Source organism: Homalodisca vitripennis, chromosome 1 (assembly GCF_021130785.1).
Source record: "Homalodisca vitripennis isolate AUS2020 chromosome 1, UT_GWSS_2.1, whole genome shotgun sequence".
Lineage (NCBI taxonomy): Eukaryota > Metazoa > Arthropoda > Insecta > Hemiptera > Cicadellidae > Homalodisca > Homalodisca vitripennis.
Window position 1 is genome coordinate 189713079 of NC_060207.1, and position 52586 is coordinate 189765664.

At 32.8% G+C, this 52586-nt stretch overlaps 1 protein-coding gene and 1 long non-coding RNA gene across 4 annotated transcripts; one reads left to right on the forward strand and one right to left on the reverse strand.

Annotated features, from left to right (window-relative positions):
- The first annotated feature begins 986 nt into the window (after positions 1 to 986).
- On the forward strand, positions 987 to 35451 carry LOC124352942. Of its 2 annotated transcripts, XM_046802683.1 has the most exons (16): positions 989 to 1500; positions 2491 to 2634; positions 9619 to 9753; positions 12669 to 14206; positions 15354 to 15479; positions 16779 to 16948; positions 18118 to 18290; positions 19308 to 19492; positions 21070 to 21317; positions 22362 to 22628; positions 23658 to 23853; positions 25429 to 25570; positions 28901 to 28975; positions 29506 to 29569; positions 32349 to 32530; positions 34878 to 35451. In XM_046802683.1, the coding sequence occupies exons 1-16, from the start codon at positions 1222 to 1224 to the stop codon at positions 35022 to 35024; spliced, it is 4071 nt and encodes a 1356-aa protein (XP_046658639.1). In that variant the 5' UTR covers positions 989 to 1221; the 3' UTR covers positions 35025 to 35451. The 2 variants fall into 2 exon arrangements, with proteins under 2 accessions (XP_046658640.1, XP_046658639.1); XM_046802684.1 differs by lacking the exon at positions 32349 to 32530 and having other exon boundaries at positions 987 to 1500.
- Positions 16830 to 48695, reverse strand: LOC124352943. 2 transcript variants are annotated; one of them, XR_006921558.1, is made up of 4 exons: positions 48464 to 48695; positions 44770 to 44924; positions 27773 to 28034; positions 16830 to 16969 (listed from the first exon to the last, which is right to left on the reverse strand). It is a non-coding gene; the product is annotated as an uncharacterized LOC124352943 (long non-coding RNA). The 2 variants fall into 2 exon arrangements; XR_006921557.1 differs by lacking the exon at positions 16830 to 16969 and having other exon boundaries at positions 27256 to 28034.
- Between the last annotated feature and the right edge of the window lie 3891 nt (positions 48696 to 52586).

Sequence of the window (52586 nt, forward strand, 5' to 3'; positions counted from 1 at the left end):
GTCATCACCACTTATTTGTTTCAACCTTCTTAGTATGTATAGAGCTGAGCTCAGCTTCTCACATAGCTCGTTTACGTGAGGTGTCCATGATAATTTGTTGTCAATGGTTATACCTAGGTACTTAGCCTCTTCAGCCCTCAAGAGTTCTGGCAGTGGGACTACTTCATCTTTTCTTCGTCCAAAGATAATCTGTTGGCTTTTCTTCCTGTTGAGGACAAGGTCATTTTGTTGACAGTATTTTTCTGTTTTGTTAAATACATCAAAAGACTCAGCTTCCAGACGGTCAGGTTCACTGTTTCTGTTCAAGAGCACAGTGTCATCTGCATACATCAGTGTTTTATAGAGTTCGTCTAAGAAGGAAGGGAAGTCTACAAATAGAATATACAGGATAGGTCCTAAGACCGATCCTTGCGGGACTCCTTTGTACGCTTTGGTGGTTTGAAATTATTGTTTGGATTGTTCCATTACAGGTTGTTCTGATTGCTACAGCTTGGGTTCTGTGTTTTAGGTAGCTTGCAAACCACGTCAGTGATGTTCCCTTTATTCCCAGTTGTTGTAATTTTCTGATTAGCATTAAAAATAGAGTTAAAAATCAATCATACATTAGTTTGCTTATTTAAACACATATGTGACAGAAATGGTCAAATATAAAATAAATAGACCGTTAAAATTGAGGGCTCTGTGGTGTAGTATGTTTTAAATTAATTAATATGACTTTTATTTACTACCAATTTTGTTTCTTTTAGGAATTTTAGGTACTTGTTACACTAGCTATCACAGTTGTCTTGATCAATTTACCAACTGAATCTTTGCTATTGTTTAATTAAATTATTTAAAATACTGTTACTGAAAGCTTGTTTTCATTTGCCTATGTTTACAACTTATTTCCAAACAAGCAACATTTAAATTGTATTCTTTATATAAATTTCCAAGTGACATTTTATTAAAGTAGTGTAGTAATTTTGTTTTTACTCTGTGTATTTGTAGTGATTGAAGTGTTCTAATTATGTCAAAACATCCAGCTGAAGCTCTGGTGTTTTTGTTTTTATGGAGTTTTATTGGTATCCTTATTTTTATAAAACATGTTTCATTCTATTTACACAGTAGAATTTATTGTTTCTTAGGACAACTGCTTAAAAATTAATTAACAATTATTGATTATATCCTTGAAGATTTGTAAGTTTTTTATGTGCAATTTATAACAAAGCTGAAAAATTACCAATGTTATTACCAATGTATATTTTTATGGTTTTGCAATTTCCGTTACTAATATGTATATTAAGCATAAATTTAAAAACTGTGTTTTGTAACCAAAAAAATTGGAAATATAAAAGCATAAAAAAGTTGTCAAAATCTGAAGTTGAAGTCAAAACTTATGTATTTCCATGTTCAGTGGACGAAGAGAAATTCTTGAATACCACTTTTGGTTCAAGCCACAAGCACTTGCACAACTGCAAAAGGAAACTAGTTATAAAAATGACTGTGAACTCTGGAGGGGAGGTGAGATTAGTTTCTGTTATTGGATAATATTAATAATAAAAGTAATTAAAATACTATGTTTAATATGTAATATTACTTGCTATCATGTTTCATGTCATATTGAACCGATTAACCAACAAGTTAAAATATTTTATTCAACTTGGAATTACAACAATTTTGCAATTGTATTAAAAAAACAATGTTGTACTTTGGATATTCATTTTTGTTCTTCCTCTGTTCTTCTTCATTAGTTAATCTTCAGACTACATTTCCTCTTCATAGTGTGACTAGTGAATGTGTTCAATTTAAATCCACTTTATTGAATAAACTCAAAATTATTGTTTATACATTATTTTTTTCAAACTATGTTTTTATTTATGTTACTAAACTTTTTTGATCTTATAGCACAAGCCACATCTACTATCAGTTTGTTAGTATGAAAAAACAAAAGGCAAACTTATCAATACATAATCCTTGTATTCAAAGGATTCATTGCACAAAATTAATCAAGACTAAATTCAGCCATTTGCTCTTTGGCACTTTGATGGTTATGTCTGATGTGTGTAGTATAGTACAGTATCAGTATAGTATCAGTATAGTATCATTATAGTATCAGTCAATATGTACAGTAATACAGCTACATACGTCTTGATTGCCTTACTCACTGTTTAGGAAATGATTGGTTGTTTAGTTTTATTTCATAACCATTTATCCTCAAGAATATACCTTTACCTTTCTTATCTGTTTTGAGTGTTTCTATCCTTTGTATATCCTTAACTTAGCCCCAGCCAACTATTTTGGTGTCTATCATAGGATTTCCTTCTTTTTGGTTATAAATATAGATAAATACATTTAATATGCTGTATCTTTCTTAACTTATATTGTGTTTATTGTGAACATCAGGAGCTTTTAATAAATTATAAAAGTAAAGTAAAGAGTGTAATGAACTGTGAAAGTTTATTACAATATAATTTTGACAAGACGTTAATAAATTGTGTGTGTTTTTTAAAGTTTAGCTCCAAATCTGATGGATTTATCCCAATTGACCATGTCACGGACGGGATGACAGGAAGGAAGAAGAGATTGTTGAACCCATTAATGATTCGATTGAAGAGAGAAAAAATGTTCCAGCTCTATGACCTTCAGTTAGTTCAGGTATGACATTTTGCTGAATCGCATTCATTGAATTTTTTTTAAATGTGTTATTTATGAAATGACTATTACATTTTACATAGAAAACATCCAATTAGTGGTTGAACATAAGAACCATTACCGTAGGGAGTCATGGAGGAATGATTCATTAGCACAAGCAACACCCCGAAGTTTTCAGAAAAGATAGCTAGGGCAAACTTAGTTTTATAATAGTTGTTTGATCATCTGATTTCTAATCAGAACTTCACAGCAAAATTCACGAATACACTTGTATTGTTTGTGCAAGAAATTCAAAGTTACTTGTTACCAGGTATAGAATTGTCATGAAGCACTCTGAGATATTAACAAATCTTGCTTATTTTTAATATATCAACTTTATTTCAATATTAAAGCTATTAATCACTTGTTTTTCATTACACTTGTTTTGAATTTGAAGAGGCTGTAGCATACCTCAATATTTTATTTTATTTTACATGTTGTCACATAACACCATGTAATAGTAATTAAAATTTATGCACAAAACGTTAAATACAACAACGTTGCATAACGTTTATGCAAGCATATTAAATAGAAAAATCTGCAGCGAACAGTAAAACCCAAAACATTATTCAGTGGACATTACTGATTCAAAACTTCTTATTCAGTTAAAAATTAAATTACACACTAAAAATACTTTTCCAGCCCTCCACTTTTTCCCTTAAAAAGGTATAAAGAGTTCTCTTCTCTGACATCATTAGGTAAATCAGTATATAGACACATACCTGCGTATTCAGGCAAATTTTCAAATGCTTGTGTTTTGTATAAAGGATAAATAATTTGGTGCAATAATTATGTATAGTGGAAAATGAACATTTGTTATGTTTTCCCTGATCATTAATATAAATTTGATATTAGCCTGTGGTAAATATAAATTTGTGGAAGAGTGAGCAGTATTAAATCAACAGTATGATAAATATTCTTTAGCAATACAAGCTTAAATGGTGAAACATCTTAGAAACAATGGTAGTTCCAAAGTTTCTATTAACTCTCTTTCTTGTCTGCCTTTGTAGTACACGTATTTTACTCATTTTTAACTAATCTTGTGAAGAACTAGAGTCTTGAGATTTTAAATATAGCTCAGAACTGGATAGCAATGCAATAATATCTAATATACTGCTTTACACTGTAAAACGCATAATTATGTACTAATTCAAGTGTTTCAGTATTCTTAGAATTGTGCCCTTAAAATAGAGGAGATATCTTCTACCACCTAAAAAGCAGTTTAAGATAATGCAGTTTTTATTGATTTACATGATTTTCAGATTATTTGTAAACTAATTTTTTTTGGCTTTTGTATTTATAGAGTAAATGTAAAATTTAGTATAGCCCCATTCAGGGCCGGATCCAGGGAGGGGCAGGGGGGCATGTGACCCGGGCGCCGAGTTAGGGGGGGGCGCCGCGCCGGGCGCCAAATGATGGGATGAGGCCACCATAAAAAAAACATTTACCATTTCTACTGTCAAGTGTCAATAGCACAATATAGTCTACGTACATACAATTTCTTACTTCAGTAAACTATATTTGCGCAAACCAAAAGAACATAGGCCTAGTAAGAAATATCTTTAAAGCGGGCAGGGTATTTTCATAACTAAGGCTGTGGGTTGGCAACCATTGTCTACGGCTTGACTAGGACTAGAAAGCGCAAGCGCAAGTCTCCCGCTCCCGCCCCTGACTAGTGACTCGTGAGTGTTCCCGCTTGACGTGAGCGTGAACTTTTGATGAGTTTTAGGTTAGATTTCATGTCGCAGTTGTATGAATATTCTACCTGTGACTAACATAGATCAACATGTCGAAAAAAACCATCAGGGTGTTTCCACAGAAAGAAAGCTATAGTAGGGAATTTGTAGCATGACCGGTGACTTCGAGATGCGCCGTAGGCAAAGACGGAACTAAAGTGGTGGGGGGTGGAGCTGCTCAGTGTGTTGCCGTATTCAGCTTGTGAACTTCGGTCACCAGTCTTCTATACGTGCCGCCCTAAAAACATTCGCTTGTGTGCCAATTCCACGAGTTGTAATACAATTTGTGAATTAATTTCATTGTGCTCATTACGTTTGAAGTAAAGAGTTTATGATGGATCGTAATGTAAAAAGAAAAATTGGAGGTAGAAAGGTTATACACACCCAAACAAGAGAAGTGATTGCAAATGTTTACCATTTTATGAAACGGGAAGCAGAAACCAAACACACTTATAAATTTGAAGAAAGTTCAACAGCGTGTCGTAGAGGCAACTGGAATTTCAGAAAGCACACTGAGACGAAATTTGAAGGAGGAAAAAAAAATAAGTCCAATTGGCATTTCTTTTTAGAACGTCCAACAAAGTAAGAAAACGCAAACATATTAAAAGTGATCTGGACAATTTTGATTTGGGTGTAGTTCGACAAGAAACAATAAATAATTTTCATCGACAACAAGGCGAATGGCACTACATTGAAATCATTATTAAAAGTGTTAAGGGAAAAAATAGATTTTAAGGGAAATAAGTGGGCGCTTACAAAAAAATATTGAAGGAGTTGGGATTCCGCTGGAAAAAAAAGCTACTAACAACAGAAATATTTTGCTTGCTCATCGTAAAAGACCACCGTGGTAAGAACATAAGGGTCTAGAAATGTTGGCAAACACTACAACATTCGGCTCCCGCCACCAGTATGAGCCGGGAGCCGAAAACTCTCAGTAGGGGTAGTAGCACCGTATTCACTCCCCTACTCTAGATTGTGCCCCCACACGCTCACCTCCTGCACTCCTCACGCGCATCCCCACCGGTCATGCTATAAATTCCCTACAGTAAAGCAAGACAACAAGAGGCCGCGAAATCGTCAACTTTAATGTCATCATGGTTGCAAAAAATCAAGGACCAAGGTAACTAACTAATTTTTGTTGTATTTTAATTTGTTAAGATTCATTTTGAGTACAAAACAGTTATAGGCTATAGCGGTATAATAACAACAAACTTCAGTTTTAATGTTAAAAATAGTGGTTATAGATCATTAATTGTAAATATAGTTTTAGTTTATAGATATTTTATAGATTCGTTGCCTGAATGAAAATCCTCTCCCGTTCACATTCGTCGGCCGACGCCCACCACACCTTGCGTAGCATAAACACATTTAAATATTCAGAACTAAATACATTAAAAAACATATACATAAAATGCTTCTTTCACTTACTTTCTATGCTATTATTAACAATAGTTTTAATACGGTAACATACGTACTAAAATGTTAACAATACATTGATTGTAATAATATCCCCTTGGCCCTTACTACTACTAAACAATTAATATATCGAATAGGCTGTAGGCTAGTACTGTAATAGTATCCCAATTAAGATAGCATGTTTTTTTAGCATTATTGGCACTATTTAACAACATTATATTTTTGTAACGTTTTTAGTTAGGCCTACATGATTTATAAAAACGTGACACAATGTAATAATTTGTTTATGTTGTACATGTAACCTACTTAAAAAATTAAAATGTTTGGTCATGTGTGCAATTTATGTCTGTTGCTTACAGACGAAGCCGAACCTGAAGCAACGAGAAATAAACCGTCTGTTCAAAGAGGATGCGGTGGGAGAAGAAAAACGCTGGAGGAGAAGATCTCATGGACGTTTGTGCAGAGGAAGAAGACAACAATGAACTTTATTTGTGAAAACCCACATACTTCGCATGCTACTGATTTTTTGGGCCTCTTCTACGTCATTTCAAGAAGCCGTTTCAGTTTCAGACTCAAAAAGGGCCTAACCATGAAGAACAGGAGAGTGAATGTGAGTACAATTTTAATTTTAATGACCCTGGAACTTGGCCAACTCAGCTTAGTGACAAACAAAGATGTTACATCATACAAAGGAGATGTGAAAACGATGATCATAATCCTGATTTTGAGTAAAAGCGGTAGGGAGGGCCGAAACCTTACAAAAGATTGGTTTTACAAAATTTGGAAAAATGGTTCAAAGGTCAAAAGATCTTATTTGGCTTACAGCGAGACAATGAATGCTTTGTACTGTGTTCCATGCAGGCTTTTTCGTCATTTGAACACAGAACATGAATCAACAATTTCGTTTTTAGCAAGAAAGGAGGGGATTCACAAATTGGAAAAAAACTCAGTGACAAATTGCCAGAACATGAAAACTCCCAGTACCATAAGAAAACCTTTGTTTCATGGAAAGCATTAGAAACGTCACTTGGTAAAGGAGGGATCGACAAGGAGTTGCAGGATCAGATAAAAAAGGAGGAATCCCACTGGAGAGAAGTACTACGCCTGTATACTAGATGCTGTCTTATTTTTGGCAAAACAGGGTAGTGCATTCAGAGGGACAAACGAAACTTGTAACTTTGCAGATCCAAATAGTGGAAAATTTCTCAACACTATAGATTTAATTTCACACTATAATGAGACCTTGCGTGAGCATATTGGTCGCCATAAGAAAAGGGCAGCTCAAGCTATTTTCTCACACAGTACAAGATGAGTTTCTTGATCTCATTGCAAATGCAATTAGAGAAGACATAATTCAGGACATAAAAAAAGCTAAATATTGTTCATTGATTTTCGACTGTACCCCTGATGTAAGTAAAAATGAACAAAATGACTGAAGTCATTCGTTACATTAAATATACTGACGAAGGGCCAGAGGTATGTGAAAGCTTTTTAGATTTTTTTTACTGTGAGTGAAAAAACAGGCGAGGGGCTTTTTGAAAGCATTGCTAAAAAGCTCAAAGAAGATGGTCTAGACTTGATGTTTTGCAGGGGCCAGTCGTATGACAACGAGCAAACATGGCTGGGAAATACAAGGGTGTCCAGTCAAGGATTGTGAAGGAGCAAAGCAAACAAATGGGCACCCCTACTTGTCCCATGTTCAGCCCATTCCTTAATTTAGTTGGGGTTCATTCAGCAGAGGCCTGTGTTGAAGCACAATCGTATTTTGGTATTATAAACAGCCTCTACAACTTCTTTCATGGCTCTACATCAAGGTGGGAAGTTTTAAACAACATGTTCCCTTTCGTTTAAAATCAGCAAGTAAACAAGATGGTCAGCAAGGATTGATTCTGTGGAGGTTATTTATAAATATATGGACAAAGTGCTCTCTCTCTTGAAAGACTTAACTACCCATGAGTTCTCATCTCCTGAAACAAGAGCTGAAGCTAAATCGCTACTTAAAAAACATGAAAAGGTTTGAATATGTTATTATGACATGCTTTTGGTATTCAGTCCTCAAGAAAATTGATAGAGTAGCAAGTTTCTACAAAGAGAGGGACACAACAGTAGACAAATGCTGCAAGAAACATACAAGGTCTTCTAAATGTATTATCTTAAACTAGGGATTTAACTGTTTCAGAGGCAATTGATGGAGGCAACATTTTTAGCTAATAATATGGGCATAACAGCAGAGTACAAGGAAACAAGAAAGAGAAAGAAAAAGAAAATGACAGGGAGACACACATGAAGATGATGGGCAAAATTTTACTGAAGAAGAAGAAGAGCTTTTCAAAAGATCACTTTTTCAAATATGTGATAGAATTATTAGTGAGCTAACTAACAGATATGATGCGGTTAAAAATCGTTTGCTGATAAGTTTAATTTTTTGTGTGGGGATCAAATAAAAAAAAATGGATGTTAAAACTTTGAAAAGTAAAGCAAAAGAATTAGCTACAACATATGCCAGTGACTTAAATGAAGAAGATCTTGTGAATGAAATAGAGAGTTTTAAATTTCATGCCTTAAATATGGAAGATGGATTGGAAGACGCAACAGCAGCATCTTTGCTCAAAATATTGCATAAGAGCAAGTTTGAAAGAGGGTTATCCAAACATATATGTAGCTCTTAAAAATCTTTCTAACGCTTCCAGTCTCTGTAGCATCTGGAGAGAGAAGTTTCAGCAAATTGAAGCTTATAAAACCTAACCTATTTAAGAAATTCTATGAAACAGCAAAGACTAACTAATTTTAAGCATTGTATCAATAGAACATGAAAGGGCTTCTTTGATTTATTTTGATCAGATAATTTAAACACATTTGCAGCAAAGAAGGCTCGGAAGATAAAGATTCTATAATTGTTAGTATTGTTTTTTTCTAAAACAATTGTATTGTTTTGGATTCATGTAAAATTGTAAAATAGACATTTCTATTTCATTAAAATAACACTTTCTTATTCAACCTAAGTTTTATTTTATTTCAACCCCATATACAAAGCATATAGTAGTAAAACTTATGGTAAATAGTTTGGTATCGGGGGGGGGGGGGGCGCCAAAAGTCAAGCTTGCCCCCCCTAGAAGAAATGATAGATCCGGCCCTGGCCCCATTAAAGGGTATCATCATATATTAATTTGAAATTAGCCAGCATAAGGTTTAATTGGCTGAGAGTTTAATCAGTCTCTTCCATCTGTTGACAATGAAAGCAGACTTCAGTGTTTTTATAACTTTTTCAGACGTTTGTTTTTGTACATTTGTATAAACAATACCTTTTGAATGAATTAACTTGGAAGGTTTAAATTTGGTTTAAAAACTATTTTTATTACCTCTATATCGAAACAGAAAATGGTAAACATCAGTCCATTGTGTGTTGATCTTCAGGCCAGAATGTCTGCTTTCAGGCGAATGCAAAACCTCACACGCTGACTGAAAGTCTGGTGTGTGTTTAACCTTGTTTTGCTGACCATATAAAAAAGGTGCATATGGGAAAACTCTTCTTATACCACAAAACTATTGGGGTGACCTACATACACCGTAACTAAAGACAAGTACATCTTAATATTAGTTAATCTTTATGTCAGTAAATTCTTACAGTAGATTATTGTCTATTGTTTGCTTTATCTTAAACTGAAACTTGAAGATTGAAGTTTTTGTGGATAGACAGACTACTATAATATTCGTCATACAGCTCTTTCAACATTGAAAATGGTTTTAGATTTGGTACATTGCTACACCAATCTTAATTTCTGCTCTATTTTTATAGGCTGTCAATGCTGAAGCCAAGGAAGAGGTGATAAACTATGAGAATTCACCGAATTTTACTGGTTGTGACACCACTTCATCACACCCGACTTGCGGATTCAGTTTCTTCAATAACAAAATTATACAATTCAGTGAGGTACATTCAGTTCTTTTGTTGACTTTAGATGTAAAATTTAATTTACTTTTAAGAATTCCAGAGTGTTAAATTAAGCATTAATAACTAAGGAAATATCATACATTTCCTTTGAAAACCACTCAAAATCTGCATTTAGACTCTGTTATAGCAGAAGAACCTGTAAAGTTTTCAATGGAATAATCTCACTATAATCAAAAGTTAAAGGTAGTTTAATTTTACTTGGCTCATTTAAGCCAGAGAACATTTTGTCAACAGTTAACAGAGGGGTGTCATTTTAACTCTCCCTTGGATAAACAAACAGAAGCAGTCAGAATTATTGCCTCAACTGTTTTTTGTGATGTTTCATTATGGTGTGCTGCCACACTGCAGGCTCTATGGAGACTAACGAGATTTTTGAGTTTATTATTTACTCCCAAATTAGTTGCACCATCTGCTGATGTTAGTCAATTTGGATTGAGACTCTGCTGCTATTGTTTAATTTTGTACAAAGAAAGATCCAACTGTCACATGATGACAATGTCAGAACAGAAAGTTGTTGAAGTAATAAATTTCGGATTTAATACCTTCAAATAATTGTATAGAAAATGCAATTTACTGACTGAAATTTATTAAAACAGTTTAGGATCATTGATAGTCTTTGATACATGATACTCAATTAAAGGCTAAATTTTATCAAAATTTTCAAAATTATTATCTGACACGCAACAGATGTGCTGTCAGTGTGTGCCGATTAAAAATCTATAAAGTTGTATTATCAATCAATAAATTATCATTAAGAATCATGCAATAGATGTTGTCAAAATGTATAGTATAATACATCAATGTACATCATACAATTGTATGAATGTCATATTTTATTTGCAGTTTTATTTTCAAATTATAGAACATACTCAATAAAGCCATTTACATTACCTTTACCAACAATAATAATTTATAATGACCTAAACATTAATCAGATAAAATCAGCTAAGCAACAAGCATAGAACGTTTTATAGTAAACATTAAAAGAGCATACAAATCTGGCCAAATATAATTTTATAATAAATAATTACATAACAGGATAAAATAACATAAGAGGTTTAAACTAAGATAGATAGGTACATGAAAATTTAAATGATAATCAACAGGTTCATAAATGAATTTATAACTGAATTTATAATAGGCGATAACAATTACTAACAAAAATAATCTAGTATAATACACAACAACAAGAACGCTTAAACCTAACAAAGAAAAATGTCTAACACAGGAACATTTAAAAGTTCATGTATACTATAAAAAGGACTTAAGACCAACCATTTGTAAATTTTATTTTGAAAGGTATTAAAGTTGATTACTTTTATTCTCACAGGCAATCTATTGCAGAGATTTCATTGCGATGTGGCTGGATTTGACTTTTTTCAGTATAGCGAAAAGAATTTCCAGTAAATTAAAATTTCGAGTATTCTTTGAATGTATTACAATTGTAAATTGATAAGATTCTTTTCTTCTATAAATAAATGACAATAGAATAAATATATATTAATTAATACCGTTACAATTTCAGACACAATAAAGGTTTATAATGTGCATTGTATACAGCATCATTGATAATCCTCAGTGTTTTTTTGTATCAACAAAAGCTCAACTACTTTTCCTCCTGCTGTTTGACTTTCATCAGGTATTGATATCAACTTAGAGACTGTAACTTAGAGGACCATTCAGAAAGTAACCTCAGGTTTGTTATAAATGAAACTCAGAAATAAGTAAAGGTATTTTATTAGATACATCTTAAAACTAAATATTTCCACTATTTTTCAACATAATTTCTATTTAAATTTAAACACCTATCATATGTACTAAATTGTACACTAAATTAGAAATTCTTCTGCCACCTGTGCTTGAGCCAGCTGGAGATTGCATCTTTGAGTTTCTCATCATTCTCAAACCAGTGAGAGCCCAGCCATTTCTTTAAGAGCATGAATGGTCACTTGTCACAAAGATGGACAGACAATGACTCGATTCTAAGAAGACCTTGCCGGGTTCTTAATAATAACATCTCAGGCTCTATGGAAAATAACATGTGTAATGTGTAAATAGTCTCTCCGCCTCCCTCGGAAGAAGTGGGTAGATTTTGTGACAATAGAATTATAATAATTTATTCCTTATAGGATTTACACGAAGTCAATATATTGAAAACCATTCAAGATACAAAACCATTGTTTATTATAAAAGCGTAGGAAATGTCATTAGCATTCCAGGACAATTTTTCCTTTCTCTCTAGGTCCAAAATTAACAGAGTTATGATTTTAAATGGCCTTTAAAGTGGAACAAAATAGCGTTTCAAGCTGACCAATGAATTGAGCCAAGACATTTATATATAATATAAATTTTTGTATCACGTTTCAATTTGTTTGGGCTCTTTTGTACATACATATTCTCAGAACATTTTACCTTAAATAATGATTTTAACCAATTCTAGAATATTGGCAAATTATTGGTTTGTCTTAACTAAATTCTTAGCCTCGATGTGGAAGGCTATCTTTAGTCAAAAATTTTACACCAGAACTGATAGACCAAAGTTGAGTGCAGGGAAGTTTCTTCATGATTGGCTGAAGCTTAACCAACCACAGATTAATCTGATATTGATTGCTGATTGGCCAGGTTGGTGAGCTGGAAAATCTCATGATAGTCAATTGTTTGTGTTTACAGACTTTCTTATATTCACAAATATCATGTAAAATTTGTGAATTTGAAAAAATATATGATATTAAATGATAAGGTAATATTGTGGATATAGAAATACACTAATAATTACACTACTCTAAAAATACTCCATTACTTGTAAGGATTCATGGAATGTACATTGAAGTTCAGGTATGACTAAATATTTCATAATTTACCAAATGATCACTTTAATTTATACAATTTTGTAGGGCTTTTGTTGTTCTTGTGACCAAACAAAAAATGACCAGAGGCAGCCCTGTGACAGCCATTCTCTTGATATAAAGAGCCTTCCAGAACAATCTCGATATGCCCACCCTCACCGGAACAGATCCAGTAGAGGCCTGGAGGCTATAGAACCTGGACTGGAGTTATCTGCTAGCAACAGCAACTTTGAAGAGGAAGAAGATGAGAACGATGAGAATTCATTGTCATTGGCTTCTCAGTCTCAACCATTTCTGAAAGGAGTGGTGGCAGAAGAAGGAAATTTTGCATTTGAAAGCCATCTTGAATCTGGTGTTCTTGAAAACAGCAATGATGTTTTTATAAATGATCAGAGTTTACTGGATGAAAGAACTGACAATGATGGTCCTATATCAGGTGTCATCAGCAACCTAAGTGTTAAAAGGTTTCAGTTTGACTACTCAATTGCTCCTAAGGATTTGTGTAGCACTGAGATTTCAGAGCCGGGCTTGAGTTTTGGAAATGAGGATGAATTTCAGTTTACAACCTCAAGTGAAGGGGGAGGTAATAATTTCACGAATTTCTTAGCTGACATAAACAGTACGTTATCAAAGGAAAAGTTAAAATTGTTAATGATGAATAAGATCAAATTAGAGAAGTATGAAGAAAAGATGGAGAGCACTACTTTGTGCACGTTTCCAGAAAATAATGAGAAATATAATCAGATAAGATCTTTGACCTCCAAACAAGAGGGGGCGAAGAATATTACTAAAGTATTTCCAAAATCAAGTCCAAGAGAATTTTCTTTGAAACTGATAAACAGAGATAGTGAACTGAATATTGAATTAGTCACTAAGAGAGCAAATAACTTTAACATCTCAAGTAAAGAGAGCTTACTGTCCACAGCAAATTATGACACAAAAACCACAGAGAAAAGTACTAACAATTCTTTTGTCAAATTTGTAAAATTACTTAAATCACGACCTCCTCTATCTCAAAATATCAGTGGTATAAAACATTTAAAACAGGGGAATAAAGTTAATGCAGATAATGAAACTAATGGCATAAAATCAATTGAAAATATTGTTCATAAATTAATTCCAATTATAAGTCCTCCATTTATGAGTTCAGAGGTTGTTAATTACAGCACATTGCAGTTAGAATTGAAAAATGCAGAACAAATCACACAGAATGTTACTTATGAGGATCAGCAGAAACCTACCACTGATGGTTTCCAAACTGCAACCACTCAATACCTTAGAAACAGCAACAACAAATTTACTTCGAAGAAACGACTGCAACAATCATTAACAAAGCAGAACAGTAGTTTAGATGACAGTGTGCAGAAGCACTTATCTGAATTAAATGAACCAGGATTGGAAATAGACAGAACCCGCTTAAACTTGGAAGGTCACCAGAGCAAAATTATTGAGAAGAGGGATGTATGTGTGAATGACCGACAGATCCGTGGAGGCCAAAGTTGTTCTCCAGTCGCACAACTCCCTTGTAATGCAGATCCCGTCACGTATTACGAGAGTGCCCACTGTCTCCGCTTCAGTGACCTTTGGTAAGTGCTGCAGAAGCTTTTTATAATAGAATGGGGCAACTCTAGGTACTTAGATACTTCGTAATTATACATAAACAATATAGGAAGGGGTGTAACTCACTTTCTTGGCTCCAGCAAAGTGGGCTTGAATCTTAAACTAAGGTTCTAATACAGTCTCAATAACTCTGTATCAACATCACTAGAGTTCACTAGTGTTACCATAGGCAGGAAAACGTTATATGTCTGTTTGCCATGTTATGAAATATTAAATATATTTTATATTATAACAATAAAATATAATAATATATTACATATAATTCCTGGAAATCCTAGAAACATATGGATTTAAATGAAAATTAGTATGAACATTGTATTGAATCAATTTTGGCCCAAGATGGTTGTTCAGTAAGTACCCTCAACCCTAAAGGGGTAAAACTCTAAGATGAAATACAAATACGATTTCTGCACAACTTCCTGCGCTAATCATGAATGCATTGGTGTAAACCAAAATTAAAATATATTTTGTGTGGAAACCATATCAAATGGTCTTTGAATCAAAGAGGTGCAGACCCAGAAAGAAAAGTAAACATCATTCTTTAAAAATTCATGTGACAAGTATACAGTGCAGTTAAATTTTTAAATGTTCTTCCAATGTAATGTGATGATTTTGCATATCATAAAGTATTATGAAATGGAAAATCCATGTTTCTATTTCTTTTATTATTCCAATTTTGATTATCTTTGGGGTATGGAATATTTTGTGTTAAAAATGTGATATGGTAAGATAAAGTTAGAATTTTGTTGTTTCAGCGGTTTGCAACAAATCTTCTTTTAGAACTAGCCATCCTTGCATTTTGCTGTGAGATGAATTCCTGCAAAAAGTATTCCATACCTGTTATCAGAGTAAACATAAAAAAGTATGATATTAGTAAAGTGTCCACATCAATTTATTTATTTATCCATATTAAAAAAATTTTAAAGTGTAAATTTAAATAAATATTTTTGATATGGTAAATACAACCTATCATAAAAAATATTTGGGGAGGGTCCAAAATATATTTAAAACAATCATAATTTTACACTTAGCAAAAAATTCAACTAAAACTTGCACCAATATTTCTTTGAAGAATTATTTTTTGTTATTTAATTTATTTTGATCTTGACACAGGTATAATGTACATAGATTAGTGAATCCAAGAGTGGAAAACTCAATAACAGTAAAAATCTATGCTAAACATAAAACAACCGACAAAAGGATATGTTGGGAAAATCTGACAAAGCGTTTACCTGGAAGGTTAGTATTAAGAATGTACTTTTTATCTAAAATTCTAAGTTTTAGCTATTAGTTACCATGTATTTTAAGACTTCTTTTAAAGTAGGACTTAAATAATGTAGGTGTAGAGAAATCCAGTGGCAATAAACCAGGATATAGTTTATGACATTAATCAATCCAGATTTGAGTAGATTTTCTTTTTTTTCAAAGAGAGGCAGATCCTTTTTTAAGCATTAACCTGTCCACCCTAATGGGCCACTGGTCTGTGCGAGGATCTTATTTTTTAGGAGAGTCGATAACAGAACAAGTCCAATGGTATTCATAAAATGTGCTATGATAACAGACTGGATTTGTGCTATCTCTAACTCAGATCCAAAGTCTGATGTTTTAGATAGCTCGGCTATCGGCCCTCCAGAATTTTCATTCTATTCTATTACTTCTATCAATAAACGAACTTACTTCTTCTTCTTAGTCTAACTGGGTCATGTTGGCCTAATGCGGACTAACCACTTTAAAGTTAAATTGTTATTGTTATTTATTATTTCATTATTGTGTTTATTTTGATTGTTATTATAATTTAGTTTGAAAATTAAATTAGTATGTTTGCCTTCTTGCACTGTTTAATTTTCTTTTCTATGTATTATGGTTGTTTGTTAATGGTATTTGGTGTGGAAATAAATCAAATGAAAATAATGGGTCGAGTGGTTTTTCTTCTGTTTTGTATTTGAAATTTATTTATAATAAACATAATATATTTAATACTAATAACAATGCATTGATGTTCTTTCTTATAAAGTGAAAACTAAAATAATAGACATTAATTTGTTTTAAAATGTTACAATATAAATTTTGCTATAGGTACAAATACATGTTAATTATCCATGAGTTATTATTCTTGAAAATGAAAAACAGATATTCTGGTAGCAATTTTTGATTTACCAAACTATTTTATTATCTTGTTTTGTGGTCTTGTCAGTGCAAGATGTTTGCATTCACAACTTTGATTTGCTTGTTGACAAGATTTACATATCACTACTTTATGTTATTAGGAAGCTTTAATTTTCATAACATCTTTTACAAAATTGTTTGTCTTTTGAAAATTTATATTACAGTTATGAACACTACTAAATGTACTCATCACAGCAAATGTAATGTTACATCAAAATAACACAAATTTAATAATATTGTGTATACTTGTAACAGAACTTTTACTGAATGCAATGAACAAACAGTATTCTAAATGATTGAGGTTGAAAGAAATGTAACATAAAAATAAATGAATATTGCAATAAAATGCTTGACTGTGATGTGGATTGGCAGAGTGGGAACGGCAAATGAGATATTGACTGACGACGCCAGAACCATTGTGATCTGGTACTCAGCGGATGACAAGGTGGCGTACAGCTTGGACTGCTCCAGTGACTACCTGCTAGTGCCACAGCCTCTGCCCAAGAAGTGCAAGGATACAGAGCTCAAAACAGTTGGCTGCGGTAGAAATCAATTCCATTTTCCTAAAACAAGTATTGTGCTGTCTTTACTGTCTGTGTAATTTCCCAAATTGTGTGCGTTTCTTCAAATATCTGCTTGTGCATTCCATGATTGATTTTGAATTTTTAGTTAAAAACACATGAGATTTAAACTGGTAAAAAGTCCTTAGTTTAATTCTGAAGGATCAGCTGCTTTGAGAGGCAGGGGAATGCAAGCTTATTTTCTTTTACTCTCCTACTGACCATCAACTAGACTCTGGTTGGTGTCATGTTTGGTTTTACTAAATATTAAACTATTTATTCAAATAAAAAACTCCAATAAATGTTTTATTTGTATTCGTAATGCATTATACAATTTACAAGAGGTAATTATAATTTAAAAATTCTGTTGACAAATTTTAATAAAGCATAAAATTTAATATGCAGTTTGTACCGGCCACCATTTTAATTAATATATTATTAAAGTATTTTAACCCAATACAGATATAAATATGAAAGTATTAAAAAGTGTTTTAAATCTGTCACAAGCTTAAATTGTTAGCTATAATATACTTTTATATTTCTTGTCAGTATTTTTTTCTGAAAAATAATGAAATGTTTTATAAGAAAATATACCCAGTATAAAGTACAATAAAATATTGCTCATCCATTTAAAAATACAACTGAAATATTTTTATCGTGACAACTGCAAGGGTGCTATGTAAAGCTCTGTTGTTATTGGCCAGTGAAAAAGTCTTGCACTTTTTATTAAATTACTATTTCTTTTATAAGTATTAGTAAAGCATTTTGTATTTTATATTTCTGAAATTATTTTAAATCTTTAAAATGTCTTACTTATAGATCCATTTGCTAAAATTCTGGCTATCTTGAAAAGTTCTGTTAAAAATTACTCAACTCCTCAGAAACTGCAATTTTACAGTTTAATGTATTACGATAGCTATAAGTTGTTACTTTCTCTTTCTATGGCAAAATTTTCTTTTCTTTCATAACCTAACCAACAGATTTATTTCATGCTGTTCCATTGAAATTGTTCTTCATTTGTCATGTCATCATAATAATTTGTAGACAGATTAAAAAATAACGAGTTTCGAGTTGTTGTTGAAATATAAGAGAAATGTTTACATACACTGGTGAGACAACTATCACTGTGTGAACCCTATCTGTTGAGGCAGGAGGCCCAGGTGAGTATCTGGTCCTGAGGGAGAATGAGATTACGATGGATGGTGATGAGTGTGATCGCGCTGGAGTCAACTATGGAGCGTTCTCCCGCCAAACTCACCGCTGCCAGCACGAGGCCGGCTCTTGCCTTAAAAACCAACCCTTGCAGTTCTGGAGAGACGATAAAGTGAGTTGATTGTGACAGCTGAGGGAGTCATCAAGTTTAGATGTAAAAACATTTTTTCCATATAAATATAAGAATTTGATTAATACCATGACTTCACTAAAAATTAGAGCATATGACAAATTCAGAGCAACATTATTAAAAAACTCTTAGCCTTACTCGCTGTTGGACATTAGGTGAGAAATATCGATAGAACATATTATTATAGAGTATAAAATCGTCGTAATGGTTTATATTGATAATTAATTATGAATGATAGTTTGTGTACTCATTATAAACAATATCCATGGATTTCAAACTTTCAATGTTGAGAAATATGTTGTTTAGTAGTTCCTTGTCAATGCAAAAAAGTATTCTCTATGGTATAAAATACAATATCAATTCACTTGTTGAATATTTGATAGATGACACATTTTCACGTTTTATGAACTTTCTAAGAGGAATATTGTAGAATGTTGTACAGTTAGTTAACATTCAACTAATAACAATACTTTCAAAATTTGAATGAAAGATCCAAGTATTTTATCCTGAGTTTTCTTCAGTACTACTAATATGCATGCTCTAGTAACATTTTTAATCTGATAAATTTACTTTAAGTTTTCAGACTATTAAGTATTGCTGAATAATTAGCATATGTCTCTATTTTGTATTTTGTTATGATGCTTTTGTTATTATAGAATTTTATGTATGTTTATGATTTCTGAATTCTCAGGAACTTACCCTTATCTACATAAAGATCTTAGACGGTCAAAACCCAAACATTAACATTGGTTTGTCTAATGTTTGAATTATTATTTAGAAATAATCTAAATTACTTTCTATTTTACACCATTTGTATCATTAAGACAGAAATATTGTATGGTAAAAGAATATAAAAGTATTTATTTACAAGAGATGAGATTATTTACACAGTAATTGTAAAAGGTTTCTTTGGAATTTTCATTACTGTAATCAGTTATATCACCAATGTAGGCTAATTATTGATGCTCTAGAGATTGAATAGAATGCGTGTGTTTACAGAAAGCAGCTGAGGAAGGGAGGTCTGGCCAGTATTTCCTCAACAATTTCATCTCGGTGAGCGATCAGACGATTCTCCAGAATGTTACGAGTGGCCAGGTAGTGTTAAGAGCCCCATACTACGAGCACTACCAGAGTCATATCATCATAGAGCTGAAGGCAGACCAAATTGACATAATTGCAGACAGGTGAGTTTTTGTAATTGGTTTTAACAGGCATTATTGGTGTTTTCTCAAAAGTAATCTTTTACTAACTTAGAAGCTAAAAGTGTCACAAGCTTAACTCTGGCATCATAATTATCCATCTGATAGATGACACACGGGAACTTACTGTTAGTTTATGTAGTGCTGTGAAGGGAAAAGTGACAACATGTTTCCAAATATGTTTTAGTTGGTATTGTAGCAAGCAAATAGATCATTGCGTACAGTGACCGTCTATATTTTAATCAATTAATTATTATAAAATAATAATGTGTAGTTCTTGACACCATTCTCTACATGATATGTGCAAAACAACAATAAAGATATTATGAAATGATATGATAACAATGCAAGAAGGATATCACTGGACACCTGTTGATGGTACAGGTCACAGAGCAATGATGTGGTGATACGGTACTAAAACAGAACTTGACAACTATTTATAAGTTATCTACTAATCTGTATTGGTGATATCTATGTTTCGATAGTTATGATGGATATATCTACAATAATAAACATTGTTAACAATAAATACATATTTTAAGTTTCTATATAAAAACAAATTTATACAGAACTACCCACCAGCTTTCAAAACATCATATCAAAGACGAAACTATATAGAATTAGCGGAAAGGTATTGCCTGATTGCTCTCCTGAGTGTGAGTTATGAGCTATTAGAAAGGATAATGTACAATAGAATCTCCTCTATTATTAATACCAGGATTCCTGTATAGTAAACTGGCCTCAGGAGTTATTGAAGCTGCTGTAACTAGATTATTGTTCTCACTCCATTTATTGAGAAAATTTGATAAAAATTGTTAACCTACAAAGTGTTTTTTGAAGGACTTAAATACACATAGTGATTATATTTCAGACTTAGTTTAACTGTCACTTATTTACAGGGTGTCCCACAAATAACCTGACAAACTTATTAAGTGGTTTCCTTGCATCCAAATAAAGAAAAAAGTTCATATAAACATATGTCCGGAAACCGTTTGTTGGCGAATGGAAATAGTTCATTTATAAAATATGATTATATTTAGTTAAAATTATAAAACTAAAATTTTGTATAGAAATACACTTATCTCATTTTTTATGATAATAAACTCAGAAACAAATACAGAGCACACACAAAAATAGGATGGAAGTAAAATACAATGTACTATTATGTTCTTTCTATATTTTGTAGAAAATTAAGAACCGTATACATTATAATTCATACAATATTAATTGTGTAAAACAAAATTAATTGTTCTTTGTATTTACTTGTAATATCTGTTTGATTTCTAAGTGAATGACATTTAAATTCAGGAAAGATCATATTTTACCAGGCAAAGTTAGGGCTTAGGATCGCTCTCTAACATTTAATATGGTGTCCAACAGCTCCCAAAGTACTACCAATAGGCAGACAGATTGCTTGCAAGGGTAGGTTTTCTCAGTAGTTATCCTTAAAAAAAAAAAACTAGTACCCACTGTATTAACAACTTTCTTAGAAGAAATTTGAAAGTGCTATTGTCTTAAGTGCTACAGTTAACTTAGGGCTAAACTAAAAATTTGTGATATAGGAGTGAAGGACAGATCACAGAGGTCTACATTGATGCTACATCTAACAAGTTTACCATAATAAAAGTTGTGGTTACGAACATGGGTATCGCAGTTGATTATTTTGGAGTGGACTTTGTGAACTGCACACACCCTCTCGGGCCATCCGACTTTGACAAGCCCAGCAAGGACGAGATACCACCACAACATCGCATGACCTACACAGCCACCATCTCCACCCCCATGAATCACAAACGCATTGAATGCAACAGTAAGTATGTCAGCTGACGTTTTCAAACTACCAATCAGAGTTTTGTCTCCAAATATGGAAGTCAGTTGCTTAAACTCTTCTTATAGATTCAATCACAAAATACATTTCTTAGAGAATTACTTTTAAAATTACAAACACAATATGTTCTTGTACACATACATATGTATTCTGAAATAATCATATAATGAATCTTTAGATATCTTTAGAACTTATTGAGTTTTCCAAGTGCTAAAATATAAGAAAATGAAAACAAATTACACAATGGAAAGAAAAAATACACAGTTTTACATTTGCGGACAAAGTTACAGAGTTACATCCATCTCGTCACAGATGTAACATTTTTAACCATGGTTACAGTTGTATTAATAATTTTGTTATTAATTTTTAACTTTCAAGGGCATTAGAAATGTTTATACTCTAGGGACTCAAATATCCGAAGTTGATGGGATTAAGGGTATTTCAAATAGATGATAGTTCAGTTAAGGTGGAACACCATTAAAAACTTGCTTTGGACAATACTGATACTAAGTAGTTCTAAATGAGATATTCTAAAAATTGAGCAGAAGCATCATGCACACACTTTTGTGTCACTATCTGTAGTGTTACAATGTAACCAATTCATTACAAAAAGCAGGCCAGCAGCATAACAGTATAATATGACAATAAGTCTAACTTTGTTATGTAAAACGTTTATAAAATATCACACATTTATTTTTTTTAACAGTAACATTATTTGTGCATGTGCATGAAAACATTGCTATGGGCGACAACAGAGTCACCACAGCGATTTATGACTTGATCACACTGCAGTAACATTCATGAAAGGCCTTTTTTTAGTCAGCCAAAATTATTTTTACGCTGTAGCGTAATGTGTAAAGCAATAAATAAAAGTTTTAGATTAGTAATTTTCATTGTTGTACATCATTATATGGGGAATGCTGCATGTGCGTGTGGCACTGTAAGTGTGTCTGCTACAACGCTACAACCACCCCCTGACTACACCACTGACAACTAGTCAGTATTTAATGGAAGTTTTTCTTTCAGTTGCCCTGTATAGCTCAGATCAAGAATTGGTAGCTCAGCGTCACATCATCATCGTGCGTGGGGAACGCTGCATGTGCGTGTGGCACTGTAAGTGTGTCTGCTACAACCACCCCCGGCCTGGCCTGCTCTGTACTCCCCTCAGTACCAAGCATTACCATCAAGCAGGCTTTGTGGGGCAGCTTCCAGTCAGGAGTGGTGCTGACTGTTCCACCCTCTTCCTGGTGATCCAGGGCCTCCTTTGGTTCTTCTTTTTCCTCCTCTTGTTTGGTAAACTCATTTTCTATTCGCTGGTTTGTAATTGAAAATAACTGATTTTTTGACATTTTCATTTAATCCTGTGTAATGGTTTGGCTTAAGTACTACCTGGATAAGACAGGTACAAATAATTTTTACATGAAAACATTAAAAATTGTCATTACGTACAATCTTAAAATAATGATATTATTTTTTTCATTATGAAGAAATATAATATAATTGTTTTGTAAGTCTTAAAATATTGATACAAGATTTAAAGTTTGTTTTTGTTGCAAGAATTTTAGAATTCAAGGTGATCTAGAGACTAGTATATGTTTGCTTATGAATTTTACCATAGTTATTGTAATAAGCAGGATTTTGATAATCTATACTCACCAAAACGCTAAGTTGTTTAATAGAAGTATTGTTAGTATATATATGTACAACAATAATACCTAACTACTATATAATAAAGAGTAATTTTGGAACTGTACAACATGTTTTATCTGATTCTAGAATTTTATCTTAGATGATGTGTTACCTAGATAATGTTACCTTAGATAATGTTACCTAACTTGGAATTAGCATGCAAGCTGTACACAATTATTTAACCATTGTTTGATATAGGCAACTTTTTAGGCAATACCTGCTAATTGAAGCTGTAAATAGTTTCAACTAATGAAGAAATGGAATTACTTATTTATTATTTTATATATATCTTGAAAAATTACACTGAGTGGCATAATATCATTTTGTTGTATACTATACAGTATATACAAAAATCTTGTATCACAATATTCGTTTATGTTAATCCCCAAAGCCACTGAACCAATTTCAATAAAGTTTTCTAGATATGTATTATTTGATTCAACTTAAAAGACAGAATACTTCTCAGGCTATTGTATACAATGTTAACACTTTGACTGCAAAGAGCAAATGGCCTATTAGAAAGAATGTAATAAACTGATGCTGTATGTTGTGGTTGTTAACAATATAATTTTGTGTAATTTATGAAATGTATACATTAACAGCATTTTATTCACACTATTCCTGTTGGTGAAGGTATGATCAAGGCCTTGCTCGGTTTGTGTATCTCGTATGTGGCGGTGTGGGGACTCTGGTACGTGATGCCAGATGAGGCTCGTTGTCTCTACTGCTACATGGAGCCTCACCTTGCATGCTACCCTCTGGTCAGGGACAGTGAGGGTTACCCCATCCACCCTCGCAACTACACACGCACTGTCCACTTCTTGCCCTGGTCAGTTAGCTATGTTTAGTTACTTTTTCTAATACTTTATTATTATTGTGTATGTATTTTCAATGTTACTTCTCCACGCTTTATAAACTGCCCAACAAAACTGAAGTAATTAAATTTCCTAATGTAATGTAATTTGTGAATTTAGGTAATTTCGTTTTACTAATTAATTTATCATTGCAAATAATTTGAACTTGTTGTGTACACTAAGTGTTATCTGTCTTGAAAATGCTTCTATTGGAAGTTTTGCGTAGATGAGTTTATTATTCGTGATAAGTTTAGAATTTTGATCTGTTATGTGATTAATAATTATTTTAAATTTTACATAAAAATGGTAGTTAAAAAATATATCAACGCATGATAAAAAGTGAGTTGTTTATTATTAGTCTTGAAAAGATATTGCATCGCTGTATGTTTAATGATCTTTTAAGACCTTGAATCTTGATATGTAAATTTCTATAGGGATAATTTTTGTTGTCATCATTAGTGAAGTGGTTCATTTCTCAGAAGTCTTATTTCTGAGGATAACACAGCCAGTGTCATAACTAATACATAACTTTTCAAATAAACATTGATACATTGCTCAGGAAAATAAATTCTTGAAATATTTTAGTCTTGCTGTGGAGAGCAATCTTCAGTCAACGTTTGTTAAACGTAATTGGCATATTCAACGTTAATAAAATTTGCACTTTTGGTTTAAAATTATGTTGACTGAAGACGGCTTTCAACAGTGTTGCCAATATATTTAAAGAATTTAATTGTATGAGCAATGTTGTCAATCGGAAACTAGACGTACGCTATTCTTTGCAGGTCTGAATAATCAAAAATATTGTTCTTCTGGACAAAAACCTTCCTACGTTCACTTCTATTATTATTTTACATGTCAAAATATGGCTGATTAAAATACAGGAAAAGTATAAGTGTCGGAGCAGATAATGAAATTAACTAAAGATTACATTTTGAGAACAACTAATGTAATTTTCTTTGTAGAAAGCTTTTTTTTACAGACTAATATCTTTTTACATAATATAAGCTTTTCATAACTAATATTCAAAAAAATTAATAACATACTACTTGTTTAATAAAATCATGGACAAAATTGTCTAAATATGTAATTAATGTAAATATTACGACTTTGTTGTGTATTCTGTAACAAGTACTGTATACAAGGAATGTTGTAATTTAATTGTATATCTTAAAATGATAATTACTTTAACTCAAACAATTAAATCTTACTATTTTTGTAAAGGTGTAGGTAAGTATACAAAGAGCCCTAAGGTTATTTACATAGTTAGCATATCTCGAAAAAGAATATTACTGTGTACTGAATCAGGAATAAAATATTTATACAGCCTTGAGATTTTTTTCATAGACTCAGACACTTTAAGACAGGGTTTAAAAGGCTACTTTTTATAATGGTACTTTCAATAGATACTTTCAGTATATTAGTGGTTTTTTTATAGATCAGAGATTTGTCCATATTAAAAGTGTTTTATGTGTAGCTTTAATTCTATTTTTTCTAAAATTGAATTATGTTATACTTTGTAATATTGTTCTGCTAAAATATTTTCCTTTTAGGTTTTCAGAGTTTGCTATAAACATTTTCTACTTCATCTGTTTTGCTCGGACGTGTCTGTGTGACAGTATATCTCGAAAGGCCAGCTGTATGATGATATCCGACGATTGCAACCACGCTGGTGAAATTTATTCAAGGCACAGGGTATTTTTTATTTTATACAAATTATTTATAATGAATGCTTAAGTATTTTTGTGTATTTTTTACATAATGTACCAGTTCTGTAATGAAATTGTTTGTTGACACTTTATTGAACCAATATGTAAACAGTGTTATAAAAAATCCAATTGTTTATTAAGTTAGATACATTTTTAATTGAGAGCCTATCCTATCATTATATCATTAGGATCAGAAAGATCTGCTCTTTCTGCAGTATTTCAATCACACAATTTTCCATATAACTCTTTTCAGTGTCCTTGGAATATCCTTGTATTAATACTATTTGGTTGAAATATTCAATATACACACTGAATTAATTACAAACACTTATCTAAAGTTTTATGTTGGTAAAAACGAAAAAAGAAACCGGTTTTGGGAAACTATACCAAACCAAACTATAACTTTGAATGTTCATAATTCAGAAATTTGTGATCCTATTAAAATAATTTTTTTTACAAGATAGGCACAAGTGAGCATGTAGTTTTAGAATTTTAGTATTATATGAATAAAAGTGATCAAATTACCATTTTATCAGCCATTTTATTCTTGACGGAGCAGAGCAAAACATACAGCATTGGTCACATTATGGAGCTGTTAAAGTCATATTGGGCGTGTAATTTTGTAAACCATTAATTAAAACTTTAATCTTTAACACGGTTTAATTGAAAAAGATTTTGTTAATTTACTGTAGCTATCGCCTGCTCGTTAGAATGGACAAACTGCCAGGCTGCCGAGGGCGGTGTTGCAATGATCATGCGTGGCTGCTATTGCCCTGGACTGCAAGAGCAAGCTGTAATAACAATTCTTTTATATATTTGACTATTTCCCATCACATTTTCTCATGAGAGCTTTGGAACTCTAATGACAGTTTTAAAAATACGTTGTTTTCTATGTCAGGTGTGTGTCACATAACAGACTTCGCTAAACTTCGAGCTATAGGTGTATATGCCGTGAAAAGTTGAGTTTTGATAATGTTCAGCCAAATCCTACGAATGGATATGCAGGATCATTGAACTCGGTGCTGCATATATAGAAATGAAGCTCCATGAAAAATATTAAGTCTGTTTTTAAAATAACTTTCAAATTTATAATGCAGAAAAACAAACAAGAGTGAAATTTTGTTTACACTTAACAGGTTTATATCCATAAGATTCCAAATATTTTCACTCAATAAATTATAAATCTGACTCCTAGTTCCCTCTTTAAAGAGTTAATTACAAATTCTTTTTAAAAATTAATCTGACATATTTATTAGTCTAAAAAATTTTGTTAATTCTCTAAGAAAAAGACATACTGACTTATCATGCAATTATTATTTTATCAAAGAAAAATAATTATTATGAATAATACTTACTTACATTGTATCCCTCACAGAAGGTATTAAAATTAAGGTAATTTTAAATTAAGGCAAAATGAACTACTACTTTAAATACATCTCCCCAATCTCCCCATAAGTAGCAGAGGGCTGAGATGAATAGTTGTATACTATTACTAGTCTCAGATTTCAAACCTTCTAACATTATAGTTTACAATGAATGAATTATTATCATCAGCTAGCAGTTTTGTCTTAATACAAGCTAGACTTTGCTATCTCAAGCAATATTCAAACACAACCTAGAATTATACACTAGGAGTTAAGGAGTTAAAAAGACGAATGCAGGCATAAGAACTCTGATTTTCAAATACTTTTTTATTGTGGCAAGGTAAGATAAGGTATGAATAGCATTGTTGGTGACAGTGAAGTTTTATGAATACTTCTTGTAAAGTGAAAGATATTAAAAAATGCAAATATATGGGAAAGTCAGAATATTGTTTTGACGAAAGACATTTTTACAGGACTGTACATGACTTAATTTGAAAATGATCCTTATAGCTCTTTTTTGCTGACGTAAGATATATTGAATGTTTTTACTCTGACATCCCCATATAGGCTATCCATAGTTAAGATAAAAACATCCATAATAGGTGAGTAAAAGAATTTTCTCACTAGCAAAACAAGTCAGTTTGTACATTAAAAACAACAGCTGCTCAATTTTTTTAAGCTTTGTCAATATAATCGAAGAAGTTTAATTTAGGATGAAGTACAATTCCCAGATTTATTGGCAGATTTTTGTAGCAATATGGAAAAATGATTAAATCATGTAAAATTATTGTATTTGGTTGTAGATAACTATTAAGCTAAGGTACCTTGGCTCAGTTTAAATGTTGAATTTAGCTCCATTTCACCTTCTGCTTAGTGGCTTAGTGCAAATGTTGAGATAAGCTCTTTTTCACCTTCTGCCTAGTGCATCAGCGTCCTTTCATTTGTCTTAGTGTAAATATTTAGTTTAGCTCCATTTCACCTTCCGCTTAGTGGTTTATTAGCTGTACATATGGCTCAGTGGTAACCACAGGAATACCGATTCGGTCTTACTGCTGGGTTGGTGATGCTTTCACTCAACTGATATGTCTGCAATCAATCAAACAAATTAAATTAATAGAAAAATTTGTTTAAAGTGCTAGAATTTGTATAACATATTATTATCATCTGCAACATTGATAGATTTAAGTAAGGAATTTGACCACATAAATAATGAATTATTGTTGTGAAAGCTCTGCAGTTATGGTAAAAGAAATAAAGAACTTAAATTTTTGTCTTGTTATTTGTACATATTGACATGCAAGAAAAATCATTGACTGCAAGAATAAACAAAAAGGCCCCATCACAGAACCCTGTGGAACTCCAATGTGTATTTTCTTAAAATTTAACCTGTTTTCTCCTTCAACAAGTATTTGTGTCCCATAAGACTATTTATGTGTGTGCGCGCGCACACACACACACATTTATACAAATAGTTTTATAGGAAACAAATACTTGTTGAAGGAGAAAACAGGTTAAAACTTAAGAAAATACATATTAGAGTTCCACAGTGCTCTGTGCTGGGGTCTTTTATGTTTATTCTTCCAGTCAACGATTTTTATTTTAATGTCACTCATAGTTCAGTATTATATGCAGATGATAGAATCTTTGTAATTCCTTCAAATACATAACAAATCTAAAATTAGAAGAAGAACATTTTATGAGTCTAGCTCTAGAGTGGTTTCATGCAAACTGTTTGGGTGTCAATCACAGTAAGACTGAATCTATAACTTTTTCTTTTAAACAATCTATAGACAGCAGTAATGAGCTTGTTAAGTTATTAGGAATATATATAGACAACAAATTAACTGGCACTATCATGTTAGTTACCTACGCATAAAATTATCTAGATGAAGTACCGAATCACCGTAATACATAACTTAAATTAGTTGTTGATAGGAGTCCTATGTTTGCAGGTGAGACCCCATATTTCTCCTGGATGTTCTACAAGATGTGGACCCTCCCCCTGTCACACTATCTGCTCCAACAGGGTTTGTTACTTGTATTGTGTAGTTATTGTAAAAGTACTCAAAACTTTCAAGAACCAAAACTGGTTTCTGAACCAGTGTCAGTAACATTAAGCTACTTATGCCATCTAAACCCACACACATTTGAATTTTAAATGGAGTTTTAGTTATAGGTATTCCTCTTTTTCTCAATATTCATAATATAAAGCCTCAGTGAAATTGTTAAGCATGTCAAAATGTCTGGAGGGTTATAGAGTTAAAATTTAGCATATATGTTAGGATAAATAGTGTTTACCAGAAGTCCTATTGCTATTCCTTTTCCCTACATACATTTTTACTGAAACAACTTTTGTGCCTATTCATGAGAACTTTGTGATTTTTAAAGTTGTGAATCATAAATTTTAATTGACAAATTTAATCATTTACACAATTATAATACCAATAATTAAAGATTTAAAATTAATTAAATGAAGATAATTTTTCAGAATTATACTACATTACAAATATTTATAATTGAAGGACTTATAAGGAATATTCTCTATGGTGTGTTACAGAGGAGGTACAGACTGGCAGCTGGAGGAGAGCCCCAGATTGATACTGATCATCTGGCCATGAAAGGTTTGTTTGATATATGGCATATTTGTTATAAATATCTCCCTTTGCAGTGTGAATCACTATTGAACTAATAAACAGCTAGTAAGTTATTCTAAACAGATATAATTTATTCTTGTAAAATGTCTAATAAGTCAAAAACAAAACGATAAAAATCAATTATATTTTAAAGGTATAACATAAAACATACAGCATAACTGATAAAGAAGCTATGCTCAAAAACCTATGAAAAATGGATCGTAAATAATATAAACTACATAACTACTAATTATTTCAATATGGAATGTGTAATAAAATTAATATCAGGGTTAATACTTTTAGAAGAAGAGCGGAAAAAGTGGAAAAGCTAATAAATTGAATTGTATTATTAGTGATAATTAATTGCAGTGATATACGATAATATTATAGAATACCTAGCAGTTACCAGTCACTTCGCACATGATTCTAGCTGAATAATAGGAACACCATGTGGGTGATACATTTTCTTAGATGGCATAATAAACACTCCTAAAATAAGTGATATGGAAGATATTATTAGAGTCTAATTCCTGTCATTGTAATTTCTTGTGGTCTAAGGTATTTGTGGTACCATAGTTGGTTTACTTTGTAAGAAGACTTGACACACTAAAATAATAAATTTTGACTGATAGTTTAGGACAATAAAAATAAATTAAGCTTTCAGAAACTAAAGCAAAGTTTGAGCTAGGTATATTGGGAATGTTTGATGGTGCGTAAAGGAACTAAAAATGCGGGGATTGGTGGCGGTTTCACTGGTGGCTCTCTTCTGTCATTGATATGTTGCTTGGTTTTAAAATAATTTGAAGTTTTATGAAGCATGCATATTTTACTACTTGACGGATAGTGAAGAAGCACATGGAATAAAACACTGTGTTATAATAATAATCAATAAGAAAAATGTATACGTTACAAGATACCTGTAAATCATAAGAAATTAAACAACTAAGTATGAGGTAGAGTAAATTTTAACGTCTGGTGAACAAAAGTAAGGTCTTGAAATATATTTTAAATTGAATAAAAAAGAAATCATTGTATGATAATTTTGATTAAAGGATCATAAAAGTTGAATTTGAATTTGTTGCTGTTACCACAACATTAAAGTGAGTAATACCATATAATAAAATGTTGTAGTTAACTCGATAATTACATTTTAAGGTAATTAATTTTTTTAAGATGTACAACATTTTAAAGATTACCCACTGTGTGACAGTGACATAATCAAATAATTGTTTCACTAATACTATGGATATGCGATATGGCCAAAAACAATCCAAGCCCAGAAATATCACTAAGGTTAATAACTAAGAGCTGTCAACAGACGTTGCTTGTGGTGGTCCAGCGTATGGTAGTTTCTAGGTCTGGCCATGGGATTTTGCTGTACCAGTATTCCAGTGGGGCTTCTGTGTTCTTTTCTCCAGACCGTCTGATGAGACTTCAATTTCTCTGTCTTGCTTTTGGAACTCTCATATATACATTGTGAATTTCTGCTTGCAAATGGTGAAACTGAAATCTACTGTGTTGACTTTGTCAGTTCAGGACAGTTGTCACTTGTCTTAAAGATAATGAACGTATTTACTTCTTTTTATATAAATTAAAATTTTTCTATAATGATAAATTTGTATAAGTATGTATACTCAATAGCATTGTAATTTACACAAGTGCAGGAATTTTCAGTATTAGATCAATCTATAAAGAAAGTTTGTTGTTATATAAATACAATCTATAATACTAAAATTAAAATTGAGTAGGAACATTTAATTAGATTTTCAATTATTTTATTTAAACAAATGTAAAATTTATTTTAGAATAGCGTTTTTATCTTCTAATTAAAAAAAGCTTATATTAATTTTTCATACTTATTGGGAATTAAACATTATTTAACTATCACATTTCTGAAACGAAATTCCCGAAATAATTCCAAGCATGTACAGCAGGATTCCTCTTAACTTTACTCAAAATAATTGAATAAAGCTCTTTAGGTATAATGTTTTAACTCTGGAGGAAGTATTTAAAGATTAAAATATTGTGAGAAGCTGTCATCTTCACATCTCAGATTGTGAAGGTAAATTTCAATAATATACATTGATGTTCATAGATAAAATAGTAAATCTTTCACAGTTTTCAAAGCTAAAAGTTGTTAAAGTGGCAGTTAAATGTCTGAAATTTTAGCATTAATTTGTAAAGCTTTGTATGTCATCTTTGTTATAATTGTACAAGATTTAAAAAAACTTCTTTAAACAACAGCTTTTGCAAATGGTTCTAGAATTCTCTACTAATTTTCAACAGCCAAAATGATCATACTTTTTAAAATTACAATGCAATTTCTACCAAAAATGAAAAATGCCTGTACATTTTTTCAATAAACATCTTCTGGAGTGATTAATACCTAATGTTTGCAAACATATTTTCAATGTCTAAAATGCAGCTGGATAATATTCAGAGTATTAGAAGACCATTGTTGTGTGACCTACCATGGGTCACCAGTCTTTTACAAATGCATGTCGTGCCCCATCCGTGTGTCACTCCATCCTTAAAAAAGGCCCGTGACCTACATGGTGGATCATGTTGTCACAAACGTGTTTTAAATTCTATTCTATAACACCTGATAATGAGAACTACTGACTGTTATTGCTGTTATTTTAAGTGATTATATATTGGCCGTTAAAAGTTGGATAGTTGTTGTATACGATGGAAAATTTTGTATGTGCTAAGGTCTTGGACAAAATGTGTTTTTCATCATGAAAATGTAAGAACTGAATGCTTGTAGATGAGGAAGAAGCCAGAAAGTTTGTGAAGGAGCTGGTCCGGTCTTATGTTGTCTTCCGTAAATTCACGATCCCTGTGGGAGGAGTCAAATCTGTACCCGGCACACCTTATTTTGTTCGTGGCTTCTTCATGGAATCTGAGAATGGTGTTTATGAGTTTAATCCTCCATCGCCTCTAATCCAGGTTAGATATTGTTATATTATTTTTCATTCTGATACTTATTTATCACTGAATAGTTTGTTGGTTTTCCATTAAAAACTGGCAGAATACATAATTGGTGGAAATTGATGAAAAAACAAAAGTTTTAAACAAATTTAATGATGTTAATTTGAATTATAACATTATTTTGTTAACTGTGAGGTTGGCCCACTATAGAGTGAATGAAGTCATTAAGATTACAGTAATCATAATAAGAATTCCATTGTACAGTGTATATGCTTGACATACCTATCAGTTGTGATATTCTGTTATTGTAGTCGATACGGAGGGGGGTTCTGCTAGATAGATATTCTATTTTCATGTGTTCCCAAAGCACAAAATTTATGATTAAAAATTTGAATTCTATGCATATAAACTAAACACGTTGTAGCCATTTATATAATTACAATAGAACATTTGATCACCAGGTATGGGCAGGAAGCAGGGTTGTATATGCAGAAGTGCTGAAATTGAAGTCTAAAGAGACCATAATCTACTAACAAGTATCAAAATGCATGTTTAAATTCATACCAAGCACTACCTTAGAAAATATTCATACTTGATGTACATTTTGCATTCAAATGCCATTTTACATGTAAGATATTGTTGATCACTAATATAACTAAAATGCAGTGTGAATGTAAGTAAAAAAATATATCTTGCTTCAGTCTGTATGTTTTTAAGAAGTAGGGTAAGATAGTAGAATGTTAAAAAAAGAATCATAGACATTATTAGCTTTATAATAATGAATATAGGAATGTGCAGTAGTCACAGTCACAGAACATATAAAACACAGAAGTCTCTTTGGAACACAGTTTACAGTGGCATCCTACAGCAGAGTTAGAAACTACCATTTACTGTGTATAACACAACAGTAGGTAGCGAATTCTGTTTACTGTGTCTAGTACTAACCTAAGTGAGGCATCTAAGTTCGGACTGTCTTTGGTCATAGTGATCAGTATCAGAGCAAAATGATGGCCTTCTTCTCCTCAGTCCGATCAGATCCGCAAGAGTCCTATTGCGCAAATCTAGAACACTACCATAAGCTATGCATCTCCCTTTCCCCTCCCTTCCATGCCACTTGGTGAGCCTAAGATTATGTGCAAAGTCCAGATTGCATTTGCGCCAACTGATAAACGGCTTCAAATGGCCAGCTTCTTAAAAATAAATTTAATCTACATTTCATATTAAAAAAATTATCTTCCATGAATAAATAAATTCATAACATTTTTTAAATGTTAAATATACATTAAATAAAACACACAACAAAACCAACAAAAAAATGCTGTATCACTTAATTTAATAAAAATAATATAACACTAAGAAGTAACAGTTTAAGTAATAAATATCTAAAAAATTAAAATAAATGTAATAAATTATTTACCTCTACAGGTTGTTTAGTTTGAAGATTGTATTGATTTGAGGTTTCCTTGATTTCGACTAGTAGAAAATTGAATTGTCTGAGTTTTACTTTAGATAAGCCAATGTTGAAAATCCAGACTAACAGAGGTATGTGTATACAAATTACACTAATAGTTTTGCAGCTTACAAAGCAACTTGGGGTAAACATGAAAATGGCTCAACTAAAAATCTTTAACACCCATGGTTTGAAATTCCGCCAATGCTTCTAAATCACATTTTATGTTGATTGAATGGTCCTGAATGAGCCAGGAAGTACATTGATATAGATTTTAAAGGAATCTCTTGTCAACTAAAATTGCTAGCTCTCTATACTAACAACTTGAAAATGCTGTCCAATTAAATTTTTAAGTTATATCAAATGTTATGATACAAGTTTTTAAAATTAGTTAATTGTAGTAGTAGAAGTATCTTCAACAGCTTTCTTGTTTTCCATTCGAAAACTTCCAATAGAGTAGGTTTTCAAAAGTCTAGACTGCCTGGTAACGCTACTAAAAACAAAATTGCAAATAACGCATTGAGGTAAATAACAAAGTTTTTGTCAATGAAAATGAATCCATGTCTAATATAATCATCACTATACATTCTTTTTTTATGCAGTAATTTCAATGTTTTTAAGCCTATTACAGCAACATACAACTTGTCTGTTCCCCTCTTTTTACGTTAACTGGTCTAACAAACTGCAGTACATTAGTAACCAACCTTGTAAATGTCAAAATCAAACAATACACAAATTGATACATAACCATTACAAGAATTGATAGCAAGCCGTGTTCCCAACATTTTCCTACCATTCTAACACACTGATGGCTCCTTTGAAAATCTCCTACACCAGGTTGGAACCACTGTTGTATAACATCATTCCTCTTCTTCTCTTCCCTTTGTTTGTATTTTATATTTAACCGTGTGTCAGATATGGACAATGGACCATACCCCTATGGACCCACCAGTGCTGCTGGACCCTCTGCCGTTCCGCGCTCTCTACAGGAGTGTAAGCGAAGTGATGACAGCACAGGAGCTGACCCCTTGGGGCCATGGAATCGTCATCAACGAGCCGTGAGACACGTGTACATGCACCATCACTGAGTGATTGACTGACCTCTCACTTTACTTGTGTGTGTTATCTTTCACACTTTTGTGTGGAAGATCTTAAGTTAACTTCTCTTCATATATCATGATGGCTTTGACTTAGATTATATAAAATATATGGTCAGTTGTTTTTTTCCTCCAATTATGTGCAGTGTTGACTTTTACATTATAATTCTTTATAATTGTGATAAAGCTGAGTATGGTAAAGTATATGAAATTAATGACTCTACTAAAATTGGATTGAAGAAATCACACTTTTTATATTAGAGTTTTAAAGCAACATATAAGTAATCGTTAACAAACTATAAATTAAGATTTATTGTGTGGTATTGCAAATCTGTTTTGTACCAAAACATACGTTTTATGATACTCTAAATAAACAATTGCTTTGGCATAAATGAAATACTGTAATTCTTTTTATAATAAATAAAATATAATTTACATTCCTATTTAAGGATTAATAATTATCATTGCAGTCAGGTTATATTTGTGCACTAATCTTGAATTTTAGTATTCCTGTGAAGCTGGGTCATAGTTCACAAGGAAAATATGAAATGCTAAAAACTAAATGATGTATACTATTGTGTGAGTAAATATGTGTGTATGCACATGTGTGTGTGTGTGTGTGTATGTGTGTGTGTGTGTGGTGTGTGTGTGTGTGTGTGTGTGTGTGTGTTTTGCGTGCGTACACTTTATAGAGATGAATCATGGGTTAGAGAAAGATTAAAGATTGTAATTGAATGAACGACACTATAACATATGTGGGAAATAATATGTTTATTGCATATATTAGATAAAAAGATATTGTCGCGGTATGAATTGATTAATCTTTTAATCTTGAAGTTCTTTTACTTTGAGTTATAAGCACTTTTAGAATCTTTAAATACTAAAAATACTACAGCAAGAACTGTCCCGAATTAACTTAAACACCAGACTTTAAATGTAACATCTGACTTAAGAGAAAGACTCAACATTGGGATGGCAGCAGGAAGCCAAACCTGCAGTAAAAAACTGAGAAACCATTTAACCCCCAGATATGACACATAAAAAACAATCAATGACAGGAAGCACCACTATAAAAACCAACAAAAAAACTGACATCTAACAAATTGCTTTTTAATGAAGGACAAAAACGATAAATCCCAGAGGAAGAGAACAAACTGCTTTAGCATCTCTTTACAAGTAGCAACAAAAAGTAAAGCTCTTAATTTGAAAGATATTGTTATGGGTAACTGTGAGAAAATTACATCATCCGGGCCTCCTACAAACAGCAAAAAAACTTGGTCCGAATGAAACTTATGAAGACTTCTATAATAACAATATTGAAGAAGCCATACGCTTACAACAAAACTCTTCACCAGGCAATTTTTTAGAGAGTCCTCAACAAACTATGTCCCAGGGGCAGCATACACAGACTCGACTAAGCCGTCTTAAAAAACTCAAAAGTGTAAAATATTACATCAAAATGTTGACAGGCTCAGCAATAAAAAATCGATAGGGTAATACATCTATTACAAATACATGAGCCTGATTTTCTTATTCTGACTGAGCATGGTTTAAGCAAAAGACCACCTCCATAACACTAACCTTGTTGGTTACAATTTAATCACAGACTTCAGTTAGAATTACCACAAGAAGGGAGGTGTAGAATCACTTGTATCTACAACACAATCTATTTCTACCGAAGGAGTAAGCGTGGAATTAGTCTGTGAGATTGCTATGGTACAAATAAAATTAAAAACACCATAACATGTATATAGTTCGCACCTACAGAAACAAGGGCAATTTGGAAGAATCCCTCGAAATCTTTTCACAAGCTTTGGAAATTGCACCAACATGGAGTTGCCCAATAATTTATGATGGGAGATATAAATATTAACTGCTTAGCTGTGAATCATCACAATGTGAAATTAGAGGAAATGCTGATATCCCCACAACTTCCTCCTACACGTATAACTCCAGTATCACAAAGTTCAATTGACAGTGTTTGTTCAAAACCTGGAGGATGCTAAGATCTCTGTGCAAGTATTAGATGAGGGGATATCAGACCATACAGCTCAGCTTTTGCTGTGACAATGTTCAACGTAATGATGCACCATTTCCATTGTATAAAAAGAAGAATTTTTCAGGTAGAAAATAAGGCCATTATTAAAGATAGTCTAAACCAAGAAACATGGCTAGAGTTGCAAACTGCTCCTGACATAGACACTGCATATAATTATTTCAGTAATACAATAGGTATGATAATTAACTTTGCTTGTCCTCTAAAAACAGCTAGAAGAAAAAAGAAGAAAATAAACAGACAAATCAGATCCCCAAGCTGAAATTCTACAAGGAGAATTTCTACGAGCACATTCTAGATACAACACCTCAGGCCTTTTATTACATAAGCAAGATATGGCTTCTAAAAAGAAAGAATATGACTTAAGGCTTAAGGAATTGCGACGTTAAGAGATCTCCAGTAAAATTTCTTCATCAGAAAATAAATCAAAAGCTCTTTGGGCAGTAATAAATAGCGAAAGGAACCATAAAACACACACATTTCCTAAAGAGTTAATGGCACAAGGTAATGAAATGATTACTGATCCTAAACTAATTGCTGGTTTTCTTAATTCAGTGTTTGTTACGGCAGCTGACAATGCTCTAGCAGCTAACCCAAGACCACCTTCTGTTACCTGTAATAACTCATTTTAATGTTCCACCTTTCACACTGCAACCTACTACAACTGAAGAGGTAAGCCATGTAATAGCTCAACTTCGTACAAAAACATCATCTGGAATTGACGAAGTTTCTTCAGAATTACTTAAATTTTGCAGTGAAGAGTTAGCTCAACCATTAACACTCCTAATAAACAAGTCGTTTGTAGAAGGAAAATTCCCATCCCGACTGAAATTTGCCAAAGTAATACCCCTTTTCAAGCAGGGGTAGCACCTCTAATGCAAACAACTATCACCGATAGCATTGATACCCACAGTTTCAAAAGGTTTTTGAAAAAGTGGCCTTAAATAGACTTGTTGACCATCTTGTACAGTACAATCTGCTTACTGATCGACAACATGGTTTTATAGAGGGTAAATCTACAATAACTGCTATTGTAAGTCTAGTAGAGTATATCATAGACCATCTTGAAGAAGGAGATATCACTACATCCTTTTTACTCGACTTCAGTAAGGCATTTGAATGTCTTAACCATGAACAACTTCTAAATAAATTGGAGGCTTTTGGTGTATCAGGTACTTCTTTGGAATGGTTCAGTAGTTACTTGACAAATAGACAACAGTTGGTTGATTTAAAATATACAGACAAGGGTGTAGCTCGCTTAGTACGATCTAGTCCGCTAATAACCTCCAAAGGAGTTCCTCAAGCGTCCGTCCTCGGTCTGTCTTATTTATACTGTTTACAAGCGATCTTCCCACATACCTGGAAGAATATGCATCCACTATTATGTATGTGGATGATACTGTCTACTGCTTAGTGATAAACATCCAGAATCACTTGAAGTTTCTTCATATGTTGCAATGAACATGGTTACTCAGTACTGCCACATTAATAACCTGGTGCTTAACGAAACTAAAACAAAACAACTAGTCATTGGGGAGTAGAAAACAAGAAGTAGGACTTTTACCAAATATCGAGCAGCTGAAGAAGCTAAGTATTTGGGAGTTACAATTGACATAGGCCTCACATGGAACCTGCACATTGACAACCTCTGTAAGAAATTGAGTTCAGGACTTTACCTGATTTGAAGAGTGAAAATCAATAAGTGACGTCAGCACTGCAACTATTGCGTATTTTGCCCTTTTTGAGACTCATCTTTGCTATGAAATCTTGGTCTGGGGTAATTCCAGTACAGCAAACATTCATAGATTGTTAGTCTCTCAGAAAAAAATGTGTCAGAGTTCTAGCAGAGTTGCAGCCAAGGGAGAGTTGCAGCTTTTGCAAGACTTTCAATCCTGACTGTGGTGTCATTATACATCTTTGAGACAATAATGTTTGCACATAAGAAGAACTTGTTAAGATGTCATGATTTACAATACAACAAACGACATGCTGCTGACTTCGCACTACCAGAACATCGTACAGTCCGTTACGAAAAGAAACCATCCTACATGGGGCGAAAGCTGTTTAAACTGTCTACCTGCTGAATATTAAAAACACAAGAGAACCTCAAGACTAAGCTGAGAAAAATGGCTTTTTAAACATTCTTTTTATTCTATTGACGAATTTTTTGAACTGGAAAAACTTTGAACCATCATTATAACTAATTTGAGACCATGTTTTTTAAAACTGTAATATTACGCTATTACGACATTTTTTTATTGACGCTTTTGTAATTCTCTATGAATTGTACAAATAAAGTATATTGTCTATTAAGTATATGTCGACTTAGATTTACTGAATTCAAATATGATGCATTGTCCCTTATTATGTCACAGTTAATTATACTCGATACTACTGTGGCAAATATTTATTAGTTATTTACATATTTATCTGTTGTTTACCACTAGATAATATATAGCCAGAATATTTCTGAGGAGCAGTAGATTTTAGCATTGGATGACATGAGTTCCAAAAAATTAGAATAAAATGTGCCAAAGTCATCTGAGTGGAAAACATCTGGTTGGTTAATATTAAAAGAGATATTAAACCAACATTTATATTATTGTACTTATAACAAAAATGTATATAAATTCTTGCTTTCATAATTATAGTTTTCCTAAATGTCTTTGCAACTTGTTTAAGTACCTTTAATTTCAATGTGGTATATTCTTAAGAAGAGGCAGTACACAAAAAAGAAATTTTATTGGAAAGAATACATACAGTATATGAAAAGCTGTTTGGTGTTGTTTGTTTGGCTCAGTGTAAAAAGGAAATTATGTAAAAGAAACCAAGTTCATAATAAACAAGAGAATGTTAGTAAAAGTTATGTCATTGACATTTTTAACGTTTTGTTTTTTTCAACATTAGTAGGATATTTTAAAAATAAACTAGTTTAATCCATTTTCATAAGATGAATTTCTATTAAACGAGCATGGATGATGCCCTGTGTAGACTTGTAACTATCTAATATCAACTGACCCTTAGATAGGTCATTCAGTAATTAATAGCTCAATCACCAGGGTAAATGAGAGGCCGACCCAAACCACAAGATATTGGTCTGATTGTTGGAGTCATTGACAACCCTGGCACAAGTCTGATGTTATCCAAATGAAATGTCCTGGACATGTGACACCTTTTCTCCCTGTATAATGAATTTTTTTACTAAACAGAAAATAAAATTAAAACTTTTTATTTTAAAGAGTTAAAAGTTAATTTTAAAAAATTGATTATGTAATACCTCAGCATAGTCATACTGCAAGTTATGTAACAAAAAAATGATATTTACTGTTCTGAAACAATAACAAAGTTTGAGGTTAGCACAGCTAAACTTATAACTTATGTCAGTTTATCTTTCGATCTCTGTTATAAGGTGATAAAAACTGCCTCTTGTCCTCCTCTGTAGACTAATGGTTATAGTCTCGGCTCTCTAATCGAGAGATCACAGGTTCAAATCCCGGGGAGGTCCAATCATGTACTTTGTACTTTAATAAAAAAACCAGAGCACTTCGAAGCCGGCATAGCTGACGCTGAAGCTTAAATGAGATAAAAAAAACTCTCATCATGGACCAACTTAGGGATAATAAAAAGGCTGTTATTTGAGCAGTATGATAAAACATCCTTCACGAGTCTATAACATATCAAAATCAGTATTAGTGGTCATGTAGTAGTATAATAATGAAACACAAATAAAAAAATAAGGGTGGTTCTAATAATCCTAATTTTTTGAAGCCAGTAAAAATTAAATTAACTCATTTCTATAAAAATAATTTAAGGAAACAAGATATACTACTAGTTCTGTGTCAAATGAAGTACAGGATTCATTCGTAATTGACTGATTGATATTAACTAATTTCCATATCGGCAACTCAAAACCGGTACTAATTTCTTACTGTAATAAGAGACCTGTCCTATAACTGAGCCCTAAGGCCTGTGGTTAAATTATGCACAGAACTGGTTGTAAAACAAGACTGTTGTTGAAGAAAATACTCATCAACATTGATTCGGAGTGACATTATTATAATTAATCTTGGTAGACATGTAATTTGATTTGATCTGATACACTATTTTTATGATCCAACTTCTGTCTAATGAGCATTTGTAGCATTATATACATCAGGCAATTGAAAGTTTAAAATTATAGTGGAAGTAGGGATAAAATAAAAACACATTTTCAAGTTTTAAAATGTATATCTCTGTATAAGCCCAACAAACAAGTCTACAGTTTATATTTGAGTGGAGGATAGTTAAATAAATAGTTGTGTAGTTTATTCTGTATTCTTGCAAATATTTACCGTACCTCATTCTGGAATTTTTATTATTAATGGATTATCGAGTTTTTAAATGTATTTTCCTGTGCAAGCCCAATAAACAAGTCTACAGTTTCCATTTGAGTGGAGGATAGTTAAATAAATAGTCGTGTAGTTTTTTCTGCATTCTTAACATTATTTACATAATTCTGGAACTAATGATGGAATCATTGATAAAGGACATGGGATAAGGAACTGTAGATATAAGAATTAATTATGACATCTAGTGGTGGGCATTGTTTTAGTACTGCTCGCTATAGTTGATTTCATCACCGCAGTACTGGCCCAATGAGAGACAGTCATGCTAATACCTTTACTAGTAACATATGTCTTTGAGCAGAGAGCTAATTTGTATTGTATAAACACAATATGCTTTTTATTGAAATCAATAGACATTTTTTTAAGATTATTTCCCTTCAGAAAGAAATCTATCATCAATCAGCTGCATTAGTTTTGGTGGAGAGTATCAACAAACGTTAAAAATATGAAACATTTAAATTTTAAACATGTCATAATTTTCTTAGTTTGACAAATTAAAAACCAACCAATGTTTACAAATTTAAAGTGTGTTATATGACAAGGATCAAAACATATCTTTCTAAGTGCATTGATATACATAATATATAAATTAATGTTAGTCTGTATGTCCTTTATAGACTGAAACTATTTGACTAATCTTTATGAAAATTTATATGTATATGTATTTTTTCACATAGAAGGTTTATATGCTATGCCCATTGATGTAACTCACCACCAGGTGGCGCAAAATATAAAAGTTATCAAAACACCTGCACACTATAAACTATAATTACAAGACTATTACATGTATTAAATAGCCAAACACAATTTGAAGGCACTAAGTTTTTATGTATATTTGTTATTAAAATAATAAATTTCTGGTTGAACTCAAGGCTTGAGTGTTAGAGTATGTTATAATAAAGTACATTTATGTATACAATGGCTATAAATATACACGTTTGACAGATTTTCTCAGTCTCCGCAACAAGGTAAACTCTACATAAGAGTTGGAAATATAATTTACTTGAACCTGAAGTGCTCATACAATGGCAAAGCTTGTGAAAAGTGTGCGAAGCCGTGGGAAACAGCTAGTACCTAATATAGTTCAATGCAATGTATGTTTTTATCTTGGTCAAAATCCAAGTTTTTTCATAAGTCTAATAAATTAACATTGGCTTATTTTAGTTTAAACTTTTTTACTAGTATAGTCATACATATGGTCTTAATAATTGAACTTTAACTAGGCAGTATATTATATACTACACCATTATTAATTAGTCAAATTATAGAGTCAAGTATGGAAGAAAATCAACAAAATAAATTGAATAAAAGCGTATGTATGCTGAATCAAAGAGCACAGAATCACAATTTACATAACAATTGGTTAAATTGCAATCACTGGAAATCCTATATAGCTCCCCTATACCTGATCTGATTGTGCTGGGACGAGGTTGTCTGCTGATGAACACACATCAAACAGCTCTTGTGAGGATGTCTGTTTCATATTAGTTTCCTGAATGTAACGCAATGTATCCTGGTGGTTATGTTTTGAATGCTATTTGCTTAATACTGTATATTACGGATAAACTTCATTCAGAAATATGTTTGTGTATAACACATTACAACATTATGTTACTGTTCTTTACAAAGAATATATACACAGTAAGGGTTAGATTATTCTGTTTCAGTAGTTTTCAGTAAATTTACATAATGTTTCATCACAAAGCCAATTTGGTTAAAAATAATATTTGTAATGAAATATGATAATAATAAATTAATTAATTTTTAGATTATCGAAAATGAATTGATCAACTAAATAAGTATCTTGGTGGGTATTTGTTTTAAAATTTATTTCTGAAAACACTACTAACCAATGTTGATGTTTGGCAATAGTAAGTGCCCAATCTGGTTCACTCATAAGCCTCTCATTTTTCACACCATTGTTACCTATAAAGTAGGATGATGGGAACACAGACATGTTACATCTTTTAAAAACTCAAGAAACATAATTTGGATTACTTTTATACAAAGTGTTATATTACAGATAAATTAGAATATTTAAAATGAATTTGTGTAAGTTCTGAACATAAGAATAAAACATTATATTGAGTTTAAAATGTGCTAACATCATGTGAAAACTGAAACTACAGTACTAGATTTTGATGAGTGCTTCATTTCAAATGAGAAATAACAATTTTGAAAATTATAGAATTGTACGCAAAGCCTACAAGGAATCTCAAACCAAGCTGACAGCGAGTCTTTGACAGAAATGTTGTGTGTAGGTTAAGTAGACAGCATGAGGAGACTGCTGTATAAGAGATCTTCAATTGCAGTGAGCTTGAGAGAGATGATATCTCATGAGGAGCTTATTGGTAAGTTACAGCACTAAGTTCCTCGAACTGGCTGGAGTGTACTAAAACCTGTCTTTTGCTCATTGAGGAGTCCAAAAAACCTTTGAAGCTGACATCCTATGGATATAAGACAGAGCTTTTTTTGAATAGAATACCCTTTACATCTGGAATTTCTCGCCTACAAATTGATTCACATCAGAGGTAATCTGTTTAGTGTGTTCCTCCTGGTCTGTCTTGCAAATAGTAATAATTTCTTAGGTCAGGAGTCACTGGCAAGTTTTGACTTATAAACATTATTAATATTCTGGAAATTACATTTTTCATGGTAGCCACAAATTTTGTTTATTATACGATGAAATCATTCTAGAACTGTAATTAAACTAAGAGCATACAAAGAGATAGTATTATTATTAGGTAATCATTTTTGATAAATACAATTTTTGTAAATAACTTACTTAAAATAGAAACTATGCTTTATTAACACATTTATTTACATTTAGGTAAAACATGGCCGTAGAAGGGAGATTATAATGTATGGTTTTATTACAGTTCAAGTAAAGTTGTGTTTTTAAACTTTATTCAATATCTCCACAACTAAAATATCAAATAAACATTTTGGGAAATGTTCAGCTGCCATTTTGAAATGGAAGATATTAATTTAACCTTTTCTTCAATTTTGTTTTATACAGATTTAAAAATAGTATACAATTCATGAGCTTTTAAAATTCTTTTTTCTTTTTTACCAGTAAACATAGATCCTTAAATATATGGAAAATTATTAAGAACCATTAAGAAAATAATGAAAGAGATTCTCTGTCAGTTTAGTAGTAAAATAAATGTAAAGTAGTACAATGGCTCCTACAGATTATCTACAGGGTGTACTGAATATTGCATGAAGCTGTAATATGGAGCCATTCACTCGGATAAACTGCCACTTACTTGCATTTATGACTGACTGCAGGAATATACAATAGGAGGTTCAGCTGTGAATAGCTGCCATCCTCTCACTTGCTGAATGCACACTACAGTATTGCAGATGGTTATAATTCCCAATGCTCAGGATAACCGAGCAGCTTGTGCAGATTGGCTTTATCCTGCAATATGAGCCGTCTTTATATTTCTGTTATCACATAGTTAAATATAGCATTCAATTTTAAAAGTCATTGTTTTAAATTACAAATATGAAGTTGTGTAAACTTGAGTTAAACATTAAAGTTGAGAATTTGAGTTTCAACATTACTTTTTATTACAATCAGCTATAAAGTCCTCTACTTACTTACTTAGAGTGGCTTCAGTAACTGCCAGAACAGCTGGCAAAGTTCTAGGAACTATAAAACGCAAAACTGAGTTGGGTTTAATTGTCTCTCAAGCAAATTATATCTTGGCTGGTTAACGAAGAAACTGTAAAGTAGGTTAATCCTTGCTTAATATTGTAGTTAAAAAGCATTGCTTCATCATACATTTTTGTATAATGGTTAGAGCACCCTTGTTTTATTCTATAGTATAATAAATATCATGTAAACCTGGGTTGTGGCAAATAAACTGTTGTTTAATGCACTTAGGCTTGAGATATATTGTTTATACTTCGCATGAGTATAGAAGATTAGTTTCTTGCGACAACACAATATTAAAACTATTAATTGAGACTTTGTACATTATTAATAAATAATAAAGCTAAACAGCACTCTTGCAATGATATGTCTCTTAGTATAGAGTATAGTAGTTTTTATAGTTTACCACATTTTTCAACAAATACCATGTTTTCTTTGAGCTTCAAAAAGTGTTAGAGTCCCCTATCATTTGTATCCTCCTATTACGACTTCTTTTGTTTGTATACATTTCGAATATGTCATGTGGATATACATTCATACATACATCACATGTTGTGCGCCCTGCAAAACCACATCTGTTCGGGTTCCCGTGGTCTCTAACAGGATGGGTTGAAACCAAGGCATACACTACGCTGATACACTACAGTGATAAACTACCTTGTCACTAAGAGGAATACTCCAGTCTGGCAGACAGGACACAGAGTCTATGTGAGATGACATTGTAACTCAATCCATAAAATGTGTTATTAACGCCTCTTTAGATTTCTTCCATCTGGCACACTTGCTTTGGTTCAGATTATGGCACAGTCCGAGATCTGCTTCACTGTTCCGAACTGATCAGTGACAGCCTACGAGTTCTTCCATCCAGAGCTGTTTGACTTCCTCTACCATCAATAGACTGGGGCTCTATTGTGTCTCTGGTACTTTCTCCTGGCACTGAAACGCAAGATTGCTCATTAATATTTATTGTTGCCTCCACTACATCGTCAGTGTCCCCAGGATAGTGTCCTTGCTCTCTACGCTGAAGCCCGAGTTCGTTGAGGCTGAACACGTTTCACTCTTAAGACCGAAAGTCTGCGTCTGTCAGACTGGATGTGATAAACTGATGACTTGAACAGTTACAGTCTTCAATTACCCTCCAGTCCGAGAAGACTTTTCCGCTGTAAAAATGATGTCTGGAATGATCTTCCACCCTGAAGATAGGGGTGTCCTCAACGTTCATAATAACCACTCTCATCCTTGCACCTGTCGACTGTGTTCTCCACTTGATCGTCTTTGCGTTGAAATTATGGGCGACAACAGATTCTCCACCAAGGGGCCGAGGAAAATACTCGAGATTACCCGGCGTGCAACTCACACCGCACAACCCAGCACAAGTTCTGGAATTTGACGCATCTCAACGCGCACCTGGCAGGTTTTTCTTTTGTAGTTGACAAGTCGAGATAAGATAGCAACCGTATATCGAGTGCTGGTGTAATATTTACATAGGCTCACATATCTTGTTGATCCAGCTTACCAAACATTTGATCCCCTCTTTGGAAGTGACTCGCTAAGGACGGAAATATATTAAATTAAGTTCAGTAAAATATGTACTATTGTACTGATTACAAAAAATTATTTGAACACATTGCCTAAAATAAGTCTAGGCAATATGGATATTTTCGTATGATTCGTTAAAAAAAACAGTATTACGTATTGACAAAGGAGTAAATAACGTTTTAAAGTGAAAGGCGAATATTTTCTCAGAGTAACAAATTGTGAGGAATTAGTAAAGCACGTTAAAATTGTAAAATGCTTATTAATAATGTTTTTAAACATCGTTAAGATAAGCGAGTTATTTAGTAGAAAAAGTATTTTTTATAAACTCTCTGATTAATCCGTAAAAAACAACTTATAATTTTTTGAACTCCAGCACATGTAAAGACCGTATCAATAGATCAACAACGTTGCATGGCGGTCATAGTTTAATTCCAGTCGAACGAAATCGGCAAATTACCGCTTTACACAGAAAATCGATTAGATTAAATTACTGTATAGATTTCCCGACTAAGACAAGGAAAGAGTGCGCTACGCCATATGTCGCGGACGCTTGCTATTATACATGTCCTGGTACAGTATTAAAAACTAAATTGAATGTGTTCACGAATACCCTGCGGAATAGAGACAGACAGATCAAAGGATAAGAGAAATTTTGCCAGCTCCTCGAGTGATGGCCAAATATACAAATGTAAAAGTTCTAGTTTAATTCCTTTCCAAAATATCCTGTGGAAAGGACTACACTAACCCTCAGCAAAATTCAATGAAGAGGTATGTAAATATCACATAACGTAATCTTGTCTGTATTAAAATAAAGTTTCGTGCAAAACATAAAGTACAAAGTTAAAGTTGTGTTAAACATATCCTGCAGATGGTTGGGATTCACTAACGTTCAGCCAAACTTGACGGTGCTACATGCAGTATCATCGAACTCTATATTGGCTAAATAGAAAAGCTGTTTATGAATATATTCAAGTTTGTTACTCAACTAAACTAGTTACACAACTAGAATAATGAAAGGTTATAACAAAACGGGAACATTTCTAGTGTATGGTTTAGTTTATTCTCGAGATATCGTGCGGAAAGATGGACTGACAGAAATTTTGCCAGCTCTCTGAATGATCGGAATCGCTAAAGCTCCACCAAAACCTGGCATATCTTCCAGTTACAGATCATGGGGTTCTTGTCCATTTTATCAGGAGAATCATCACTATTTATGAAACACATTTCTATATTCCACAAATCTGAGATGTGAGTAAAAAATGTCGACAAATATACTTTTTACTTTTTATCAACAATACTTACTTTAATTATTCAAGAATTTTCAAGCCGAATACGATAATTACTTTGGAATAAAAGCATTTGTTTAACAATTAATACTATAATTAAAAAATCAAAACAAAAATCTTCAACAACGCAAGAAACTTCATGTTTTAATATTAAATTGTTGTGTTGCAAATATATGTATAATATGGCAGATTATAACTGAAACAACCTCAATTTTACAACTGTATTGTTAGTATACAGGCCTAATGTTACAATTTATTATATTCGTAGAAACGTTTGTTTCAATATATTTTAAAACTTTGTGGCAAAATAAGTTTCTTTCCGAGCGTTTGAGTTCATACGAGAAGAAGGAGAGAAAATAAAAATTCTTATGAATTAAATGCGCTATTCTTCCCAGGCTGTGGATTATCGTAAAATTCCGAGTATTTAAAAGCACACCTTGATAACTCTTCCCAAAATGTTTTGTGAAAATAACCTACCATTTTTGTTAGGTCCTTTTGGATTTGTTATCTTGCATATTAATTTGGTTAATCATAACACTTTACTCTCCCTAACCGCTCAGCTTATACTAATCAAACAACTCTACACTGTCACAAGCAATTAAGGAAATAAATGATAGAGCTGCAAACTGCATGTACACTTGGCCACCGAGCGGACGCGACGTCGCGTTGCGTTGCAGAGAAAACTGGTTATCAGGCGGGAAACGGAGTAACCGATTGACTCTTGACTGGCGTGCCTGTGGCCGCGAATCTGGTGAAACGCGACGCTGGCGCAGACTGTCGGAGTGGTCTGCGGTCCAAGTCTGAGCTGGCCTGTCACGGAGATTGGGTCACTCAGCGGGAAGGTAACAGTTTTGTTTGACAGTTCAAGGTTAAGAGGAACAAGAGGAGAGTCAGTTTCAACGATACTATTGGTGACAATCGTAGTTTATAGACAAGCATTAGTCTATAATAAGTCCTACCCCGAAGCCCTGTTTTTTACTCCACCCATCTAGCAAAGTAAGCCTTGAAATATGTCTTGTATTATTAAAACCTTCGTATACTAGATGCTTTATCTTCCAGGTTTTTTTTTCTTTCCTCCGTTAATGTTTCTCTTTCCTTCTTATTCCACATTTAAGATTTGCTTAATTCGTTTCCTCTTTACTTTCCTTTTCTCCCCTTTTCAGCCGTTCTTATTTCCTTGTTTTCTACACGGGTGACTGGATTGGTTAACTTCATTCCTTAACAAAAACAGTTTCTTCTCAAAGTTCTATCATCCTTTTCCACTAGTTTTTTTTTTATGCTCTATCTCTTCTTAGCAATATATGATTGTTTTTTCGGTATTACGTTGTCCCTGGCTTATCGAATCGTCGTAGAGATTGTTTTCACTTGACAATCTGTAGTTTACGTGCCAACTAACATATTCCAAAACATTCATATGAATGGCTGCACAATTCTCAGCTAACTCTTTTCTACAATATCTGGGGTAATTGATTATTTCTTTCTCTCTGTGTATCTTGTTCTCAACTCCCATCTCCTTATTAATTTTTTTTGTTACTTTTTCCTTTGTAATTTTCCTTTTATATTAAAACTACTTATTCTAGTTACCGGAAATGCGAGTTGAATTTTGCAATAAATACAGGACTAGAGGCAGGGACAATGTTCGAGTCGAACAGCACAGAACGACAGCTTTCGAACACTTGCCGTCACAAGTTGGAATGGATTAATTAATAGGCTCCCTGAGGGCATCAAACAACTCAATGAAACAGAAAAATTCAAAATTCGACTAAAACAGTTTCTTGTGTCAAAGGCGTTTTACTCGACTGTTGAGTTCATGATGGGCCGCTGGGATGAAATCTTTTAAAATTAACAGCAACCACAAAATCCGGTTCTTATAAATACACGTATTGTATGCATTGTATGTATTTCCCTTGACAAACATAATTACCTGATGTAGTTATTTATTTTATTAGTTACGTTGATGCATGCCTTGCAATATTGTAACGGTTTCACTCAATAAAGATTATTATAATATGGGATTGAATGCGGTTTGTTGATTGAGGACAGTTTATTTTCCAAGATCGTTGAACAGGTATTGTTCGAGGACTTTAGCTGCGCGCGTGACCTTCAGTGTGTGGTGATAGGCGGGAGGGGAGACGGGGTAGTATTATCGCTGCGTCCCGAAAACATTCCCTGTGACTCATGTGTAAAACTCTCTTTTCAGGAATCTCATTGGCCCAAATAACTCTTCACACTCGCTAAAATGAGCCTGTTTTAGGACAGTGCTGATTGTGGTGGAATTAAATAATAAAATAATACCACATAATAGCAATAATAGGACTTATTCTTTTTTAAGTTGTTATAGTGTTGTTTAACGTGTTTTTGAAAATAACGTATTTCTCAGTACTAATCTGCAAATCGAAATCACGAGTTTAAAGTCGTTAAAGAGATGTTGCGCCTTCATTTCAGCGGCGAGCACTTAAACGCAACCCGCCACACAGATAGCGTTTATTTGTTGAAAGAGTAGTATTTGGGCCCTACGAGCACAGCTAAATTCCTCCAACTGTAAGCTGTAGCCTAATAATGGTTTTAAGGCTAATAAATGGATTGGTCTTTTAAGTACCATACTCTGACCACCTAGTTTAGCAGTCCTTAGAGTTCAGGTGAAATATAAGGAGTGATCACTTTTGCCAATTTCATTTTTATTTCAACCTATTTCAAGTGAGGAGGTTCTAACGAAATCTTCCTCTCGCAACTGATTAAAAACATACACACAATAAACTGGCATTACGAGAAACTGAGTGATATATGAAATATGTTGGTAGGGCTTCGATTACATATACGTCTACATTTCACCAAACTCTGATGTATTAGAAAAGTGAATAAGTGGCGTACCACTAACCTTTTTTACCTTTGGTTAGGTTTATATTATTTATCATGAATATTAAGCTAGGCATTATTTTACAGTCGAGATGTAAATTTAATAACAAGGATACAAAGTGTACAAACATTTAAACTTCTTAGAATTTCATCTTTTTAGAAAAATATACGGGTTAAATTTGAGTTGAAACAGATACACAATAAACAGAGCTTGATTTTAGGCGATTTTGTATGCAAAATGAGCCTATTTTTTGCGACGATGTAAGAAAATACTAAGTATCGTCTACTTATTCCGCTGGTAAGTTACCGAAAATGTCTGCATAACTTTACAGAAAAGTTTAAACTTGGTATAAAAGTAGATTTTACAAATATCTAAGCCAACTTCGTTGGCCATCTAGGTAGCCTACGTGATTCATTATGGCGTCCTTACGAACTTAAAAAATAAAAACTCCGTTATTTACAAACCTAGAGAAAAAAAAGTTTACTGGATTGTTTTAATAATACCACGGTTTCATAGATGACAACATCCATCTTTTCAAAATTCCAAATTTTGAATTGGCAAAACATTTCTGTCGAAATCGTTTCAAAGGGGGCGGTGGTGTGGCAATTTTTGTGAAAGCATTTTCAAAATTTGAACCTTTCAAAATTAACAACATGATTGAAATGAATTTTGAAGCCGAAGGCATAAAAATCACGTCAAACTGTTTGGGAAAAATAGCAGTCATCGGGTTATACAGATCACCCAATGGCTGTAGCAACTCCTTTTTTGAAAATTCTGAGCGACTTCTTAATGACCTGTTTTTTAAATTCTGTGAAGTTCCTAATAATGGGGAGACTTTACATTAATGTAATGAATCCCACCGACCCCCTAACCCAGCGGGCTTCGCGATGTTTTAAATTCTTTCAATCTAAATTGGTCCGTGGAATTCACCGACACGAGTGACCGGCTACGACGAGTACTGCCATCGACAATGTTTGTCACAAACATTCCTGACATCACAGTCTCTGTTTTGAACTCTGCAATCTCTGACCACTGTGCGCAGGGGGCCGTGATCCGTGGGTGCAAACTTGAAAGTCAAAATTCAAAATTTAAAATTGCAAGAGTGATTTGGCCCCAGAACATTCGCCACTTAAACCGATGTTTTGGAAGTGTCGATGGCATGTATGCGGCATTCAGTGATAGTTTTTCAACTATTATCTGGATGTTGCTTGTCCGTTCAGAAGGACCAAAGTCCAATCACGCACCTAAAAAAAGGCACGTGGTTGACAAAGGGAATTCTTGTATCTCGAGAAAAGCTTAAATTCTTTCACAAAATTTTCATTGGAACCCAAAACGAACATTTCAAATTTTTTTTTTCAGAAATTACCGAAGGATTTATAAAAAAAGTCATACGAGCTGCTAAAGCCTATGATGTTAATAAGGCCTTGGGTAACTGCGAAAACTTCTCGAAAACAGCTTGGAAAATCATAAAAGACTTTCTCGTGATACACACACCTGATAAAAAACAACAAAAGAAATCGCAATTAAAATTGAAGACAAAATTGTTGAAAACCGAGCTCAAGTGGCAGACGAATTTAATAAATACTTCTCTTCCGTAGCTACAGTGGGTTCGGCATTAACTGAACCTCGGTTTCACGGAGGAGATGCTGTTGTATCGGTTGCATCCATGGCCATGGCTCCCTGTGTGTGAAGGGGAGGTTGCACGAGTCATACAGGGACTCAACTCAAAAAAATCTTGTGACG

Bases quoted from the DNA above. Each gene is read 5' to 3' on its own strand.
- LOC124352942 (XM_046802683.1), top strand. From the start codon at position 1,222: ATGTTATTACCAATGTATATTTTTATGGTTTTGCAATTTCCGTTACTA. The intron at 16,949-18,117 runs GTAGAAATCAAT...CTGTTGAGGCAG, and splicing joins GCTCAAAACAGTTGGCTGCG to GAGGCCCAGGTGAGTATCTG. The intron at 18,291-19,307 runs GTGAGTTGATTG...GTGTGTTTACAG, and splicing joins AGTTCTGGAGAGACGATAAA to AAAGCAGCTGAGGAAGGGAG.